Raw genomic sequence first — 72,089 nt, 5'->3', positions numbered from 1 at the left:
TCCGGCGCCTCCGAAGCATACTCCGAACTAGGGGTTTTATGTCTAGGTAGGAAACATGTCGGTTATCTACAACACTACGGTTAGCCGCCACAATGGCATTCTGGTCAGCAATTTTATTGCCCTAAATTCCGCTGTGCCCAGTTACCCAGAAGTCAATTTTACACCGTAGGCAGACATTATGGATTTTTTTTACGACGGTTCAAAATAACATTTCTCGTTGGTTTTTCTGAATGAAGAGCTAACACTACACTCAGAGAGTCTGTAAAAAAGTGGAACTGTGTAAACGTGTTCCAGGGTGGTTAAAATACCGTGTGCCTCAGCTGTAAAAATACTGGTATTTTTGTTCATTGTCTTTGTGATAGCAAAGTTTGGGCCATGTGCAGCGCATGACACAGAACGGGCGGACTTGGAGGTATCTGTGTAAAACGTGGTGTAAAGATATTGGTGTCGTAGGTGTAGAAAGTGCTGCAAGATGAGTTCTCTTGGTGGAGTGCTTTTGTAATGGCTCTAAAAGATAAATCGCACGAAACCGGGGACATTTCCCAAGGAGCAACAAGGTTTGTGATCAAAGTTTTGTAGGTCTCGCTAAAAGAAATTCCAAGCTCCTCAGCTTGAACTTTCACTCTCAACGAAAAAAGCATAGATATAGAGGGCCGATTGAGAAAAGAGTGCATGGCAGAGGTGTCATTGACCGTAAACGAAGAAGGGTGATTCTTTACGGATGTTGTCTTCACAACATACAATAGGCCAGTGTATAACCGCTGGTCTTCCAGGCACCACTGGTTCTATTGTTCCATTCCACCTATAGGTTTTGTGTAGGACTTGTTCAGAAGGCTCCTGACGAAAGGGGAAGCCCCAGGTGCAAAAAACAGGGTCAAGCATTTTTAGAGCGGTTTTCGAAGCTGACCCGTGTACTACACTCCCATAGTCCAACCGCTACTTAACTAAGCTGTTGTACAGACGCAGCAGGCACATCTTATCTGCGCCGTAGGAGTGTTGGGGCAGGACTTTCAGGATATTCGTTGCCTTTATACGTTTAATTTTGAGTATATTTATATGTGGAATAAATGACAGCTTTTAATCTAGCATAATGCCTAAAAACTTGTGTTCCTTCTTTACAAGCACACGTACTGCATAATGTCAGTGTCGTTCGTTATTTTCCGAAACATATATCAGATGTGATGTTAGTTGGTAAATCATTCATATATATTAGTAATAAGAGAGGTCCTAAAACTGACCCTTGTGGAACACGGCAACTAAACGGTGATGAAGGAGAGTTTCAGTCATTATTGAGGCAAATTGAACAAGTGTGGTTAAAAAAACGTGTATCCAGTCCAGTATTAACGGATCTATTTCAAGAACACTCATTTTATGTAAAAGTAAGGAATGGTCAACTCTGTCGGATGCTTTAGCAAAATCAAAGAATATGCAATCAGTTACAAAGCCAGTATCTCGGTTATTGTGCAGATTGCTAGTAATTGAAAAAAGTTGAGTTTCACAAGAGATGCATTTCGTGAACCCCTGCTTCACGGGAGTCAAAAAACTATTATCTTCTAGAAATTTTGAGATGTGTGAAAATAATACGCTCCATAATTTTGCAGCACACAGAAGTCAGAGATATTGGTCATTAGTTAAAGGGTGTTTCAGAATCTCCTGATTTAAATACTGGTGTTACTTTTTTTTGTTGTCCAATCTTGTGGCAATGCGTGAAGATGGTAAGATTGCAAAAATATGCATTCTAGTATTATTGAACAATATTCACCGCCCTTTTTAGAATTTTTTAATTCATTTCGTCAACAACGCAAGAGGATTTCGGTTTCAAGTTTTTTATGATGGGTGAAATCAAAGTTGCAAATAATCGGATTCATCAGAACGTAGTCCTTTGACCGAAGTTCAGGAGACCCAGGCAGGGTTCGAGAAAATGAAAATGCCGTAACAAACGTGTCGTTTAACACCGACGCGCACACACGGCTGGGCATGGGGTCACCTTTGTAGGTATTGCTGTCTTGCTCGCATTCTGTGTCCTAACAATGTTCCAAACTGCGTTAGGTTACTTTTTAGTAATGTCGGCAAAGTGGCGTTAAAAAACGTGAGGTCAGTCGATTCAAGGGCGGACGATTAACTCGAGTTGGAGGTCTTATGTTTTGACCAGTGTGTAAGATCGAGGAATTGTTTTGCCTTTTTAAAGAGTCTTCCTCTCCTGTTAGCGAGTCGTTTGAGGTAGCAGTTATACCAGGGGGCGTTACATTTAAAGAAAAGTTGACGTAAAACAATAAATTTGTTCACAAGATCCAGTAGCTTATTTTCGAACATCAGCCAGTTATCCTCAACCGTTCTTTCGAGATAATGAGGAAGAAAAGTGTCAGGAAACAAGAAACGTTCGTTATTTATTGCTTCATAATTACCTCTACTGTAGTCCCTAATTGTTTTAAAACGTTTGCGCAACAATGGTTTCGCTACATCAGCTCAAACTGTAATACGTCATGATCGCTAAGCCCGGGCAAGTGGAAAATTCTTGACATAGTATCTGGTGATGACGTTAGAACTAAATCGAAAAAAGGTGTTGCTACTTAACATGGCAAGAGCGCATGTAAATGGTGTTGGTGAGACAGTGAATCGGCTGGAAAGCAGGGGCAGTCTTCAGAGGCCTTACGAAGACCAGATTATTAGACTACATCAATTGTTTATGCGTGCTGATAGGAACATCACCGGAATTACAGTGCTTTGGGAGCGGAAAGCGCTGTACAAGTTAGAAAATCCAAACAGATAGAAAGGTTTGGAAACGTGCTTTATATCAACGGAACACAATCATTCCATCACCTTAAGTCATAATCCCGTTCCACTCTTCAGGCTGCGCTTACTTCCTACTAGACTACAGTGCACGTCCGTGTCTCCAAACAGTTGTCGTCAGAGCACTGTGCAGCCAAGTTTACTTATAACTGTTTTTTGTAAGGAAATAAATGAAATTATGTTCTAAAAAACATGGTGAATACTCTACACCTACAAAATGTGGCGGGCAAGTATTATGCTCCCTAATTCGATATTTTGATGCAGCAGCAGCGCTGAGGCAGCACTCACTTGTGGGTTCTCTCGACGGCAGCGATGATGAGCTTGAAGATGAAGTGCCTATCAGGAATGGACCACGACCTGCGTCTTAGAGAGGGAATGCCCACCATCGTCACGCAAACCCACCCCTCACGTTTTTGCATGCGTCGCGCAGAGCAGCGCCTTGTGCGGGCACAGCATATCGCCCCTTCTTCACCTCCTCACACTTTCAGAGAACCCTCCCACCGCCACAGCGAACCGCCCTCCCCTCACAATTTAGCAAAACTCTACTAATTACATCATACTGCCCCCCCTACCCCACCGCAGTCTTTAGGGGAGCGCTCGCGCCGCCGTGGCGAACCGCCCTCCCCTCACAATTCCGCGACTACTCTCATTTTTGTTGTTTTCTTTCACTATTCTGTCTTGTGATCGTTCACTCGGTTAGCACGGCGACTCGGCTCAGCTCAGACGGGCGCCAAAGGAATGCGTCCTAAAACACCCGTCCCGGTCATTTTTGTTCCAGCATTACCATCGTGCCCTGTAAGAAGACGCTCTATGGAACAACGTGGTGATTGTCGGTGTACCAATTCAAAAATGTTTTCTCTGTTAAAACAAAGACTGTTCAGATGAAACTTTCTGAAATAAACTGCGGTGACTTGTACAAAAGAATGCTTTGTATTTGATAGTTTTAGTACCAGCACAACAATGCGCAAATAAGGGGTGAATGTTTGCCGGACAGGAGGTTTTTCCTAATTTAGCAAATGTTTTCTGGCACATTTCTTCTTTTTTCAGTGTTTTTGACAAAATTTACACACTAGGAAAATCGAAGGAAATCGTTTTTTTATCTGATAGAGTGTGCTTGTTTTTGCTAACAAGTATAAAAATGCGGAACATCGAGCACATTGTGACGGGCGTATGTTAACCCAACAAAACGCAATTATATTTTTAAAATGTAGCGTAGGTGCACTTCAGGGCATTAACATGATGCCTAAAAAATGCTGGTGATTAAAAAAGTGATTTCTTGATTAATTTTTTGACAGTCCTAACATTGCTTTAAACCCAGGAGAAGGCGAGGGCGCCTAAAACAGAAAAAAAATGTTTGGAAAAATTACTTTGCTGGAGCATTGTGGGCCTTTGAAAGATGAGCAACAATTATTACTGAAAAAAACCTGTGATGGTCGTCTTTACGGCTGAGACGTTTGGCATAGATTTGACCCAGTAAGATGTGTATGACGCGGCAGTCAAACCAAGAATCCCATATGTGGCCGCCGGAACACAGCTCATGTCGTTCGAAGTTTCATTCAGCTGATTGTTGAGAGCGTAGGCTCAATTGCAAATTACAACCACTTATGTTTTGTTTCCCGCCCTGTTTGAACTACGCCGACCTTCGCTTGTCACCCTTGTTTACACAGTGGAAGGGCACAGACTTTTTTTTACCGCGGAGCTGAGTCAGCTAGCGAAAATTTGGAGCGCGAAACGCGCTAAAAATATCAAGAAAATTCGTAGCTCTCGTGAGAGCGTGCCTCGCAGCTACCGCCGGCTGTCACAATTATGCGAGTCCGTCAAGCTTACAAACTAAAAGACTGCAACGTGTTTACACGATCTACTTTCAGTCAGCAGCATCGGTTCCATGAAGTTCGCAATCCGCGCTAGTCTCGCGTTCCCGGTGCCCCCTCTCTGCTGAATTCCAATGCAGACAAAATTTACTTCGTTTCTATTTTCCTCAGTCACTTTCCCTTTCTTCGCAAACTCCTGCTGCCACCTTTACGTTACGACGCCACATTTTGAACCGACCAAGTCATGCAATGCTTTTGTCGAAACAACACACAACCCGTTCTCGAATTACGTTATATGGCCAATAGAAGCCCTGAGTATTGTCGTCGGCGGCATTCGATCAATGATGTTCCAACAATTTTTTTCTCGTCGTTGGCGTTTGAAAGGAAAATCAAAGCAGCTGCGTAAAATGTTCTATAGTCCTTGTTTGCATGGCAAGCGAAGGTTGGGTTGCACTTTTTGCGTGTGTGATAAGTTAACGCTGCGTTTTGAACTTTGCTGAAGCTGCAGTTTTGGTGATAGCCGGAACGATCGTCTTTGTTTCACTCAAATGCATTTAAAAGGGCAGGCTGAGTTGCACTATTTGCGTATTTTAAAAGCTGCTGCGGCCTTTCGAACTTGGCCGAAGCTGCAGTTTTTGCGATAACCGGAACAAACGTGTTTGTCACACTCAAATGCATTAACAAGTGACGTAGTGTCTTTCTGCAGATGATATCACGGTCACCTACGTAGCGCAAAGACAGGGCTGTTCAACTGAAAAACCGCGGGAACGACATCGAAGGCTGTACTGCACAATATCAGATTTTACAAGTCCACGTGAGGCGAAACGGATAAGGAGCACTTTGAAAGAACCCCATCGATTGGCGGTTAGTGTTTCTTTCGCAGGATAAAGACGTGCAGTTCAACACATGCAGACTCTATCCAAGAGCGTCAGCCGCCACGCTCGCCATCCACCATTGAAACCACCGTGGTCAAAAAATGGGTATTTATGCTTACTTTATACAAAGCCTGATATACTCATTTTTCTAATTCCTTCACATCTCTCGTCACTTGGTAACCCGGTGATATTAAAAAGAACATCCTTACTGAATGCAACCAATACAGTCAAACCCGTTTATAGCGAACTTCAATATGCACCGCGAATAGTTCGATATAGCCAACAGTTCGATATAGCCGAACCCGCCTATAACGAGCTTATTTTTACGAGTTCGCAATCCGCTGGAGCCCCCCGCCGCCTCCCCAACTCCGCAATTCGCGTAGGCAGAAACGAACACAGTACAGTAGCCATTACCATACCAAAATCATCCATTTACTGCAAGTATCAAAGCTACTTTCCGCCTTAACTGCCCACGTTGCAAAAAAAAAAGCCGGTGATTTTTGTTTTCACTTTCGTTTTTGCGGCTTCAACTAGCGTAGCATTCTCTACACGAAACATTGTTTGGACCAGTTCGAGTACGCGTCTTCAAAAATCTAAGAAGCATTCCCGCAGCATATCGACTGCCGAAAGCGCTTCATTATAAGGGTCGGACGGATTTCACTCGCGACATCATCGGGAACGTTGGCGAGCTCTTCCCACCGTTCACCGATGCTGCTGTCTTGGTCCGGACTCGCTGACTGGGCGGGTTCCGTCGCGAGTCCCGCGCATCGGAAACAGTTACGGAAAGTATTAAGTCGCTCCATGCGAGGCGCAATGTCTCAGTCGCCGCTCTTGCTCCGTGGTAGCGGCCAATCCGCATCTCAATCGCCGCTCCGAGATCATGCATTTCGGCGGCCATTCTAGGCGCCCAGAGTTCGATATATCGGATGTGAACTTCGTTATAAGGAATATGTTTCCAATGTATTTCCGTAACTGAATTATTTTTGTTCGATATCTAGCATAATTGGCTCTATCCGGGTTCGTTATCGCCGGGTTTGACTGTAATAAGCCAAGCTCTTATTTTTAATATAATATCGTACACTGTGTGCAGTGAGCCCGTTTAATAAACATTTCATGCTTTTAAAAGTTAGTAATCTCTGAGCATATTTTTACCCAAGAAGAAAGCAAAATCTTTTGTTTTGGGATGACTTCTCTGAAGAGTCCATTACTGGCTTCTACAGCTTGCTGAATTATAATATAGGCTGTTGCTGCAAGACCAGTGGAACCGAAGGACACTCTGATGCAAGAGCTGGCAAACGCACCACAGCTGATCGTCACGCACATGTTCTTGGGGCATTTTTTTTTGGGGGGGGGGGGGGAAGATGATTGTTCTATTGTCCTGGGCACAGAAAATAGCCAAGTTCCTGTTCTGTGTAGGGTAACATCGAGGAAAAGTGAGCCCCTCAAACACTTTCTAAAAATACAGCAAAGCAGCAGTTTGACATAGACAGGTTGGCAGTTCACAATCGCCCAGTAAATATATGATTTGAACCGGAAAGGGGGCATCTCAGTAGTATGATAAAGCGGGTGACAACGAAGGTTCGAACCTTCTCCCTCAAACAGGATGGCCTTAAACCATACGTTCTTGGAATTTCCGCTCACAGGAAAGAGTGCGATTGCGGTGTGTCGCGCCACCCGGACATTTGAACCTGCACCTGATGGCAAAACAAGCCGCGGCAGGAGAGCGCCTGGTAAAATGTATCGCCATGGCATCTGACGTTGCACTTCTGATTTGAGATATCGGTGTGCGTGTGCGCGGCCAACCGCCATAACTACCCTTTATTTTTATTTGCTTCAAGCGGCAAACCGATCACACTCACCGTTCTGCGCTAAGGGTAACTGCTGAAAACGACCTTTTCTGGTTACCTTCTTTGGACATTAAAGGGGCGCACGGCAATGTAAACAGGCAGCGGCTGTGGAATACCTGGAGGAAGAGAGATTGGGGGCAGAATTATTAACGTACTCACGGAGCAATACCGTGACAACTAAGTCCAAAAAGTGGCGGAGGGGATAACATAAAATAGGCCTATATACACCTGGACAGGTTTATATAGAAAGGAAAGCTAGATGGCAGTACACTGGGGTTAAACCTATCATACATAAAAAACGGGAAGGCGGTAGAACAACGCCTTCAATGAGTAATGACTGCAGACTACATACTGTTGATGGCGGACAACCGGATAGGTATGCAGGCTTAATGAATACATTCGCTGAAAAAGCCACGCACCTAAGGATATCCTTTAGCTGAGAAAAAACTAGGATTAATATTTTTAACGATGGTGCGGAGCACAAAAGTGTATGAGGGAAACAAGTAGAAATACAACGGGTGAAAGAGTATAAATATTTAGGTGTATGGCTTAAGAGCAGCGAAGATTACACGCATACGCTTCAGGCTCCCCTAAACATGAAATAAAGACAACATGGATATAACCAAAAATGGAGCACTGCGGGCCTACAAAAAATACAAAATGGTAAGGGGAGTCTGGAAAGGGGTCATGGTACCAGAATTAACATTCGGAAGTTCGGTTCTGTGTGTGAAACCAAACACCCAAGCGGGCCTGGAGGTAAATCAGTGGGCGGTAGGCAGACTGGCCGTAGGGGCCCACAGCAAAACTACGAACGAAGCTATGGAAAGGTATCGGGGATGCTCGTCCTTTGAGGCAAGGGAGGCCCAGAGCAATATAAAGTTTGAGAAGCTACTTCGTGGCATGAATAACGGAAGGTTGGCGGTGAGTGTGCCTAAATACCGGTATTTTAGACGCACGAACACGCGGTGGAAACGCAGGACCGGACAGCTGACTAAGTGGTACGAAAACGCTGTAGGGAGCAGTGGGATATACATTATAATTTAAAAAAAAGGTAAAGGCAGCAGCGACGGCGAAATGGTCACAGATAACGGAAGGGAAAAACCCCTGGAGACCTATGGAACACAGAAACTAGAAATGAGCGAGGAAGGTTTCTATGGCAATACGAGAGGGAGTGCATTGCTCTTCGAAGTACGGGAGGAGTGCCTGGGAACCCGAGCATACACGCGTAGCTACAGGCAGCACGGTGAAACATGTGCATGCTGCGGCAATAACCGTGAAACTATAGAACATATTGTCAGAGACTACACATAGATACCACCGCTGCGCGGTAATTGGGAAACGGCATTGGCAGATGCTTTGGGATATGTTATGGGCTGAGGGGTAGCCACTACTTCCGAGCTGTAGAGGTGACGAAGAGGCGATGAAATGGTGGTGGATGAAAAGTTGGGAAGGCAAGGGTACGGAGGCTGAGCAATCATATGGATGAGAAATAAGAACAGCGGGGTATAGACAAAAAGTGTAATGAAGCAATGATATTTTAAAACTGGGCTGAAGGGGAGGAAACGGAGGAAAATCTATTAGGTTAGCTGGGAGTAGGGCAAGTATGTGGAATAAAACAGGGTAGTTGTTTGTTGACAACAGACGCCCCCGATTCAAAGGGAGAGCAAGTAATAATCATCCTCATCACGTCTGCTTCGCAAGCGTGAGCTCCGGGTGTGGGATGGCGAGGATGAATTGTTCGGAGCTCCTTCTGCCCTGACCCGACGGATAACATACATTGCTCGTTTTGGCGATGAACCTCTTTCACGCATACACCATCGCGATTTTGTTTTTGTTTTCTAAACCTTGCAGTTTGTTTTTAGTTTAAAAAGACAACACCAAAACGGAAAATAAATTGAGGAGAGAAATTGTTCATCGGAATGATTCTGAATAAAAGTCGACCTCGCACACTAGTAAAACAGGTGCGGAAAGGGAAAAAAAGTGGCCAAGGAGGGGCCGGTGCTGAACTTCACAAAAAGCAACAAAACTGAAAACTGGTATTTTATACCATATCTTTAAAATAAAAATGAAAGCAACGTAAGCATGGTGCCCAAAATAAAGTGACGCCTGGCTTCAGACACTGAACATAATAAGTTTTCCCACATAAAGCGAATGCAAAGTCAGGGAAGCAGGCGTGTTCCAAGGGGACGGGAACGGAAAGCAAGGGGAGCAAGACAGGGACCCAGACATGCACACGGACGTCGGTATCTCAACACGAGAAGTGCACTGTCAGATCTTCTGGCGATGCATTGGCCAAGCGCTTGCGTGCCCTGGATTTATTTACGGGTCGTTGTGCATAAAATGCTAAGAGAAGGTCTCTGGCGCCGTTTTCAACCTCTGAAGGATCTATTCCACAAACAAAGGTGCAAGCTACATAGCGGAAAATATAATACCTCGTATGAAACGAAAAAAAGTAGAAACAGTGAAGACCTGTCTCCTAGTGAAGATTTTCTGCCATAATTTATTGCAACTAAAAAAATGTCCCAGCCAAATTTACAGCCAAATATTTAATCCCATAAAGTAGCAAATATCGCATCGGGAGTTATTTTGCGTCCGCGTCTTTGGATCAGTATTGGGGTCTAAGCCTGTTTTTCTCTGTGCTATTCTGGGCAGATACGGAAACAAAATTGTCTTGATTCCGGTGCCTACAATATGGCAGTTCGCGCGGCCCGCTTGCTCTGAATTTGCTACCTATCATTTCAATTCCTCCTCACGTCTCCTTACGTCGCCTCATTTGCGGTAAAGTATCGTCAGATGTCTTAGTCGGCTGTCATTCGTATAGAGCTCGTAGGGAGCGGTCGCCGTCAAGTGTTTTAAGCGACGACGGCAAGCCGGAAGAGAAGATTCGGCAACTGTTTATATGGAATGCCTACGAAAGTTACCAGAATATTCACGCACGTCTAGTTGACGTATTGTGATTGTCAAATCGGTTTGTTCAGGACCGCGTTGTTCTTCATTGCGCTGTTTCTGCGGCGCTTCGAGCGCTTGACAGATATCTGAACTCAGGCTTGTTTTGCAGCAAAAGACGAAAACATCAGGGCACCAGGCAGCTTCCTTACATACTGGACGTCAAACTTCCCGTAAGATTTCAATTGTCCCTTTTCAAAAAGTAGTATTTCTGTTCTAGCGTATCAGGCTGTTACTGCATATAATCGTAGTACAGTGTTTGAAGGAATACCACCTGGTCAGGTAAAAGCATGGTTGCAAAAATCAAACAGACGTCACTGCCTCTTCAGCTGTCGTGACACTGTGACTTAAGGAAAATGTCGCGGATGTGGTCTGACTTCTCGGGAAGGTCACTGAAAGTCAGCCTGCCTTGTATGTGGCATTTTGTGTGTACCATCAAAAGACGCTCCTCACGTGGTTTTGACTCCATTCGTGGAACGAAGATATCGGCACATTTCTTGACAACGCTTCCAGAAAATAATCGTACTGGCAGTAGGTCTCTTTTTTTTGCCTGCTCAGAGCAGCTCTGAGCAGTTCCAGGCAGCCCAAAACTGCTCCCGCCATAGATGTTATATGGGCAAATAAAATACGGAGCTGCTTGGAGCTGCTCAGAGCTGCTTTGAGCAGGCAAAAAAAAGAGACCAAGTTTTCGTAGAGTTTGCGGATCAGGTCGGCAGTATCACCCGCTGAGGGGGCTCAGTGGCTAAGGCGTTGCGCTGCTGAGCACGTGGTCGCGGGTTCGATTCCCGGCCGCGGCGGCCGCTTTTCTGATGGAGACGAAAAGCAAGAACGCACGTGTGCGCGATATTTCGGCGCACGTTAAAGATCCCCAGGTGGTCAAAATTGTTCCGGAGTCATCCACTACGGCGCGCCTCATCGCGTGCGTTGCGTCGGCGCGTTAAACCCTACACTCAATGACTTAAGGTTCGCGGTCTGGTAGGAAAGTACTTGGTTTTTTTTTAACGCAGCCAGTGATCAATTTAGACTGTGCGCCTGAATGCAGGCTCTATATCATGTGCAACTTCTGACACTGCAGCATTTCGTCTTTTTAGATATTTGACCGTATTGCTGGAGTTACTCGATGTAAGAATGCTTCCTAACTGCTGGGTCATTTCTCAGAAATGTTACCAAAAATTTAATCCGGTCACTTGAGCCTGTTTTACGGGCTTTGAATGCGAAAGCTTCCTGGCTTCCATTTGCGATGCCTATAGAAGGCTTCTTTGCTAATATATCGTGTTTGCATCCGTTCTTTTTTAGATGCGACGCTCAGAGCATCTTTTGTTTGTGGGTGGCCCTGTCCTTCCTGCGTGCGTCCGTTGCTGTCCGCGTGCGTCCGTTGTTGTCCGCGTGCGTCCGTTGTTGTCCGCAGCCACTCTTCCGCTCTCCTCTCCGATAGCGAACACTCTCTCGCGAGGGACATTGAATTGGATTCGATTGGGTTGGATTGGCTTGGCTTGGCTTGGCTTGGCTTGACTTGACTTGGCTTGACTTGGATTAGATTGGATTGGATTGTATTTGGATTGGATTGGAATAAAGCGGATTGTGTTGGATTGTGTTGCGTCATAGCCGCGGCAGACGCACTGGCACCGGCGTGCGCCCAAGTGAGAGAGTGTGCGGACCAGCGCGCTCTCACTCCGCCGGTGGGCGGCGCTGCGCGGTGCTGCGCATGTGCAGTACTCTCTCTCCGCGGTCTCCTCTCCTTCAGGCACGCTGCGCATATAACCGGTGTGCCGCTCTCCGGCGGCCTTTCGGTCGACGGTTGCTCTCCGCTTGCGCTTGAACCCCCCTCAGCGTCGCATCACACCAGCGTTCCCGCGAGGGGAGGTGGGCGTAATTATTTTTGCTCTGCGTTCTTCCTCTTTTGGCTACCCTTGTTGCGTTCTTCGCCCATGCGCATTACCTCTGTTTTCGTATTGGCACTGTCAGCCCCACGTACCCTGTAGGGAAATTGGTGTAATATCTGTCATACAGACTTCTCCTGCAAGACACAGCACACAATATTTTCACGGGGGTATTACTTCTCTACCAATCGCGTTGTCTGAAGCTAGAGTGTACGTCTTTTTACGGGTACTCTCGTGCAACTCCTCCGCATTAAGTGCTACGTCAGACGACCCGTGATGCAGACACTAGGCACAACGTCAGTCAGCCAGAAGCGGGAGCAGCACTGGTGTGCGAGTAGAACGCACGTATCACACCCCAAAGCACACGGTTGGGTTCCGCCCTTGACTAAAATGTGGCAATTTTTTTTGCCAAGCGAACACAGATTTTCTGCACAGCAAACGTTCTGAAGAATTTAACGCCATTGTGCGAATTTTCATTATGGGGTGTCGCTTTCCCTTAGTGAGTAGTTTTTGAAACCGACCACACTTCACGAGACTTCGAACGCTAGAGTACGATTTTGGAAGTCTTGCGTTCATTTCATGTATGTATCTCTTAGTGTCCAGTTATACCCCCTACTGCAATGTACCAAACATCCACTGTACAACCAGCCCGGTTTTGATTGCTTAATAAGAAACCAGAGCTTGGTCACTCAGCCGACCACATATTTTAGCGATGCAAGGCAAATATTTCTTCCTCCTTAACTTTTAGCCGAAAGGAAAACGTTCGGGAGTGTTGGTTTCTTGTCACAGAGTAAAAATCATGGCGGCGAAACACCAACGAGCGGGGCGAACACAGGACACCTGCTATCCACAAAAGGTGTATTGTGGATGCTGCACTCTTGTGTACACACATCCCTTAAACTAGTTCAGCGTGAAAGAATTACACCATCTTCCCGTGGGGAACCCTGATGAGGATGCGAAGCATCGTGGCGGTTCCGTGTGGTTCCATTGTGTTGCCGTTATGTTGAGTGATCTGGTTTTTACTAGCGCCAGAGGGAATTCCGCGTCCGGGTCCACACCGGTGGCAAAGACACGCAAGTGCTGTTGTGTTACGGTGAGTAGGCGGTGGTTCTCGAGGCCCCGAAACTCGTCCATCATGTTCTTGTCGATGTTGTCTCTGTGGTAGAATCGGTAGTCTCCGTCAGCTTTGGTGAGGTAAAGGTTGTTGACATTGGTGCACCGGCTGAGAGCAATGTACACGCCCTCCTCTTCGCAGCTTTGTCTTCTCGTTCTTCTTCTTCTTCGGCGGTTCCCCTACGGGTAGATGAAGACGGTGGTTGAATGCGAACCTAATTCGTGATGGATTCTTTGGTTGGCGAATCCCTAGGGGCATCCTGCCACAATCAGCATCAGAGGCGCTGCGAACGGGGCTGGTTGAGCTGCAAGGCGCATGGCGCTTCCCGCCACAGCTTTCCCACGGCAAATTCAGCATCCCCCTCTAAAGTTTTCAGTTCGTCGTTTCCGTTGACGTTCAGCTTCGCGTGCCTTCGTTGTATCAGTAGCTTCTTGACGTAGTTTGAATAAGTCAAGGAGATAAGGCGCGTTCATAGCACTTGCTCCTGTCCCGGATTTGTAGCGTAGTGGGAAGAGCACCGGGTACCTCCCGTGGCGGCCAGAGAGTCGTGGGATCGAAACCGGGCGCCGCTAACTATTTCTTTTTTTTATAGTGTAGTATCGCGGAGCTGTGGGTGTAAGAAGGAGAGTTGCGCATGCGCAGTGAGCGTGTGGACGGCGCAGCCATCAACGACGCAGGGCCAGGCGAGCCTAAGAAATGCTCCGCATTTAAAAACGTCGCAGACATCTACGTTTGTTTCGTAAGATGTAAGACGCAATAGCGATACTTCGACTTCCACGGATCGTTTTCCTTCGCACTACTGCATTTCTGATTTATGCTTCACGATCGGAAAGAGAAAGACTAGCAACGAGGGTTTTTAAATCGCAGTGGTCAATGAAAGACAAAGACTCTCTGCGCTTCTGTAGCTTAAAATGGGAGCGTGAAAGGTTGCGGAGGAGCGGTGTTGGTCAGTTTGAGCGGGGGGAGTGAGCATCAGCGTTTGAAAATGTTAATTTTGTAATGTCTAGGCCGAGCTGGACAATTGTGGTTATTTTGAAGATGGAGAGAGAGAGAGACAGACAGAGTTAAACCTTTGTTCAGGAAGTAATAGTTGGGGTTTGGGAAAACGTGGTAAAGGGATGGCAGTCAGCCGGTTGGTGGTGTATGAAATCTAGCGCACCTTATGCAGCAGCATCTTCCCTTGTCTTGCTAATCATTTCACGTTGATCATGAGGTAACGGTCTAGAGAAAGGTGTCTTTCGTGTTTCCAAGTGGAATATGTAATGTTCAAATTCATCTTCCCTGTCCATACCCTTGCATATGGCTATGTTGCCTGCAAGATGGTTTATGTTCCCTCGCTTCTAGCAGAGTGTTAACTAATTGATGTCTCCACTCAACACGACAATGCACAACTTTCGCACATAATTGTGTTGGTTTTTTGTCCCCCGAGTTTCTGATTCTTCGTCGTTAAGACCTCGTTATAGCAAGGGGAAAGATCGCGTTCCTAAGCATTTCATTCATTCTTAACGATTTTCGACGAGGGCAGTGTGGTAATCGTGGTCACAAGGAGCACGTAACCCGAGTTCACGTGCCTCTTCGTCAATACGTCGTTTTTTTTCATACCACTGTGCCTGGGTGTCGAGGTGACGTTGGTAACTTTTTTCAGTTATGGACGGGAAGATCTTATAGAAGAGCTTAGGTATTCTGCCTGCATAGTACACTATAATGACTTTTCAGAGGATTTAATGATGTTTACGCTTCTTTTTGATACTTCGCAAGTCCGATGTCCGAGAGCATGTCTCCAACTTCTGTTTTCTTGTTTATGCATGTAGGAAGGATATGCAGTGAAAAAGATATCGAGAGTAGTCTACTACGACAGTTTGCGTTCTCGTGCTTTCGTACAACCCACAGTCGGCGTATATCTCATCATTCATAAACGTTCCACAAATGAACTTAATACTAACATATCACCTCTTGTCGTGTAAGACTGGATCTATATTTTTGCCCCTCCCGATTTTGTATATCACCTCTTGTCGTGTAAGACTGGATCTTTATTTTCGCCCCTCCCGACTCTGTTTTAGATGCGAAGCATCGCATGCTTGGGGCCGTGTCCCTCCCTCCCTTCTCGTTGTCATTGTCCGCCGTCCGCACTCCACGGCGCATGGGCGTCTCTTCAGCCCCGTCAGCGTTTGGGCTGACATCAGCGCAGTCCACTACAAAAAGAAATAATTAGGCGGCGCCTGCTTTCGATCCCACGACTCTCTGGCCGCAATGGGAGGTACGTGGCGCTCTTTTCACTGTGCTACAAACCGAGACGGGAGCATGTGCTACGAGCGCGCCCTATGTCCTTCACTGATTCAAACTACTTCAAGAAGCTACTGAAACAACGAAGGCACGTGTAGCTGCACGTCAACGGAAACGACGAACCTAAAACTAATGGAAACTTCAGTCGACCCCACGGCTGCTTCGCAAACTACTCAGGGTTCCCCTACGGGAAGATGGCGTAATTTGTTTTCCAACCGTTCTCTTCGTGCGCGGGGAGTGGTTTCTCCTATTTCTTAAAGTACGCTGGAAGACACAAGTACAAGACACATTCATCATCATTTTCACAAATCTTACTTAGAAGGACCGCAACGCGAAGGCCTCTCCCTTGACTCTCACCCGCTTCTGTCCTGCGCTTCTCGAGTCCATTCCTAGCTCAGAATATTGCTTTTTTCTTTTCTCTAACGAAGTAATGGCCTTCCTTTTCTTATAGAACCATGTATACATGTGCATTCTGTAAATTTTGTGGTCCATCCGTTGTTGGTTCGTGTCATGGTAAAAATTTTGAGGTTTATGGTGCCCTGATGATGGTGTTTCTTTCACTTTCTTCTGTTCGGGTAAATTTGCGGTACTATAGGGTTTTCAATATTCGGCTCATGATCTGAGGCTGAATGAGTCTGATCCTTTCTTCCTGTGTTTAGGGGCGGAGTACCTTAGGACCGCACAATATCGCTCCACGTCTGTGCCCATATCATTTACAATTGCAAAAAATCACACAGGCACCGGCAGGATTCGAGCATTTATCTGGTATATAGGCCAGACAGAGTTAGTGTCAGTCATGTTACCCTTTGTTTTACGACCGTAAGTTAGTACCCGAGAGTCAAACGGCTTACACCCTCGCCTGTAACGATGAGGAGTACCTTAGGGCCTCCCAATGTCCGTCCGGGTCCATCCGTGCGCACACAACCATGAAGAGAAAATCAAGCGAAATTGGATTTGAGCCGTGAGGTTACAGTTTCATTTAGGGAATAATCCAGGTGCAACTAACGGCTAAAATCGAATGACGGTCGGGGCGCAGATCGGACGCCACTCCGGGCGCAAGTTGGATGTCATTTCGAGTCCCCGTACTCGGCACCCTCGCCATCATCCATGGAGTGGAGATGTAGCCATTTTTTTCTTTCTCTTCTCTTGGTTGCGCGTTTTATATTGTGGGCAGTTAGTTCCTGGCGCTTTCGGTCTAGGATTTTGAGAGGGAAAGCTCTAGGAATGTCGCCTTCACCATGGAAGTAGCGAACCACAAAATTACGTATGAAAGCATGCGCCATGCCGCTAAGGTGGCCTGCTCTTATTGGTTCCCTAAATATGGTACTACAGGTTACAGCATCTCAATTTCGGTTTTGATTTTTTTCCTGACTCCCTACTCCTGCGGATCTGACGGACTTCGTCGATCCTTTAATCATCCCGCCCTTCGAAGTAGTCACTTTTGGTTACGTTATTTCTGTCGTCTTCAGAGATTGCGTGTTTAGACAACGTGAGTTTTTGTTGTGGTGTCACTGTACGGTGATGACAAATAGTTTAGTTTAATTCCGTTCTTGGCCACTCCGTTGCTAGTCACTGCGGTGGCAAAGTCTTTTGGAGGTATTATTTTTAAAACACTTATCTCACGGATGTTCCCAGAACTGCTTCGTGACTTCGAGATCTGTCAGAGCCCGATGATTTCTAGTGGGTTTAGAAAATTATTCAGGATCCGTTATGCCCAACACAACTGTACGCCTAGCGAAGCTTTTGAAAATAATCACGCTCAATTACTGTACACTACGTACATATTAGCGACGTAAACAGCACACAAGAGTATTGGCGAGAAACTCTTAGAAATAGGTAGCAGGCTTTCTTGAAACTTATTCCGGCAGGCTAGCAGTGAAGTGCCGAGATACTCATTGATGCCCTTAGTTCACTGTCCTCCTTCTTTCTTTGTGCCAGACCTGGTGCTGTTCGTTCATTGCAGTGGTGTGCACGTGGGCTGTGGGCTGTCAACGGGGGCTGTGAGCCCGTGCGCTGTGTACGTGTTTCTGTCGTGGAGCCGTCATATTTCAGATCCCATCGACCTACAGATGGCCAATTAGGCCTCGGTTTTACTTTGAGTGACTTGTGAGTGCGATGTGTTCAATCTTTTGTTGCCGTTTCTTTGCTTTTCAGGGAACGTGAGCCAATGCGTCACTATCATTTCGTTAAATAGCATCGTAGTTCTTACGGAAGTCGAGAAAAACCTACCAAACCACATTGTTGCAAATTGGTTTTAACGCAGTGCGTGATGGAGAGTTCCTGTGAATTTACTCGCGCAGTGGGTAATCCCTAATTGGCGTACAGGAACAGAAGGTTCGCTCTACGCGGAACAACACCATGTAACGCTGTGACAAAAGTACTCTAAGCCATTCTTGCCAAAGCAAAGGCACCAACTTAAATTTGACAAGGTACCATGCCGTGTGAACCGCTATTGGCAAAAAACAAATGCATTACTTACAAGACAAAGTGTGGATTCGGTGGTATTATCGCCATTAGCCTCTTTTTATTTTCGTTATTGTACGGCGATTAATGGCCTTCTTTTTGTCTTTATGCACATTGAGGAACATTTCTGTTTCTCTTAATCATCAACGGAATGCCAGGAACGTTTAGCCTTACGATTGTGCGCCAATCTCAATGGCGTTCTAACACACGATATGTGTTTTCCTGAATAAACAGAAAATTTACTGTTTACCTAGCCTTTTTAATCTCTTTCAGGGGCGCCTTTGCAGTGAGCACGCAGACTTCGCCAGCGGCAACCGCGTAGCTGTGGCGACACTTGATTCTTCAGCTGAATATTTACCATGTATAAACACCGGGGATGGAGGTCGTCATTTTTCTTCCCAATCTCACCGTTAAGAAATGGTCCACAGATTTGGGTCATTTTGACACAAATGGTGTTTCCGAATTTTAATATTGCACAAAGCATAACCACGTTACCCGGAACACTTGAAGTTTTAAACGGTCGTAATGTTTACGTACACATCTTTTGTTTGGATAGACAAATGGTAGCACACCTTGCGCTTTTGAAAATGGTGACTCCGGTCATGTTTCTGTCCTGTTCCACAACGGCTATGGATGTCATGAAGCTTCTTGATGTTAATGCTCGTCGTGGCATTGAAAGTGTGGTGATTTCTCCCCGTACAGTTTTGGAAGAAATCCACACAAAACTGCCAAAACACACGTGGCATGATGTGGCATTGGTAACGTGGATAGTACTGAAAAATGATAAACAGCCTTATCGTGAATTCTTCGACACCCGCCATGGCCTAAGCATTGTGGCCATAAGTAGAAACAACGGTTCTTTGAAAGTTCTCGACATGAATGAACGGGCTTGGCATCGCATATATCGAGAATCAGAGAAAGTTAGAAATTTTTCTGCAGTTACAAATCACTTAATTATTATTGGTTGCGCGCAGTCAAGTGAAAAAATAAATCTTCGAAACATCTGTTTAACCATGAATACTAGTATTCTAGCCCAAGCTCTTACCGTTGTCAACTCAAATTTCTCTATCGTTAGTGTTCCAAGCAATTCTTGGGAAAATAGCGATCGCCGCAATGAAGCTCATGTCCATGGTATCGGTAGTACAATCACAGAAGGGCGTTTTCAAATGCTCCACGTAAATGCTTTCACCACAGGAACAGGCGTTTATTACGTCCAGAAAAAAACACGCGCAGTCTTTGACTACCCAAAATTTCTCCCGCAATGGGCATCTTTTTTCTCTCTCTCAATGGCGGCCTCTGTCGTAGTGCTCACGGTTACGGACGTGGTAACTGAAACAAGGGTTTCGCCAGGCAGTATTCAAAATATAATTATGGCTCTTATAGCAAGCACACTTCTTTTCGTTTCGCCACTGACAACGGAACGAACCGCAGCGCGTTTTGTGCTAGCAGGTTGGTTTCTCGCATGCTTTTCGCTGGCCGTGTTCTTGCAAAGTCTTTTAATCGCAAGCGTCACATCTGGCTTAGGTTGGGAAGCAGACAACACGCTTGAAAAACTTTACCCAAAGCTGATTTCTGGACATCTGGTTCCGTGCTGTTTGCCTATGTATTTTTTTGACAAAATGTTCAAAAAAGCTGGCCGGGGTGACAAGCCTAACAGCGTCCTTGACGTGATGGCAGCGGCCGCTCAACGATTTGATGCAATGGCGACGAAAAAAATAACTAGGGATTCCCTCGAGGGTTGCATGGAGAAGGCCGCGAGAGGTACGCACGTTTTTGTGGGATTTGGAAAAATGCACTGCTGGTACAACCTTGTGCACTGGTACCGGCAAGGATATATTGTAGAAGGCGAGGAAACCCTACTTGTGTTTCCGGTCGGCTTTGCAATGAGAAAGGACTATTATCTCCGCCGGGAAATAGACCTTATTGCACGCAGGTTGTTTGAGACTGGTTGGTATGATGCTATGGACAGGCAGTTTTTCCGGAAGTGCTTAACAAATGAAAACTTCAGGAAAGAAACTATTCTGCCGGATAATTGGCAGCTCCTCAATGTTCTCGGTGGAGGGTGCTTACTGAGTATAGTTTTCTTGTGTGCTGAGCTTCTCGTGGATTGCACTTCTAAGCTCTACCGTGGCCACATGCCCGCCTCTATCGGCAAATTGCGATTTGTTGATGTGAATTGCGCCTAACAAACGGTGTACCTGTCTTTTTTAGGATTGTCCAGTTTATTGTGTATTTCTATCTGTACCTCCAAGCATCCATCAGGCGGAGTTTTACGTGAAGCTTGGTGCCCAAGAATCTTTTCCTGCCATGAAGACAAAACACAAGTTTGCGTTAATCGAAAAATTTCGTCTTTTATAGTGCCCTCAGCTCCTGTCCGACTGCAAACAACACTTTATTTAGTGAGAAAAATAAAATTTAGGTTGAAATTTTGAATTTTCCTCTTAATCGCGAGTTTTCGTGGTCTGCAATGACATCACAGGGCCTTGATTACCATTAGTTAACCAAGATGGCACCACCATACCACGCAAGCCGTTTTCTGCCTTTGGTTTCTTTGTGAACGTATTTGTACCTGGCTTGTTTTGTTCATGGAGAAAATCGTATAGTAAAAAAATGTGCTCGCTCGACAAAGAAGCTCATGTAAGACATCGTCACTTACGTCAATCGGCCAGTGTCGTTTGAAAGAACCCCAAACTCCCGCAGTCCTGTGAAACTAAACCAAGCATAGTGCGCGCAGTAGCAACAGCAGTGTACGCATCAGTACTTCTATGTTTACGTGTGTTTCATAACTTCCACTGATTGTCCCATAATTCTTAGGGCTTCAAAAGGAATGTGCTCAAATGTAAGCGCAAATAGCTCATTCGGCAAGCTTATAAGCTCTGTCTAATTTGCGTTTCCTTTTGCCGCCCTCCGCCAATCGCAGAGCTGTGTGGTATGACATCATAGTTCTGTTGCGGAAAATCAGCTAGTGGGTCGCATGACCATTCCCTTTTTCCTAATTACGTAGCCTATCTGAGCGAAGTTTATGTTAAAAGTGGTGTCAGTATGATTCTAACGAGGCAATCTTTTCAATGAATCACACTTGCGTTTTCTCTCCATGGCTCCTTTAGGTAAAGCCAATAATTTTAAGCCAAACTCTTAGGCGAAACATTTTTTTTCCGATATGTAAATAACATGGGTGTTTACATGTTATTCGAGAAACCAAATGAATTAAGGTCTATAAGAATGCCGTAACGCCAAGCGCTGTCCTACCCGTTCTCGATGTCGAAAAACTCTAACACTGAATTGTTTATGTACTAAGGCATCCTTTATATATGATTCAACTGCCACGAGTCGGTCGTTCCTGGATCGCGCCGCCCTGAAGCCTGCCTGGCAGCTTACGGGACGATAATTCTACTCAATAAAATACATCAGTCTCCTGTTTACCATCTTCTAGAAGATCTTGCACAGGCAGCTCGTCAGGCCTATGAGCCAGTAACTTAAGGAGAACGACGTGTCTGTTCATTCCTTCAAGAAAGCCACTGCTATGGTCTCCCTCCAAGAGTGGCGAATGTACCCCAATAGCCAGATCTTAGTATATAGATGGAGGAGTGTTTGAAGTGTGTCTGCGTATAGGTGTTGTATCATTATATATATGATGTTGTCCTGGCCTTGAGCTGAGGGTTTACACGTGGTCAGAGCGGCCCTTTGTGAAGTGAAAACGCTGAGCTATAAGATGATGTGGACCTGCTTTTATCTAGTAAAGACTTCTTTTCTGCCGAGGGTTTGCGTTTAATGAAAGTGTTTCTGTTGTGTGCTGGACACGTGTTGTAACTGTTGTTCGGGTGTGTCAGCCTGGTCTTTGAGTGTGTCCCTTATTGTGCTGGCCAGAGTCAGGTTGTGTGTTTGTTGTCCTTTGAGTTTGCGTATTCGTGGCCATACTTTCCGTGTGTCTGTGTAGGAGTTTATTGATATGAATGAACGCCTATCTCCTTTTGCCTCGCGGCGCACCCGTTCTCCTAACGCTTTTGCCCTTTTTAACAAAAGGAGGTTTCCCGACGTGGGATGCTGACGAAGGATACCCCGCGCCTTGTTCTGGGCCGCTCGCGCCCACCTGCAGTCTTCATTCCACGACGGCCTCCTCTTGAGGCGCTCGTCACCAAAGGCGTGGGGAAGGGACTTTTCGGTGGCGTAGAGAATATGCGCCGTGAGTAGTTTGGTTGCCTGTTCAACGTGTAGGTGTCCTATGGAGGTGTAGTACGTGTAGTGTGGATGCCTCTGTAAATTTATTCCAGTGTAATCTTGCTTCATTCGACCTGTTCTGAATAAATGGACTGCTGGGGCCTTTACCCATACATATATATTAGTGAGGTGGGGAAGGGGTCAATACCATATGGGTCAGTGCCCACACCCCACTCAAGACATGGAAAGAGAACTTCAAATCCAATAACCAAGTAAAGGTGTGAATAAGTGTTTTGTCTTATAATATAGTATGTTGGTTGTTTCTTGATTAAAAGACATGCTCCCGACGATGCTAAGACTTTGTCAATGAGGTTACCTCGCGCATCCCTGCGAGCAGAGCCCCAAAGATAGTTATGTGCATTCAGTCGCCTATCAGAATGAAAGGTTCGAGTAACTGATCTACCATGCCCCCAAGATCTGAGCTCGATAGCTGGAATTCAGGACGGTTGGAAAGAGAACATAATGTTATAAGCCTATTGAATAGGATCGTTCGAAAGCAACAGCCTCTGGAAGGTTCCATAGTTGGACTGTGTGGCATGCCAAGGATTTTGGGGCAACGATGGCCACACCACCTGAAGATGTGCGACCAATATCCCTGTCCTTCCTAAATACCATGTAGCTATTAGAGAAATTGCTGTGCCTGGTGTTTAAATGAACTTTTAGCAGACATATCACAACTGGCTGATTTGAATGCAATAACTCATAAACATCATCAAAAATTTTGAGGAGGCCTCTGCAGTTTTATTGATTTATATTTTCTCTTCCTATTATTTAGGTTTAGAGCTACTCGAATATATGCGTGTTTATGTATCGACTTTCGGGGCTATAACTTTTGAAAGGGGTGTATTCTAATTCCAACTGACCTGGACGCCGCAGCCCGTTCCTTTCACTGTGGTGCAAGCCGGAACGGCTCGACGTCCATGTCATCCGAAGTCATCACGGTGCCCTGCGAAGCAAACCCCCTCGACTTAGCACCCTTTCCGGTGCCCTTCGTTGAATCCGTGACTACGAGGGCGTACGGAGCACCCCGGATGGCAGAGGTGGTGCGACGGGGTGGGAACTGCCGCGGGGGCCTCCGTCTCCATCTCTTCAGTGCCCTGGCGTGCACATTGGGCCCGTGGAGAGGAAGCAGTGAATGCAGCGTCATGCCCAACGGACGTGGTTGCCACCACAGCTGCTGCTGGCTGAGCAGGCAGTGTGAGGGGGCGAGGCTGGGACCAGGTCCGACTCGCCGTACTGGGTCCTCGCGGAAACCAGACGACGCTCCGCCCCCCGGCAAGCCACGTCATCGTACCTTCCCAGGGGGAAAGAGGCCAACCTCTTTCGCGCCCCCGGAAAGGTGTTGTTTTCTGTGTACTTGAAGTTTAATATGTTCATTTCAAGCTAGACCTTTTCACATCTCCTGGAGTAGGCCGCGTGTGGGCCCTTCCAGTAATGCAGAGAAGTTGTTGTGAACTACAATGTGAACTACCTTGTCTCGCCTGGAACCTGCCTAGCTGAGAACTCTGACAAGAACGCTGTTTTGCGGCCAACTCCGGCCTTATAGCACTTCGGTATTTCTCTCTCCCGGGCACGCCCCTCTATCTTCCGTACACACGTTAAGGAGGGCCCAAACTCACGTAGACAGCTGTCACTCAGCGCACTACGGACCGTTCAATAAGGCGCCACCACCTTCGGGTCAACAGCCGGAACGCTGGCGAGCAGGTGCGCCGGCGAGGGATGGGGGTGAAAAGCGGTGGCTGTACACCGTGCCCACAAGGGCGTGTAACAATGGGGTCTCGTCGCGCCGCCCGGTCAGACGACGATAATTATCCCTCCCTAGTGGGCCCCGTCCACGATTCTCGGAACCTGGCGAGGCTGTCTGCGTTCCCAAAGGGGGACTATCCCCGCGGCATTCATTCGGCCAGACAAGCCAGCTCCCGTACTCGCCGTGTCAAACTAGCGTCGAACGCAGCGCAGTGTAGGCAGTGCTGCGCCGCCAGACCGAGCGGAGGGGATCTTTCCTTTCACACGCGTGGCCTGGCCACTGACCTCAAGAGGGAACCTTACAGGTATAGTTCGTATATCCTGATGTCCTGCAGACACGTTATTTTTTATATTGGTTATCATCAGAGCAACTACCAGGGGAGTGGTTATTGCAAACAATATTAAATTTACCAAGGAGCCAACAAGTTTACACGGGCCAATATATTAATCGGGAACAGAATTTTCTACACTCCCTGCTGATCAAAATATCCATTGCTAGCATCAGACAACAAAGAGCCAGCTAGTGTACCAGTAGTGGTTGCTATCGCAATTGGAGTACGGAATCAATTTGGCCATTTAATTTACTATTTGACTCCCGTATGTTTTTAGTGTAAAAATTATTTCAAGGTATTGTGAGCATTCGCGGCGTTACATTAATGGGATACGCAGTGCAAGCGATACCGCCACTATCATGGCCAGTGTGAGCACTGAGGGATACGCTTCCCAATTTCTTGAACTGATGCCCCATCGCCATTACCATCTGTAAATATTCATCAGCATCATCATCGGTCTCGCGCTTCCCGGTACGTTCGCTCCGAGGAGGACAATAAACGTCGTCTCCGAGACCTCGTCCCTCACTCTCTCAAGTGGTGGAGTGTGCGCTTGATCCCGACGTCTACCTCTCTTGGTCGCACCGCTGGAGCTACGATCGGGTCGGCGTTTGGCGCTAGCAACCAGCACCATGCAGCACGAGAGCAGCCGTAGTGCTACCAGCGCAGCAGCTCCTGTCCAGCCCGCCATTACTATCACCCCTCACCAGCGCGATCCTCCGTTTTTCTATGGCCTCCGTGGTGAATACGTGGACGAATGTCTCGATCAGTACAACAGGGTAAGCTCCTTCAACTGCTGGGACGACACGTTCAAGCAACAGAACGTTGGTTTCTCCTTGAAGAAGGTGGCCGAGACCTGGTACCACAATAATGCAGGAGGATTCTCTGATTGGAGTGACTTCACTCAGCAACTGCGTCAGATTTTCGGCACGTGCTCTGCTAGCGCGGCTGGAGCCAAAAAGAAACTGGACGTCCGCATACAGCACCCGGAGGAAACCTACGCTTCGTACATAGAAGACGTCGTCGGACTGGGTCGTCGAGTTGACAAAGACATGCCAGATGCGGAGAAGGTACGACCCATCATGAAAAGAATCTCCTCTGTCGCTTTCAATGCCCTCGCGAGACAAAATCCCACCATCATTGCAGAAGTGCGAGCGATATGCCAGCCCCTTGACAATCTGCAAGCTATTCGCCTCCAGCAGGATTCCTGGCCTACCAGCTCCTCTGGGAATGTGGAGCTCCGTGCTTTAATACGTGCTATCATACGCGAGGAGCTGCAGCAGCGTGACGCTCCCTGTCCCCAGAATGCTCCTGTCTGCGCACATGGACTGCGGGACGTGATCAAGGAAGAGCTGGCGCGTATGAACAACATTCCCCAACCATGTCAGACTGCTCCACTACGGTATACCGACAGAAGAGCACGTGACCAAAGGGCACGCGACAGAAGAGCACCGCCATAACAGCACGGCGTCAAAAGAGCACGCGACAAAACAGCACGCGACAAAACAGCACAGCGTCAGAACGGCACAGCGTCAAAAGCGCACGCGAAAGAAAAGCACAGCGACAAATAGGCACAGCGACAAAAGCGCTCGCGACAAAATAGCACGGCGACAAAACAGCACACGACAAAACAGCACACCGTGAAGGCACAGCTCTGAAACAGTTGGGTGCGGTGGCGTAGCTAGGTAGTCTGACGTAGTGCACTGGCGGGGCGGGCTCGGGCCGGGTAGCATGCATATTCTCTGTGCCGGGCCGGGCTCGGGCTTGAACCAAAATTTTCGGGCCGTCCCAGCCCGAGCCGCCAATCCTGTGCCGCAAATTGTAAATTGTTGACAACAAAAGAGATTTTTGTTGATCTTTCAGGTTAAGTGAGAATAAAAAGAAGCGAAGTGCAAATTCATTACGGCGCTTTTAAAGATAAAGGCGATTGCGCTTACAAAGCCTTTACATCAATAAAAAATATGTGGGACCCATCAGCATAGTGGGAGAGAGTGAGCCAGAAAACGACGACATTCTAGCTACATAGTACAACATGATTCTCTTTTCCCTTTTATTTTCAAACAAACACAAACAGAACAAACGTGGCCTAGACATTGGACTATGTGCAGAGTTTGAAGGACCAATTTTTGAAGTAGGGCCCATGATTTCATCCGGGAAGAATTTTTTTTCAAAACCATGAAAAGAGGCAAAAAAGAACAGAAGCGCCTATAAAATATTGCTGCAGACTTAACTAGAGGAAAATACTAAAATGAAGTGGTGAAATAGGACGCATCGTCAGCTCAAATTTCAGCAAATATAGGAACAGCGAAAGTTGCAGTATATGCTGATAATTTCAATATTGCAAAAAATTATCCACTTGCTCCGAATCATTTAAGGTATCCTCGGTGTGTCTTTATTTCAAAGACTGCCAAACGAAGTGGCACATGTAGTTCATGACTACTGAAAGAACAGTTTCTAAGTGAGGATATTGAAGTTGGAAAAAGTTTGGTCCAAGTTTAATGGAAATTTAAATCCAAATTAGTCGTATTCGCTTTGTGCTTGCGCTTTTTGAGCTAACAGCAAACTTCTTCGAGTTAATGTTTATAGTCTGTCAGACTAGGGAGGGCATTTAACAAGTCTGGTGGGGTCGGGCTTAATTTATCAAATTCTGCCGGGCTCAGGTCTGGCTCGGGTCCACATTTTAGAAGTTTGCCGGGCTCAGGCCGTGTCTCTATCGGGCAGGTTCGTGCCGGGCCTAGAAATTGCGGCCCGGGTAGTGCTCTAGTTAGGGCAGAGCTCGGGCCCGGGGCGTTACAAAAGGACGAGCCCGGCCCGGCCCGTGGGCCGTTCTCGGGCCGGGCAGCACGCATTCTCTCGGGCCCGGGCAGGGCTTGGGCTTGAACGAAAACACTTCTTGGGCCGAGCTGGCCCGGGCAGACTTTGAATCCCGGCAGTCGTGTGCCGCAAATTTGGAATGTTGACAACAAAAAATTCGGCTCAATGATCGTTTGGGTGAAATGAAAACAAAAAAAAAAGCGAAGTGCTGGCCGTCTGTCACCGTGGCGATGCTAAAAAATAACAAAATGACGTATGGCGCTTAGAAAACCTTCAAGCCAACGAAAGAAAACTTATGGGCTTCATCAGCATAATGGGAGAGAACGGGTCAGAAAACGAGAGCACTCTGGTAGTAGAGTACATGACTGTCTCTTCTCTCTGTTTTTCAAACTAAAAAAAAGAACAAATGGGACCTCGACATTGCAATTTGTGCAGACCATAACACCAAAGATTAGCTAACGTACCCTTGAGTCTTTCTTAAAGCTTTTTATACACATGTCTTTTAGCCCATAAAGCGAGTTTTTGAGTGGAAAACTTTGTTAGCATGGGAGGAACTTAGGTCTACTTGGACAGACACCTGGTGCAAACCGACAACGAACCTTGGCAAATTAAATTGAGAGAAGTACAAGTTAAACTAGCTCACGGCAGAGTGTGCTAGCGTCAAAAACAAGAAGGAAAAGACTTCTTTGGGAAATGAATTGAATTAAATAACGAGACGTGGAATATCTGTCCAAGAAATGCATAAATAAAAATATCCACTTTTCGCAGCATCATTTCAGCGATCCTCATTGTGCTTTAAGTTCGGAGACTGTCGCAAATGCAGTGCCTGTTTTACCAAAATTTTCCGTAAGGATGCATTGTTTAGCTCAGGATATTTGTGTTGTACAGATATAGGTCTAAGTATTGAATAAGTGTAAATTCAATATACTCCCTCTAGGCTTATTTTAGGCTAAAAAGACCAAACTTTGAGGGCTCATGTTTGGGGTCTAGCGGTCTCGGGCTGAGCTTAAAAAACAGTGCGCGGGCTCGGGTTTCTTTTATTAAATGCTGTCGGGCTCGGGCAGGGCTCGGGCTTTTATCTTAATGCTTTGTCAGGCTCGCGCCTGGCCCTGGCCATGTCTCTACCTGGCGGGGTCAGGCCAGGCCTAGAAATTTCGGCCCCAGTACTGCTCTAGTCTCTGTCATCCAACGATTGCTGCCCTCTCCCACACGACCCCCAAATTACGCGGTCGTTTGAGGCACGCGTTCGCTCAATTTGTTTTGTTTTGTTTTGTTTTGTTTTCAACACTTAAATTCATGGGTATGACAGGGGCACGCGCGCCGGCTCAAACAGCGGTCGTGTTGATTTACTGGCACCATTCGTTCGCCGGTACTACACAACGCCCGGTTGCGGAAAAAATTCCCCCGCATTTCCCCGAGGGGGAGAATGTGAAAGTGCGAATTCACGGTTGTCGGCCCGCTTGCGGCGCTTGCGCTCGGCCCCCGCAGCCCACCGCCTCGCCGCCTTCTCTTCCATCTCTTCCATCGGGTTTGTAGTATCACGTGTACACCACGCAGTTATCAAGCCGCTATAACGCCGCTGAGTCGCCAACGCACGCCGCTGACGACGTAGTTCGAATGCGTTAAAGATATAAGGCGCGTCACTAACACTGATATCAGCGTCGCGTCCGTGGCTTGGTCATTCTGTTTCCGGCTGCCGATAGGAGCGGACGCAGGATGGATGGCTCCGTGCGAGCTGCGATAACGGCCGATGCCGGCCGTGGTGAACCGGTTTCTTTGTTGCCCAAGGATTACCGTGTTGTTCTGCCCCCCCTGCCCACCGGAGAAGCGATGAATCGTGTGGTTGTTCTGCACTGCGACGTCGGCGGTCGACCGTACAGAATTGACGACTTCAGGCAGCCGTTAAAGGACACTGGAGTGATACAGGAAGTTTGTGGCATAGGGGCCTACCAGATGTCCCACGTCTGGCTGATAAATTTTCGGACGGACGGAGCGAAGAAAAAACTGCTGGAAAGCGGCCCGTTGAGCGTGAAAGGACGGCCATGCCTTGTAGTCGACCCCGTAAGGCACGAACTTCGGGTGAAGCTGCACTGGGTTGCCTTCAACGTTACCAACGAGACTATAAGGAAGATATTCGCCGAGTACGGCGACGTGAAGGGGGTGACGAGTGACAAGTGGCGTGTTCAGGACTTTGAGAGCTCCGAGTCGACAACCCGGATTGTGCGCCTAGTTTTGCATGAAGATGTCACGCCGGACAGGCTTCCCCACCAGCTGCGGTTAGGCCCCGGCACGGCGCTCGTCGCGGTGCCTTGGCGATCCCCACTGTGCCTCAGGTGCCGCAGAGCCGGGCACATTCGCCGAGAATGCCGGGCCCCCAGGTGCTCGGAATGACACGCCTTTGGGCACGAGAAGGCGGACTGCACCCGCTCGTACGCTCGGGCTGTGGGTCGAGGCTTGGAAAGTGACAACAGCGAACTCGTTATGGACGAGGAAGAAGCAGAGGGAGCAGCGGCACCCGCAGCACCTGAACCCAGGACCCAGCACCACCCCGAGCCGGAAACGGACGCGGATACCACAAGAAAGGACGAGAGCAAGCCACTGACGGCGGAGGGGCGTAGCGCGCCAGCAGACGATCCGCCTCGGCAGGCCACCGCTCAAGACGGGGACAGTGCTGGAACCACCAAGGACGAGAGCGAGAGGATGGACCTCGAGGTTCAGCCGAGCAAGCGTCGGCCCGAAGATGGCCCGGAGACTGCGGACGAACCAAACCAGCGAAAGCCAGAACCGCCGTGGCAGGCTGGTCGGGGAAAGAAGAATCAGCGAGCCGCCACTACTAAGCCAGGGGTGGCGTCGCCGGGAAGAGGCGGCACGAAAATCACCTGACCACATGTAGGACCGGGCACACTGTATGGCGCGAGATAAAGGTAAGCACTTTACACTTGGTCTGGTCCCTGCAAAATGACCGCCCTCTGTAAGCCCTTTCGAATAGCTACCCTCAATGCACCAGGACTTTCAGCTAAGCGAAAGCAGAATCAGCTGTACCGCATGGTTACGGAGCGAGACCTAGACGTCGTCGCCATACAGGAGACGAAAGTCGAGAGTGAGGATCAGACCGACTGTATGGTGCGTCCCTTTACAGCACACTATTATGCATGTGTTAGTCACGCGGTTGGAATGTCGGCGGGGTGTGTTCTCCTGATTCGCAAATCGTTAGGGGTGGTAGTCCAAAATGTCACAGTGTGCCTAAACGGACGTTTCGTAGTTTGTGACTTTGCTTTTTCAACAAGCCAGTGGCGAGGGATTTGTGTTTATGCACCAACAAGAGTCCAAGAAAGACGCGATTTTTTCGAGGAAATCAGAAAATACTGCAGTGGTGATCGATACACAGTGTTATTGGGCGACTTTAACTGTGTATGCTCCGCACGAGACAAAACCAGCTGTACACCCTATCGTGACGTAAGCACAACTTTATTATCTGAAATGGTGAACGATCTTGGTTTAGAGGGCGTGGGAGAGTGTGTTAGCAGTGGAAGAGATGTATGTACATTCTACGCATTTCCAAGGGGCTAGTCACGCCCGCTTGGATATGGCGTATATTTCAGCTGAGCTGCTGCCATGGTGTTGTGACTACAACGTGCGCTCGGTTTCGTTCTCCGACCACTGCTTAGTATCGTTTTGTCTGGGAAGTAAAAACGAAAACAGAAGTAAATTTACATGGGATCTATGGAAATTTAACGATAAACTGTTAGAGGACGATCTTTTTATGCAGCAAGTAAGAGCAACTGTAGAAAATATTGGTAATAGTAGCAGCGAAAAATTAGGAGTTCAATGGGAGCACTTTAAGCAAGAAACAAAAATGCAAGCAATCGAAAGAGGAACCGCTATTAAGAAGGAAAGACAAAAGCAAGAAAGCGTCTTGCGAACTTGTTTGCAGGCAATGTTGGAAGAAGAAAGCCAAGTCCCGGGGTCGTGTAAAGATGAGATAAAGGCCACAAAAGCAAAACTTGAGCTGATAGACGCCGAACGTTATCACGCAGCGCTCGTCAGAGCGAGAGCGGAAAAATTGATAGCGGGCGAAATGCCCACCAAGAGAGCACTGGGGACAGAAAAAAGATACGCTCGCCGCAACGAAATAACAGAAATTGAGTACAACGGCGTAGTCAGCGGCGAAAACATAGACATAGAACGTGCTTTTTTTGAGCACTACAGTACCTTGTTTTCGCGAAGCGCTATTCAACTTGAGAAGTTTGAACGTGAATTTGTGTCTCTGCTGCCAAAAATCGATGACGAAACAAGGTTACTATTAGAATCCCCTATCACGGTAGAGGAAGTGAAAGAAGCGATTAATAACCTAAACCTGGGAAAGTCACCAGGTCCTGATGGCTTGAGCGCGGCTTTTTATAAGTTCCTTAAACATGAGATATCCCCTGTGTTAACGGCAGTATTTAGAGAAGCTTTTACGTTAGGGGTGCTGCCACCGTCGTTTTCGGCTGCGCACACCATTTTAATTCCTAAAACAGAAGACACTGTCAAACTTCGTCAGGTGACGTCGTACCGCCCAATAAGCTTAACTAACGTTGACTACAAAATACTCATGAAAATACTGGCTAAAAGGTTACAGACTGTTATTGGCATCATAGTGGGACCGCATCAAACATGTGGGATAAAAGGACGATCAATTGTCACGAACATACACAAGGCTCGGAGTGTACTCGAGAGCTGTGATGTGATGCATACCGGTGTAGCAATGCTACAAGTGGACCTCGATAAAGCGTTCGACCGCGTGCCACACGATGGGCTTATGGCAGTATTAGAGCACGTTAACATCGGCTCTGTTATCCTAGAAGGTATTCGCATGGCCTACAACAAGTGTACGACCAGAATAATTGTTAACAAGGTGTTGGGAAGGCGCATAGAAGTGCAGAGGTCGGTGAGGCAGGGGTGTCCTCTGTCACCTCTCCTCTTCTGCATATACATTGAATCCTTGTGTTTAGCCATAATGAGAAATGAAACTGTCAAGGGATTTCAACTTCATGCAGCCGAGGTACGAGTTTTAGCTTACGCAGACGATATTGCTATTTTCTGCGCAGATCAAGAAAGCGTCTCTCAAGTCGTTAACTTAGTGGAATGGTTTTGTCATGTGAGTGGATGCGCCGTGAACTGGGACAAGTGCCTGGGAATATAGCATGGAGAGTGGAGTACAACACCGGTGGTATTTAAGAATATCAAGTGGGTAACGACGCCCGTGAAGTACCTAGGCGTGCCGCTAGAGTATTATACCGATAGTGACCCTTATTGGCGGAAACAAGCTGTGGAGCTACGAGAAAAGGCAGAGAAGTGGAAGGGCACAAATTTGTCCATCTTTGCTCGCGCGACGGTTTGCAACCTATTCATGGTGAGCAAACTTTGGTATGTATTGCAAGTACTCCATTGTTCACGGGCAAATGTTCAAAAGCTGCACCGTGTTTTTGCAGTATTTATTTGGGGTTCGTCCTGGGAACGAACCAGTCGTACAAACCTCTTTCGGCGGGTTCGTGATGGGGGTTTAGGGTTAACGCATTTCTTTTTACGTCAGTTGGTAAACCGTTTTCTTTTTTTGAGGGATGTTAAAGACCCGTTTTTGCGCACGGTTTGTCAAATTAGATTAGGCAGGGTTCTGCCAGAGTTTATAGTTACGACATTATGTTTGCCGGGAGGTATACGTGGCTACCTAAAAGAAGTTGTTGAGTCATTTCGTTTTCTAGCTGTGCGATTTTCGTTGGATTATCTGAGTGCAGTTTCAAGAAAGCGACTGTATGGTGATCTTTGTGATACAGTTCTCCCGGTTCCGTTGTACAGAATAACGTACTCAGCAGGCCCTGGTCGAGATGTGTTAAAGCGGGTCAAGAAAATGCCAGTTGCACCAGGGATTAAAACGTTTTTCTTTAAATTACATACCGGAACACTCCTTGTTAAGACATGGATGCAAGAAAAGGGCCTCTTTATGCCATGGGGGGAACAGTGTTGGTTGTGCAAGAAACCGGAAACCATTGAACATGTCTTCATCGACTGTTGGGATGGTGTATTCTTTTGGGATGTGCTGCAGCGTACGTTGAAAAAAGATCTGCCAGTCGATGCCCGTGGCATCCGGTATTTGTCCGTTGAACATGATGAGGAGGGTGTACCGCTAGATCTAATAATGTTATTGGGCCTGCACAGCAATGGAGGTGTCGGCTGGCAGTCCGTCACTCGGACATTGACGCGCGCCCAGTCAGAGAGTATTTTCAGGAGGCTATTGTTTCGTTTGTTGAATTGAAAAAGGCCCAACAAAGTGTTCCGGAATGGCTGTCACAAGTTGAAAGGCTAACAAAGATAAAGATATTTTAGCCACCAGCGCTGCATCCCAGAGCGGGAGCAGCGATTTTATGTTTTAGTATGGGTTTGTTGTGACACTGATGTTTATGTTTGTAAAAGCGGTGCTTGTTTGGAAATAAAGAAAAAAAAAGCGTCCGTGGCTTGGTCGGTAGAGCGTCGCGCTGCGGCCGCAAAGTCCTCGGATCGAAACCTGGCGCCGGATGCTGTTTCTTTTTCAAATATAGAGGAGCACTGCGGACGCCGCCGCCGCCGGCGGTGGATGGTTTGGGGTCGCTTATAAAGTGATTCGCACTTAAAAAATGGTCCCGGAACAACTGGCTCCGAAACAAATGGCCCCGGAACGAATGGTCCCGGAACAAATAGTCCAGGAACAAATGGTCCCAACATCAAAGTAGGAAAAAATGGTCCCACCGCTACTGCACCTATGCATGAGCGCCTCTATGAAAGAAGGAGGGAGGGGGTCAGTGTATTTATATTTATATGTCTGCATTTGTGCATAATGTATTTTGCATCTGTCTATAAACAGGGTGATCAAAGTTTTAAATTAGACGCTTAGATATACGTGAAGACCACCCCTACAGTGAGGTTATGCACCAAGGGGGACACACAGTGAGGTGGTAACTATAGATGTCCGTGGCTTAATTAACTTAAATTGTTGAATTAACTTTTTAGCGGCTGCAGTAAGCAGGCATGTTTGTATTTAGAGGCAATCGTGTTTCCACGAAGTTCCATTTGACAAAATTCTTTTAGCGCATTCGTACTCTGAGATGTCGAACCGTGAAGTTTAATTGCCGTTCGCATGATTACGCATGCAAGACCGTGAAGACCAGCGCAAAGCTCCTACATTTTGTGACGCGCCTGCTGTGTACGGTGTTTAGTTCGACAACGAAGAGGAGGCATAAGAAAAAGTGATATATTGCACCCTTTTAGTCTTGGCTGGCGTTTTCGGAATCTCCAGAACTCAGAAGCGCAATCGAAACAAAACAAACAGGAGGAGCTTTGCGCCGGTCGTCACGTGCGTAATCATGCCAACGGTAATTAAACTTCGCGGTTCGATATCTCGGAGTACGGATGCGCTAGAAGAATTCTGCCAAATGAAACTACATGAAACTTCTAAATACAATCATGCCTGCTTACTGCAGCCACAAAAAGTTATTTATTCAATTTTAGTTAATTAAGCCACCGACATCAAAATTTAGCACCTCATTCTGTGTTCCCCTGGACGCATAACCTCACTGTAGAGGTGGTCTTCACGTAAAATTAAACGCCTAAAAAAAACCTGTAGACTTAACTTTCATTACCCTGTATAATATATTTGCTAAGGCTGAATTTACTATCAGTTAACTGCTGCATACAAATTTGTCGTCGTACGTGCATGTTCTTTCATGCTTCCTTTGCTTGCGTTCGTCCGTTTAATAAAGCTTGTGAACCGAGTCCCACTTGAGCCATTGCGGGGAGACTTTTTACAGTGGCAGTAATATTTAGGTCATGTGGAGTATCGAAAATGTGAGTGGGCCGGTACTGCTGAATATCAAACAACATAGAGCTGTGCATCACGCACGCCGATTTATCGCTATTTCAAAAAAGAATTTTACATGATGAATGGTATATTTCGTTAGCAAGGCTGCGTTACGGAGCTCTCAACCTGAAAGGCTTGGATATCTGCAGTTCGGATCAAGCGAAGCGGCGCTAGTAAAGATTTTGGATCTTGATAATTTGGCAGCTTGCAGCTTAGATACTTTTGTTTTTCTCTAAAAATATGCAATGTAGCTATTATTATGCCTCGTATCTTGCTGCAAGGTTTATAAGACTGCTGCTAACATGATTTGTTAATTTTGCCGGCGTGTTGCGGGTGCGTAACATTTGCTAAGGGCAGCAGGTGAGCCCATCGAAACTGGTCACCCACCATCAACAACAAACTTTATTGTTCTGAATTGCATTTGAGCACAAATATATACAGTTTATTTGCGCAAATACGAAACACATGTTTTCGCGCTCGTCTTTCTGACGGCTTTACTTTCCCAGAAATCGCGAGAACAAAAGACAGTCACTTGTCATGGTCCAATGGAAAGCCAACGATTGATGCAGGTTGATGCACCACGCCTCCAGACTTGCCTTTTTGGGACGCCCCTTAAGAAGCGAGATCAAACCGGAAGGAGCGGGAGGGGGGTGGGGGGAGTGTAGGTGGTTCGCTTTGGCAGAATATTTCTTTTGCTTGAGCTGGCCCTCGTGGCCCTCTTTAGAAGAAATTTGTCATTGTGCTGAATGTCGTGATAGCCACGTTGGACCAGCGGCCCAGCCGATGGTGCGCGAGGTAGTCGTAATCAGGCGTGCCCACGTCTCCGAACTCTGCCTGTCACCAGCCTCTCTTACTCGCCGCGGTTACACTAGAGTTCCTGTATATAGCTCCCTGCGGGAGCTATTTAGAAGAACTCTAGGTTACTCGCGACAGGTGCGCCTTCCTGGAACACGGCCGGACTCAAAAACTGTCTTCCTGAGTGAGAAAGGAGCGTGGAGTCTGGCCGTGCCTGGACTTAGCTGCTGTTAGTGTAGTTGCTGTGACAAGGAAAACCTCGGAGAGGGGTGCGAAGAACTAGCGAAAATATATAATTAGCGGATGTAACGGTTTAATCGCTATAATAGCGTAAATAGAAATAAATTGTAGTGCGCATTTCTTCTAAATACAAAATAAATAAGTAAATAAATAAATGATACGAAAGAAATACATAAAGGAAAAAAATATTACAAACTAAAGAAATAAAAATGTATTTTCGAACATCTACAACAAAGAATGAAATGAAAAGCCGGATAATAACGGCGGAAACACAAATAAAAATATCAAGAAACAGGCCAACTGTGTTACGCCATGCATTTGCATTTGCGCAAAAATGCATACTAAAATGAAGCGATGGTTTACTGACAACTTTTCTTACAGAAGGCGATACACCACTCCAGCAAGATGCAACAAATTTAAACAAAGAGCCAACGTAAGGTTTTGTGGAATCATTTTGCCCGAAGAGGTGCCCGGGACCATTTCTTCCGGGACCATAAGTTCCGGGACCATTTGTTCCTACTTTGAAGTTCCGGCCATTCGTTCCGAGACCATAAGTTGTTCTTACGGAAAGCAAATCAGCTAAGGCATTTGGGAGGTGTTCACTGCGGTATAATGCGTTCTTAATGATATTTGCTGAAAATAAAAGGCACTCTCTCTTTACAAAGAAAGCAGCTTTACAAACATTCACTTGCCCCCAAAAATGCAGAAAATTTTATGAATGAAAAGTTTTAAGTAAACTGCGTTGTCAGGATAAACTGAATTTTCATACACTGTTGTCCCTAGTTTATTCTCCAGACAAGCCTGCGATATTGTCGTGGAGGAAGAAGGGACCTTTTTGAAAGCACAGGCACGCATTGTACGTCCCCGCGCACGCCCTGTAATACCCGTTTGTTGCTGTTGTGTCAGGGGGGGGGGGGGGGGGGGACCGGAGGTGGTTGTATGGCACTGCCCCTTTGTTCTTCTTGGGTGCAACAAAAGCCGACCCCCACTCGTTTTCACTGAGCAGAAGGCGCATGTCGAGGTTACACGGACGGGGGCAAATGCTGACCTGTGTATTTTAGAGGAGGGATTGTGAACACGAGCGCAAATAGCGCGGTTGTTTTGAGAGGGGTAATCCTAGACTGGCAAAGGGCGTTCGGGTTGTTTTGTGGTCCACCCACCGCAATGTCCGTGTACCGAAATGTCCACACCGAAACGTCCTGCACCGACATGTCCTCCTACACCGAAATCTCCGGATACCGGCTGAAGGGCCCCCTTCTTGCTTGTTTTTCCAGTCATTTTCATCACTTTAATAGCGGGCACGACATACCCATGTTCGCCAGCTCAAGCAGCGGCTGTGTTGATTTACTCGCGTCATATCATTCGCGTTCTTTTTTTTTGTGCGGATTCCGTGACTTCCGAGGGGGACACTGGGACTCGTTGCGGCTGCACTGACGATGTAGACGAGATTGAACTCTCCGGCTCAATATATCATGATTGTTTGTGCCATCACTCGTTTATTACAAGTTTGTTTGCGTATATTGATTGCAAGGCGATAACTACTCTCTGGCAACCCGCCAGCTATCGGCTCAAGCCGGCTGGCCTCTCTGGTCAACGTCTTCGTCTGCACTCCCATTTTCCCACCTCATTATGTTTTTCCCCTCCAAAAGATAACGACCCAAGCCAATGCAATGGCTACCGTTGCTGGCCCGCGGGGCGCCCGGAACTCCTTCCTTGGAATTTCGGTTCGTCGACCTTTCCCCGAGAGCCGAGGCTCGCAGGTGAAGTTGGCGAGCGTTAAGTGTCCTGTACAATAGCGTCTCAATTGTTTCTCTCCGGCTCTTCGGCCACCACCTACACTCCCTCCCCCCCCCCCCCTCTCATCTGCGGCATTCCTGCAGAAAAACACCTACAGAGACTTTCGCAGGTACTACGAAAGCATACGCGCAGACTAAAGCAAAACAAGCTGACACATTTCATCTTTATAGCAGCGTGACTGGAGGCAGTTGGTCCAATGAAGTTTTGAACGCGCAAGAATAGAAAGAACAAACTTACAAAAATTACTTAACCAAATGAAAAGTGTGCATCTCGTAGATATTCTAAAATTAACAAAGACTGAAATAGAAAATCCCGTAAAATAACAATGAAAACTTGATTGAAATCGCGAAGTTATAATTACGCGTATTTTGAAACAATAGCTTCTGCAATTTTTTAATTAGGATTGCTCGGCGATCCTTTTTCATTGGTTGAACTTTTTTTAAACGATATTTCAACACGTACTCACTTCAATTACGCAGGCCGTGGCGCTATATTGCTCAGCTGTTGTCGCAGGTTGCTTAAAGCTTTGCTCAAAAAAATACGGCATTAAGTCGTTAAACGAAACAGGTAAAAAAAATACATATTATTGTCACTGATTTGCTCTATAAATTAGGTCCCTAGAAAAAAAGAAATAAAGAACAATATTGACTGAAACCTACAAATATGTCGGCTCATATTCCACAATTAAATGTACATTTTTGGAAAGGCCGCATAATCATCCGCTGGCCTAAAATAACGCAGAATTGCGAGCAAGAACATCTCTAATAAATAGTTCAGAATGGCGTGCTTTCTGCATGGAATTATACTCCAAGCCGCTCTAACATCTGAATAAGTAGAATTTAAAGAAACGAATCGTAAGCGCACACTTTCTTCATTTAAACCAGAGAAAGCTCGGTGTTTCAGCCGTCTTCCTCCTTAAATGACTTTAAATATTTTTTGTGTCCTGGAGCTGTGTTTACATGTAGCATTTGAAAGGCAGAAACTGAAACAAGGCATACATTTTCGCCATGTTAAGAAAAATGCATGCAACTATCCCGCAGAAGCCCAAAGAGTTAAGCCCTTCATAGTTATAAATTTGTTTTGGAATGAGCGGCATGGATACCTAAAGTGCACAACAAATTAAGAACGCAAGATTGCTGTCGAAATACCAACTTTAAATGCAGTAAGCGTGAATATAATACAACAACCTCACTTATCTTTCGTCCATCCGCGCAAAAGACGCTTCTCCAGATGTCTACGATTTAATTCAACGAAACGTCTTGACAGAATCCTCCTTCTACAAAACGCCGTTCGCTAAGAAAGGCATTATTTGGTGGCGTTTTATTTCAGCGCGTTAACTAATTTAGGTTTACTTGTTTAAAGCCACCGCTATGGTTTTATGCACACGGTGGAAGGGTTTCGCCTTGAATATCAGCTGTGCAAGAATAATTTGCGTTGAATTGAATAACTACATTGCTTCCCGCAGTGTCTGCGTATATAATATTTAGTTTGCAACCTGCTACACTGAATGTCATTTATGGTAGGTTGGAGCCATTGATCTGATTCTGTTTTATTCGCAATCGCTGTCCTGTACCTTAATCCAATCATCGGTCTCTACTTCATCGTCCTAGGTTATGTGTATTTGCTCGATGTTTTTTTAGGGGCTCGGGCTTTCTGCGTCTCCTGTCATTGTCGTCATTGTAGTCACGGTGCTAAAACACCGGAACATTCGTTTTCCAACGACTTGCGCTAGAAAGTGACATCACCATGGGAAAAAACGCGTACTAAAAGAACCCACCGGGACACTCGTTTTCCAACGCCTCGCTCTAGAATGCTTCCTGCTTCAAAGAAACGAGACTTTTTCAGCAAAGCTGTATACCTCTAGGCTCTACCCCTCAACGGTTTAATCTCCGTGGGCAAAAAGGCCAAGCTGCCAAGAATACACGTATATACACTGCCTGCTTTGCACCTCCCCAGGTTTCACGTGAGTGGAGATGGTACGAGATTTTTTCTTCTTTCGCAAACACTGTTCGCTACTATGTTCAAACTTTGTGTGGTGGTTGCTATAACTTCTTATTCTCGTATCTAGCGAACTTGAATTTTCCAATTTTTTACAAGGTACATATTCGAGGGAACATCGTATTGTTTATAGTGTAAATATTTCGACACTGTAGGTTTACGCAGTGTACGCCGTGCCATGTATTGAATCCTTGGTCCCAGTCAAGCTACGTTTAAAACTTTTGCGCCTAGGAACCCATCTAGGTTTTTTAGAAAATAGGTAGGTAGCTGGATGAACTGGTTTATTCAGAGGAAGGGTTGGGAGCCAGTAAACTGCGGCTACTCCATTTCGCTGAACGAAGGGCCATAGACCCAATTAAAGAAATCACAAGTACACGACAACATCCACAAGGTTCCTGAGGTTTAGTTGGTCCTTCTGGGTTCGTATTTAGAAATTCGCGGGGAAAGGCTTAAACTATTCGCTATTAGTTTGAAGGTATACCTGTTGAGTTAAAGAATGCATTGAAGGCACGGACAACCTTATTTTGACGTCCAGCGTCAGGCCATATACCTAATAGTTTCTGGACCCACCACAATATGGTTAGCTACTGCTATTGTTTGTGGTACAGTTCACGTTTTAGCCTGGAGTATATTGGGCAGTCTAAAATAACACGCTCGAAAAATCTTCCTTTTGCTCTCCGCATGCGCGGGATGGTGAATTTTAAGTCATTTCAACAGCAAAGCTGGTTAGGCCGAGCTTTGTCCGTCAGTCTCACCAAAAAGCCTCGAAGCCTGAGAAATAACTGCGGCTCGGGAGGGCATTAAACCATAACCCAGAAACGCCATAAAACCGGAAACCTAAAACTGTGCCACACCAAAGGCCCGAAGGGTGGCATGGTTTTAGCGGCGGCAGTGAACAACACAAGAACAATAATTAGAAAGAAAAAAATCCTGGGCCATTTCCACCAACGTAACACCTGAGGTGGGGCGATGCATGCAGTGTATAAGACTATAAGTGTATTTTGGCGCCTTGGCGTTTTTCCCAACGGAGATGAAACCACTGGGGGTAGAGGAATACAGCTTTGCTGTAAAAGTATCTTGTCTTTGAAGCACGAATCTCTCTTGCGCGAGGCGTAAACTAGTGCCCCGGTGTTTTTTTTTAAGTACGCGTTACGAAGCCCTCCAGCGCGAGTGGTAAATGAGTGTCCCGGTTTTTGATTACGCTTTACGTTCTAGCGCGAGTCGTAAACGACTTTTCCTGTGTTTTAGCACCATGACTACGTTAGCCGACGAGTACGACGACGAAGATGACGACAGGAGACGCCAACATCCCCAGCCCCCAAAGGGCCCCTGCCCGCGGTCGGTATCGAACCTGGGATCAACGCGTTAGGGATACTGATTGAGCATCGCATTCCGGGCGCACCGCATTTCCTTTGGGTTCGTAGCGCGGGCGTTGACTTTAGACTCGGCCGCCAGTTCTAGCGCGGGCGGCCCTACTTCGGGAAAGATGTGGAAGCGTGCGGACGAAACGTTCCAGGCCTACCAGTCTTGGAGACCTTTCAGCGGCAAATTGGGAAATAAATGTGAGATGCAACAGACTGGTCTCCGACGAAGGAAGGGGGCCGCCAGCTCAGGTTTTTCTCTTGCAGTGCAAGCTGCGCCATTTTGTAAACAAGAAAAAATGTGTAGGCAACGCCAAGTCGCATAAGGTGGAAGAGAGCTTCCACATATTGTGGTACTTCTACATTCAACCGAAACTGCAAGGGTGGAAAATATTTGAATATAATCGAAAGAACTGTGATACGCAGAGACTTCTAAAAAGTTTTGTAAGCGGGTCTCAAGGGAATAGCTTGTTATTATTAATATTTTTATTATTATTATACTCTGATATTACCCCCAAAATTGAAGGGCTACTTCAAAAACGATTTGTGTAAGGGATCATTTCTATTAACCTTGATCTATAAAGCCCAACCTTTCGTCTTTTCTTTTTGAATTTTTTGCTTCTATAAAAGTTTGTTTTCTCTCGGTGGCTGAATAGTTTTACCAAATGACGGCCCTGGCCTTTGCCGCTTTCATTCCAAACATCCTACATAGTGTGCAAATTAAAGCCGGAACATGTTTTTCGAGAAAGAGTAGCAGAATGTGAAGAGAAACTCCTACAGAGCATCTTGCGCCCTCTATAATATTTGTATACGTTTTAAGATCTAAACAATTGCCCAGTTAGGAATTCCATAAAATCGCGCCCTTCTGTCGCTGTGCTGTTTTGACGCTGTGCTGTTTTGTCGGTGTGCTATTCCGTCGCGTGCGCTTTTGACGCCGTGCTGTTTTGTCGCGTGCTGTTTTGTCGCGTGCTCTTTTGACCCCGTGCTGTTATGTCGGTGCTCTTCTGTCGCGTGCCCTTTCGTCGTGTGCAGTTTTGACGGCGCCCCGTCGAAGTGAACGTAAAAATTCGGTTTTTCTGGGCGCCGTCAACGTAACTACGTCAGGAGCCCCGTGATGGCAGATAATTCACTTAGCTTGTTTCAGAAAAATCCCACATTCTTTTCCCTTGGGAAGGACTCACCACCGGAATAGTAAAGGGAACCCGAAGGCACAGACAAGAACACCGAAGTACTGAACGTATACAATGAGACCCAAAACACTTAACGGTACGTGAACCAAGGAAGGCATGCGTACTTCAAGTCCCATTAAATTTTCGACCTAGCCCTCACACACAGACGCAACAATATGCATCTCCGCAGCCCCATCCTCCCTCTCTTCTTTCTCATGTGATGGGGCTACACTAGCGAAAATTGCTCTTCTGGTTTATGTTATTCTCGTATTTGTCATGACTGCCACCTGCAAGTCATAATATTAAAGACGATAATCTTTCTTGGGCTTAAGTAACTTAAACGGAGAAATTTTGGTCTGTATGTCTGTCTGTCTGTCTGTCTGTCTGTGACTCGATTCAATAACCCCGCCAAAGTGAACCAGAAACTGCGCAGATGTCATAGACTCACAGCGAAATCGAAACGTCTAAGTCCGGTGTTAATGTTCATACTTGTCAATATTGTTGAACAAGAACAAGACAATACGGACATATAAGACAGGAAAATAATACATGAGTGATACTTGCAGTGTTCCTTTATTAAAAGTAAACGGATGTTTGGTTCTTGGGAGAGAAATTAAAATAATACATCTGGTGCAGAAACCGGAGCCTGCTGTTGCCCGCGCTACCTGGCGGCATTCGAAAAAATCAAACCGCAACAGCAACGAATGGTTCCACTAGATATGTTACACGTTCCGCTAGGAACGCTCGTGTAGTACGCCGACGTGGTACGACAAACGCTGCAGTAGGGTGCCTCGATCCACGTGTGTCTCCGCTGACGGCAGCGGTGGCGTCCAGGCACCCGACTTGGTGCAGTGGAACGCGGTAAATTTAAATTGACTTGAGCAAATCTCAAGCGTGTTATCTTGGGAGGAAAGAGACGGGAGAGGAACAGCATGAGAGGTGAGCGGGAAAGAGAAGGGAGGCACTTACTTGCCAGGGGCGCCGGTCGACTGTCGTCTTTCGGTAACATTTCCAAAGAAAGGAGCAGATATGCGGCCAATTTTGCGGTTGGCGGAACGCTATTGCCAAATTTTTTGACGCATTTTTATCTTTCAACATATTTCACCTTTGTGTAGTCGACTGTATCGTAGCATGAGTATTCGGTTAGCAGCTTCCGGTGTCAGCTGGCTGTGCTTCCCGAGTTCCTTCGTGTGCCACGTTGCTGGTCAGTAGTTCTGATTGTCGACTCCTGCTGCTTGAATTCACGGCCCGTTACCAGTGATTTTTATAGAAGCTATGACCTCCTCTTCAAATGTATTTAGTCCTCACTATTTGTCGGTGTGCAGACGTCCTGTTTTATAGCAGTACTGTTGGTCTGGCACCTCTGTAGTTCATTTTCTGCGAGTAACCACTGTACTTCAGCATCAACTCCCATGCGTGGTGTCGTCGCTGACTGTAACTGGAGTTGAGTGTCAAAGACGGCGTGGTAGTCCCAAGCCGAAGGATCGAAGTGTCGCACCTGTCGTCGAGTGCCTTCTTGGCCATCACGAGGGGGGATGGCAGAGTTTTAACCTGCTTGGCTGGATGGCGTGACATGCGGTAAGCATTCGCAAAATGGCATCGTCTGCCGCTGTTTAAGCTTGTAGTTTAAGCTTGTATGTCGACCCGCAAACTTGTAGTTTCTCTTCGCAGATATTTCTTGAACAAGCTAACGAATGTTGATCCACGCGGCATTCCGGTACCATGCATGAAGTCAGACCTACAATAGGTTGGTTGAGAAGTCGAAAAGTAGGGACGTCTCTTGGAACCAAGGTTGCATTACAGGTGAAGAATTCGACGGGTGAAATCGATTGGAGACGTTTTCAAGGCACAAGCTTCCGTATCCTGCCTGAAGAGAAAAAAGCGGTAAATACAGTACAAAAGGAAGACTAGACACACGCAGCGATGAATGCCGACTTCGGTTTTATTGAAAAGAAACGTTGGGTTTCCAACGCGTGTATTAGAAAGAATCTGTATAAAAAATAATAAAAGTACCAACCTGCCGTCGTTACCCCCTTTTACAGTACCGTACGTCCACACGTTTGGCTCATTGCAATATAGATGCGTCCAAACGAGTGTCGACTCCTCGAACCAGGTAGTCGTATTTATTGGGGGAGGTACCTGCGCCTGATCGTATGGTTGATTCTATTAAATGTGTGATTCTGTGGCATTGTGCGCCCATAAATATGCTGAATATGGTCGCTTGGCCTTTACAGACGAACTTTTTTGCCTCCCTAGGCACTCAGGAATGCCTTCAATGCAAGGTGCCGCTCACTCCCAGGAATGACGGCTTCCGCTGTTCTGGGAAGAATACGAGTGACTTGCCGTCGATGTCAGCCATTTTTATCGCCAAAATAGCGGCTTATTTGACAGCGTGACGATGTACAGTTCATCTGAGGTAAAACTACCTTGTGCGAGCTGTCACTGGAGGAAGTGTTAGTTTAGTCCGGGTGCACTGTTACCGTAGGCGGTTGTTTGTCGCGCGTCTAGTCGCTGCACGACAGTGAGTGTTTTCGCGGCAATTTCGGGAGGGGCCGAGGGACGGTAGGCCTAGGCTAGGCTGGCGGCTGCTTCGTCGAACTAAACTGGCTGCCAAATGATGCTCATGCACTGACCACTCACTGGAGCAATCACTTCACTGAGAGACAGAGTAAGTGAGAGAGAAATGCGTGCTTAAACTGAACCGCAGGGATGGTTTGTAAGGTTGGTGAAGTCCTCAGGGAGGGCAGGTGGGATGGTGGAAGTGGCTTCTGTAGTTACGCAAAGCTCACCTCGGACCCTCGTCATCATAGACAAACGTGGCAAAAGAGGTCCACATCATATAAAGCGTACTGATGCCTCGCGTGAACGGAAGCACCCACTCGAAGTACCTCGTTGGACGAATGTGTTCGCGGAGGGTACGCAGCATCACAACAGCATGGAGAAGAGCATGAGCGCACTGTTCCTCTCATGATGGGGGATTTACCGCGAGGCACACAAACATTGGATCGCCGACCTGCCACCCACAGCGCCTTCTCCCCGGCGCTTTGCCAAACATTTTACGGCGATGACCCGGCCAAATTACTCTGACGAATTTCCGCGTGCCTGCAACTGCCGCGCATTTCGTTCGCGACTTTGATTGTTACGTCATCTTTCGTAAACGCACGCTCCATTCTCTGCCATAACATATTTGTCCCATCTCTTCACTGAAGTTTTGTCACTTTGAGGATGATTCTAAAGTCGACTTCGCCATGGTATTGAGAGCATTGCGTGCCCCGAAGGACACGACGAAAAGTAGGCGCCCCGCTCGTGATGAGAACCCCAGATTCACTTTCAGCCCACCGGGCGCCGTGGACGTAGTCTCAGCAGCGGACCTCTGGTTTCAGCCATGTTACCCTAACACTCACATCGGAAAAATTCCGTCGGGAATCTAGCACAGCAGCATCGCCTAGCTATCAAGCAAGCCGGACCTTACGTAATAAAGCAAAATGTCAAACCGCAACCACAAAGACCAAAAGGGCAGTTCCCGTAAGCACCCTGGATAGCAGATGTGCCCACGTGCTCCCCTATTTCTCGAAACCACATCGGCCTTCATGGGTGGAGGCTCGAAAAATGGAAGCTGAACCGACCATATTTGGCACTCAAGTGAGCATAGGATTACAAAACGGCTCCCAGAGTTTTCACTGACGGATCAGTGACCAAACGACAGGGCGGGGGTTGCTGCCTTCGTGTTTAGGGAATTCAGCGTAAAAAGTGACACATTTTGTCGTCAACACGACACCCAAGATGGTCGAGCTGATAGCCGTAAAGCGGGCTGTTCGACTGCTAGAAACGCAAAAACGGTTCAAAGAATCTGATCCTCACACATGCGATCAACGTCCTCGCCGGCTGAAACGACCACACGAAACTGCTGAGATTACCTTGCGGACCCAATGATATCTTATGGCGTTTTTTCTGGTTAGCCAACCACGCGGGGCTATCGAGCAGTGGCAAGACCCACGAACTTTTGCAACAAGCCGCAAAAAAATTATCCACTGGGCAAAGTCGCATCAGTCGGGCTTCTCTCATCATTGACATGTTTCTTAGCTTCCTGCTGTTTTATCACTATCATCTTGATGTCAAGATGAGCAGATGGATGACCACTAAGACACCACAACGGAGGATTCTTTACCTATTTTGAGCTTGCAATTGTCCACGCGCCTTAATATAGAAGGGAAGTCGCAGCTACAAGAGGAACTAGGTGTGAAGCGTCCACGAATTGCTCAGCACAGGCCCAGGAAATAGCACACTATCATTCACAGGATTATGGCTGGGTCTGCTAGAAAACTACATTTTCGCGCTACAAGATACTGCTGTTTAAATATTCTCAAATGTTCACATTGATCAGTCAATAATTACACTCAATACCTGTGTGGCTGCATTAGCAAATTTGCCGACTGGTGACTGGAAGCCCCCAAGAAGGAGGAAAGTAGGCCTGGCAAGCCCACCAAGTCCCAATGATTGGCTTTACCAAAGCCTTCCTAATCCAAGCGAAGAACAGCGTCTGATCACGTCTGTACGGAACTTCCTTGACACATCCGGCCTTCAGAAGCTCTCTTAGATTTAGAGCCCCAGCTTTATTTTCCACCAAATCTCATATTCTAACCCCTTCTTTTACACGCTGAAACTCGCCAAAGTTTGACATGACGTCACTCGACCATTTGTCAATAAAAATGTCTTGTACCACCTCCCCCCCCCCATGTTTCCCTGGAGCAACTAGCAACCTTCGTGACAACAGACTGAAGGCCTGTTTCTCTGCTCTCCTCCCTCTGTCGCTTCCCGGAGCCTAGCACAGGTTTCGGTGGGCTTGCAGCAAAACGCTGTAAACATGTATTTCGGGACGAATAGCTTCCTTCTTCCTCCTCCTGTTGAATTCCCCGCTGGTGTATGCTCTCACATTATCATCATCGTGTACATAATCAGGTCATTAAAGGTCAGAATACCGTTGAGGTCAGTTATAACACCGAACCCTGCTACCTATCTTCTCTTGCCTTAACACTTGGTGCTGAAACCCGGGAAGAACAACAGGGACCGAGGGGGAGAGCAGCAGGGACGCCAGTGACTTCGGTAAAGACAGACCCGGAACCATTCCCCGCCGACTCACCCTGAGCCACCGGTCACCATGGCTGACAGCGACCACATACCGACGACCGACTCCCTTTATTCCTTTTGCAATCTACGAAGTGTGTGAGGCCGCAGCAGTGCTCCAGCATGAGTCGTTGCATTAAATTAGAGTTGGAAGGCCTGAGCAACCAGAGCTCATCACTGCGGATCAACTTGAAGCAATGGCGACGCCTGATAAAAAAGGCAGCATTGCTTTTTCCGTTGACGATCGACGCAAAAATAACGTCGTCTGAATCGCAGACCTCCGGCAAGAAAACCGGGGCAGCTGTTGGCATGAAGGAGATCCACAAGTGAGCGTCATTCAACTCAGGCCACAAGAACTATTCCAAAACAGCCATCCCATTGAACGTTTTCAGAGACCGTATCTGGAATTCATTGATAACAGACGCTGGACACACGCCGTGGTTGTGCGGCACATCACGTTGGGGATGGTCGGCGCTTCTGAGATTGAGACGCCGCCTTCAGCACCGCTGGAAACAGAAAAGGCGCCCTGACTTGACGACCGCATGAAATGATCTACATTACAGACTGAAAACCACAAGTTAGGTCTGCGGATGTATTGCTTGTCTATGGGTGATCTCGCGGGCGGGAGAAAAAGAACCCGTTTTGAGCCGTTTCTAACTGAGAAAAAATTTATCAACCTCTCCGTACAACGAAGAGCATCAGCAGAGCCACGCCTGTTGTTTACCGACACCAGTTTCATTCGTTGCCTGCAACGCTTTTCACCGTGCCGCGGAGCACCTGAGAAATGTGTCAACGTGGGCAGGTTCTCTGGCATCGTGTGGTTGGTGCCTCAACTCTCCAGCCGCAGTCGTGCGAGCTGCGGCTGCGGGAAAATGCTGAATCCCCCGCATGGGGTCTGCTCCCAGACTATCAATATTGATCACATATTCAAGTCATTAAAGCTCAGAACCGCGTTCAGGTCAGCCATGACTCCAAACCCTGCTGCCTGTCTCCTCTTGCCGTAACACTCCCGTTGACAAATAGCGAGTTCGAGAGGACCTCACAAAGCATGAACGGCGTTCGTAGTGAAATGACAGCTCCGTAATTCGAACTTCATAACTTCAAATTGATGGATAATTCAAACAATGATTTCGTACGGCCAAGCTCCATAAGCGTGTATGAATAAAAAGGTGCTATAATTTAAAAGCCAGTAGAGGTTCCGCAACACACAATCCTAACTCCGCACCACCCAGCCCGTAGCCTGGCACACTCATTGCCTACACACGAAGCTGTTTCGCCTCCCGAACGGACACAAGAAAGGAAGTGGAAGGCAAAATCCGGTAAATTCATTTTAAAATCATTTTGCAATGCGTTTCAGAAGAGGCTTTGTTTGCAAACTATGTCAACGTGGACGTGAACCCAGTGCAGTGGTGCGTGGTTGCGCTGGAAGATTAGACGTCATTTCTCCATTAGAAACACACGACCTGCCGCTGTTATTAACAAATGGGAGAAGGAGGCCGCCGAACAAGTGCAGCCATTGGCTCGGAGAGAGAGAGAGAGAGAGAGAGAGAGAGAGAGAGAGAGAGAGAGAGAGAGAGAGAGATAACAACGACGTTCTTAAACTGAGCTCGTCTTCAGTATGAGAAGTTTGTGGTCGCTGGGGTTAATCCAGCAACGACCGACGCGGCCCTCGTGGTCAGTCACGTCTGTAGGTCCCTCTCTGGAATGCTCTCCCATGCCTTTTTGTTTGAAGAAAGCATAGAGAGTGATTCCGCTACATGTCCTCGTAAGAGCAAGAAGTGGTGGCTGTCGCCTCCGAATCAAAGGTAGACTGCATTCACTGACTTTTTCAAGCAAGAAATTCTCTGTTTAGCGATCACAGTGTACTCTTGGTATTCTTCACTTTCATTAGTTCTAACTTCCATAATTTCGAACTTAGATGGCTTTCCTCCGCGGTTTTAATTAACAATCTGTTACTATATTGGTGCAAGCGCGCAGCGCTACAGAAACGTATCTCTCGGCCAGATACAAAGTACAAATTCTATGGGGTAGAGTCTTGTCAAAAACTAACGCACTTCTGTTGTCACCGCAACCTAGCTATGGCTACTTCAGCTGCTGTTTGTCTTTAATGCGAGAGCATACCTATAACCATTAGGCAAAATGTTCAGCGCGGGCTTCTGCATTGAAGTCTACTAACGAAACAGCTCCTTGGGAAGCGTTCCATAGCACGAGGCATTGTGTAGTTGCAACTTCACGTCAGCCGTTGCGAGAGGTGGTTGTCCGCGCCAGTACACCGAGGATAAATGGAGCAGAAGAGCAAAACGAAAATACAAGCGAACAAGCCACGAAATTCAGCATTTTTGGCAAATCCCCGGTAACATGGTCGTTACAGGACGAATAGGCACCGGCAACTTCCCAGAAGGCGACACGGAGCCGGCGACACCCACCACTGCGTTCAGAAGATATGTGCACCACTGGGTCGGTCGCGCCTGTCAGCAAGTTCGTGACTGGGGCGCGTTTCTTTCTCACCGCACCCGGTGAATCATATGAGATGCCCATTTATGCTTAAAATATTTGGGCTATTGTTCATTAATTCTTCTACACAGTGCAGGAGAACGAAGACGAATTTACTCGGTTGAACTCCCATATGGAATGGAAGCTCGAAACAAATTGGTGTGGTGGCCAGAAGGGAAACGCATGCATGGGATAGCTTACACGTCTTCTGGCTGACCCGAACTAATTTCACATGATGTGCGTGTTTTGGTTAAAGAGAATTAGTGCTTTATTGTTTTCGAGTGCCCTAAAGAGGCTGTTTTGTTTGCAAATACGACATTAGAAGTTGCGCGATATTTCCGCGCGTTAGCCGATCACTCTGAGTACACTTGTTGAAGTACGTTGTTAACTGCAGAGCTACTGACAGAGCAACATGGGCGTTGCATAGTGGTCTCATCCGAATATGTTACTTGACATATGCAACAGAATGAAGTTCACACTTGTTTCTGTGCATGAGAAGTGGTGACGTTACTTAATAGAACGCACCATCGAATACGACATCTCAAGAGCTGAAAATCTAATGCTGATTTTGAATTCACTTCAATTACAACAATGTAAATTTTACAAGGGTGTGTATTAGGCACCCCGTGTCATCTTCTTTTCATGTCTCTTTGTCGCTTCTGCCGGAGAACTACGTGGCTAGTATAACGTCTCCAGCCTTACAGATAGAGAAAAATACATAGCTTTATGTCTGTGTTGGATTCTGTATAAAAACACGCCGCGAAAAAGAAACTCTTCGCCAGAAGGCTATCAAAGAACTTTCATTTGGATGAGGAGGTCGGAAAGGGGGCAATAAGCACATTAAAATTATTTTAGAATATTCGTATTTGGCGATATTTTTTATCTTTACTGACACACTCTGGCGTGAGAAGTCTATTAGAAAGTAATTGTATTACTTTTATTACTTTCAATTTGGCGCAAAATGTTTTAATCTGAACAAAAAAAATAGTTGGAACACGAGCATTTGATTCTGCGTTTTGCATACTTCCAACATTTATTGAAGCCGACGTTAGCTGTATTTTTCTTCCCCGTTCAGTAGAATAATTTCTATTGCAAGAAGAGCCAATGACATGTTACATAATACCTAATTGCTGAAGAAGCATTTACGAAGATCAACGCATAAAGAGCGCACCACATGTGGCTGTCTGTGTTAAATATGGCGATATTCACATGCGGTGATAGATATACCATAGAGTGGAACCGCTGCGTCATAAACCATGTATACCCGGTGATACCTGCGTTTGACCGCCCTCTTATACTGCGCACGTACGCGTATTTGCAGCTCGCTAAACAATCTTACATCCACTTGCTCGTATTTCACGGCTGCACGTAATCCGCTCGATTACTTTGTTTTAAAATGCAGTAACCAATGCAGTAACTATGGCTTCCTACCCACAAGAGAAGAGGAAAATCTTCGGCAAACGCAAAGCATTCAAACCAATCTTCCCAGTGATCCGGCCTACGGCTCGGCAGAAAAGCGATATTTTTCAAATAGTGCCGTCTTACTTGGAGGCTTCTAACTTCTGCAACCTTTGTTTCAGCCATCGTTGCAGTATTTTGTAGGTATGCGGGCTAATAAAGTTATTCTAGACGTCTTTGTGGAGGCATGTTCGACGTAAGAAACTCCATGATTCAAGGGCGAACTAGGGGGCCGACGCAGCGCGACCGACCAAGAGCTGTGGGCGTCTGACACCCATGGCGCTGCAATCGTCTGGCCAACTCGAGTGTCCGGTGCCTATCCCAGCTCGTAGGGGGCAGATGGAAGTCAATAGAAAACCTTAATGTGGATCGCACAGCAAAGCGTGTGAAGAGGCAACTTATCAAGTGGCACTTCACAACGACCAGCGGAAGCAGAGCGTCTTAGCTGTTCAAATGGATGTTCAGTTTTTCGCGTCACAACCTATAAGAAGTGCTTCGGTGTCCTCAGGCTTTATCTTCTTTTCCCCGAACAACATTGTTTTTCGGTACGTGTGCCACCATGTACCCAGAATTACCATTCTGCGCCTACCTCACAGAACTAGAGCCCGCTCACAACGCTTGTTCCTGCCAAGTTGCCAATGAAGCGCTATACTCTAAATGCCAGAGTATAAGGGTCTGAAATTTAAGTAGAATTCATACCTCTGCCCTATCAGCCAATGACAAGTGTCCTTCAAGCCCTGAGATGCCAACTTCCTCCATTGAACTTGTATTTAGGCAGGTCTGCATTGGCGCCGTGACACGCTTAGATGACTTTCAATCAACCAGAATCCTTAGAACATTACCTTTTTTATGGAGCCGCTTCTCTGAGCAAAGAAAAGTGATTTGACCCTCCCATTTAAAATCTTCGGCTTTGAGCAGAAAACTGTTGCACTTCTGTTAGTCGGTGCCAGCACCCTGTGATACACAAGAAAAGGAATGCACTGTTTATTTCAATACTTGCCCGAGTCCTTGCCCGAGCACTGCGCCCTGTTGTGCCATTCCTGGGAGGCCCTGGTGCATCTCCGGGACGGTCCACAGAGCACTCCGCCAGAACACCACGTAACCGCCCTTGTTGAGGTGGGGTGCTGCTGCTGGTGCAGCTTTTCTCTGTGTGTGGCCGTTGCCGCCTCAAATTTTACCTCGCCCACTAGCAGCGGGTTTCTGCCGGTTGAAAACAACTCGCTCTGTTGGAAAGCCGGCGTGAGCACATACCTAATTCTTCTTTAGTTGAAAGCCACTCCGAGTGACATTGTGGCGTCGGTGGCCCTCGTTGACCTGCTAGTAAGAGTTCTTTGGGCGGAAGAATAATGCATCTAGTCTTGCGGCATATAAAGTCTTTCTTTGTCCTTTCGCCGGTGTATTTAACGCCTAATTATGCACCCATCCCCACTGACCGGTTTAGGCTTGCACGGGCTCGGGCGGGGTTTAAAGCCGCTACTGACGACATACCTGTTGTGGTGATGGGAATTTTAAAGGTGTGAGTCTTATGGCTCAATGCGCCCTGTCAGCTGTCCTTCACAGTCGTGCGGTTTCAGTCTGGGTTGGTGTGTTGCGCAGACGATAAGATACTTACGACTGGGCAGCGAAAGGGACGACCACGTGTATGTCCGCTTGAATAAAAATTGAGGCCTTGTGGGCATCATCCTATCCTTAATCCTTGACATTAGCATTCAGGAACAGAATAGAATAACAGAATAATGCGCCGTCGTTATTCTCACTGCTCTCGCGCAGCGCCGAACTGCCCTGCCGAGAGACTCTTCCCACAACGGGTTCGAGAGCGAGCCATGACTCTCACTGCGCGTGTACGTTTTCAGTCACTTCACGTGGAAGCGAGATATTTCATAGTACAGGGGTTTATTACGCGGGAAACCACGATACAAACGCTACACCGCACTACGCACCTAGCCCCTGGGGCATAACACCCGTCAGCGTGTGCCCAGCCCGTAGTCGGGCAGCAGTTAGCGTCCGCCGGCGTTGGCCGGCCGCAACGCTCGCTGACATGGGGGAAGGAGGCTCTCTGTGGCTGCAACACATTTCAAGCCATGCCACTGGACACGACTGGGTGGCATTGGCGCTCGTCCGCTGATCTTAGACGGCGCAAGCCGTCACATCGCGGACGCGGGGGCAACCCACCAATAAATGGAATATGCCCGCGGAGACTCGCCGGGCATCCTAGATAAACGCACTGACGCAAATCGAGGCATGCGCTAATCGACACGGTGGGTGCCGTGACCCACGGAAGTGGGAAACAACAGCCAATGCAAGAAACGGCCAAAAGTAGCCGAAGGGCATTTACGTACCGTGCGAACGCTGCGCGTCCCAAGGGCGGTCTCTCCCGGGGAGTCTCCTGCGCGCATCCCCCGTCGCCTCGTAGGGAGAGGAGGGAGGCGCGCGATGACCGCCCTCGCCGCACCAAGGAGGAGGACGTGCTAGCGCCTCCTCGGCCCGATTTGAGGGGCTTGGGCCCCACAGCCTTCAAGGTGTTAATCCGCTATGGCGTGGGCGCACGTACAACACCTATTATTTCTATGCTAAAAGAACAATTTATCATGCCCTTCTTGTGCTGCCGAGCCCATAAACATTTTGCGGTATTGTGTGTCAATCTCTAGTGCGATATTGAATCCGTTACTTCTGTTGTCCGGGGACGTGGAATTGAACACAGGTCCACCCCAACTCGCCCCCTCTCAGGACTCGATGGATGTACTGAACGCTCTTAACGAAATTCAATCCAGACAGACAGCAATACGGGACCAGCTTTCCTTGATTCAATCCACCCTTGCCAGTCATGGCAGAACGTTCGATGATCTGAAAACTAGACTCGCAAAGAATGAGTCTGACTGTACCTCTATCGCACTGGTGAAGTCGCAACTTAGGGTGGTTGAAGCTACTACCACTGAATGTTTACCTCGCGTATCTGCCATATCTGCCCGGGTGGATGACCTTGAGGACAGATCCCGGCGCTTCAATCTGGTATTCTATAGGTTGCCAGATAACCACAATGAACCATAGCAATCTACTGAGAGCCTCGTATTTGAACATTGTAAGGATCATCACGGCATCACCCTGCAACCACACGATATCGAGCGCGCGCATAGATTAGGAGTGTTTCACCCAGATAAAAGTCGGCTGATTATAGCTAAATTTTCCCATTTTAAAGTCAAGCAGCAAATTCTTACTTCACGCAGCGAACTTAAAGACACAGAGTTTAACTTAGCTGAGGACTTGTCAGCTAATACGAGGCTAGCTCGCAAACACCTCGTTAAATCCCGCAAGGCACAAAAAACTCCCACCTCCCCTCGCTGGAACCCATGTGTAGATGCGACGCATAGGGGGTTCACGTTGCAGCGTTGGATAGCGGAGGAACGACGCTGGAACGATGGAGCGGAGCGGCACAGGCACCGCGTTTTATAGCGCGCATAACGGTGAGGGGACGTGCCGGTGAGGGGACAACACAATCCACTTTAATTCAATCCAATCCAAATCCAATCCAAGCCAAGCCAAGCCAAGCCAAGCCAATCCATTCGAATCCGATCCAATGCCCCTCGCGAGAGAGTGTTCGCTATCGGAGAGGAGACGGTGTGAGCGGCGGAGCGCGCAGCTCACGCGGCGAGGAGAATGGGGGAGGGGCGGACGCCGACAACAACGCCGACGCCGGATGCAGGGACAAGGCGAGTGAATGAGATGCAGTCGCATCTAAAACAAACCCTTCATGCTCCGGTACGACAAACTAACATGCAATAAAAACATACGTTTATGACCATGCCGCGCAAAGGGTTGTCGAGCAGAGTTCATAGCAATCGTCTGAAAAACCCAAAATACCTGGGCAAATTCGGAACTCGGAGCTGTCGTTTATATTCACAAATATACGTAGCATCCTTCCTAAGATGGATCCTCTGTGTTCTCCCGCCAGCTCAACTTTTTGCAACGTCATCCTCCTAACTAAAACATGGCTAAACTCATCCGTTCTTGCTTCTCAAATACTTCCGCCTTTGACAAATTTTGATATATTCCGCAATGACCGAACCGATACGCAACGTGGTGGGGGGTTTTAATAGCCACCAGTTGTGATCTCCAGTGTTGTGCCATAAATATTTCTTCTCCGCTCGAAATCATTTGGCTCTTGTGCAACGCTTCTTTCCCACGTGTTTTGATTGGCATCTGCTATCGCCCTCCGAACGCTGATGACTCATTCGTACCGCTTTTCCACGACACTCTAGACGCAGTCACAAAAATGTACCAAAACATTGCAATCTTGCTCTTTGGTGATTTTAATTTCCCGTCCATTGCCTGGTCTGATCTAGCTTCCACTCTAGGCCATAATAACGCAGCATCTGAATTTCTAAACACGTGTTTAACTTTTGGACTATCACAAATTGTAATGCAACCCACCCGCTCTACAAACCACTCTTCGAACATCCTCAAACTTATCCTAACAACGCACCCTGAACAATTTTCTTCTATCATTCACCTACAAAGCCTCAGCGATTATGACGTCCTACATACCACTTTTTCTTGCTGTATACAACAGGCTAAAAAAATAAGGAAAACCTTAACCCTCAATGATACAGGCGATTACGAAGACAGCACTCGCGAACTTTCCGCTTTTGCCGACACCTTCATCCCAAGGTTTCTTCAGCGCTCTGTCGAATCGAACTTAAAAATGTTGAAGTCCGAGAGGCTGCGACTAATGAAACTCTACATCCCCACTATTACCGTTACCGAGAGGCCTCAGTCGCCGTTGTTTAACAATACACTAAAGCGACTAAAAAAATCGCGCCAATCCACCCCGTGAATGTGGTTGGAAAGCAAAGCTGTAAACGGCACCCATAACGATTACCCATGCGACGTAACTTCGCTGTACAAATAGCAAAACCAGAGATAAGTGAAATACACTTAACCACACCATTCATTACTTCAAAGGGATATTCTTGGTAAGGCTAAATCAATGCATGATGCATGAACGGTGTTTGGTTGAGTTTTATTGGTGTAGCACAAGAATGGAAACGTTTTAAAAAAATCGCCCCAATCCACCCCGTGAATGCGGTTGAAAAGCAAAGCTGTAAACGGCACCCATAACGATTACTCATGCGACGTCACTTAAAATCACTCACATCGCTCTACAAATAGTAAAACCAGAGAGAAGTGAAATGCACTTAACCACACCATTTATTACTTCAATAGAGATATTCTTGATAAGGTTAAATCAATGCATGATGCATGAACGGTGTTTGGTTGAGTTTAATTGGTGTAGCAAGAGTGGAAACTTTTTTTTATAAAATCAAAGTAAGCTCCAATCCGGTGTTAGACGATCTGACTTCTCCGTCTCTGCGCCGCGGTCGGAGGTGACGAGACTTGCGGAGGAGGAGGAAGAAGGAGGAGGAGGAAGAAATACTTCTGTTCAGATTTCTGAACGGCCCACAGTGCAAACTTGGGGAGGGATTCCTTCTTCTGTGGGGCCCATATTCAGTCCGCGTGGCCTGTGTTCTGTCCACCCGCTGAAGCTGGGTAGGTAGAGAGGGCCTGGACAGCAGCATCTCCCACTGCTCTTGTTGGGTAGTTGACGGAAAGAGAGGAGGGTGCTCAGGGCTAAAGTCGCACACCCCGATTACGGGGCGGAGTATTCCTACTTCTGAGAAAAATTTACATTCAGCGTCGTAGCGATTCGGATGCATTACGTGAAGACGTGTAGGCTGTGGGAAGGAGCCCGGATTGTATGAGCCGTAGGGTAGTTTTTTGTTCTCTGAAAAGGTCAGGGTAAGGCGAAGGTATGGTCTGTCTCAGAAGGCGATAATGCTGGATTATCTAACTGGACGTGACAAGCGGGTGACTGTCCTCGTGCAGCTCCATAGCACGGGAGGTAAAAGCGCAGGCTTGTTGGGTGGGCGTATTTGTTGCCCTCCATTGAAGCGTGAGGCGGTGTCCAGATGAGCTGAATCGTTTGGGGAGTGGTTTTTTAGCACGCACTGGGCAGGTCAGGACACCCAACCCGACTGGTAATTCCAGTAGGCTTGCTGGGAATCGGTGACTACCCTCCGAACCCCTGGTTGAGTGAGAGCCAAGGTGATGGCTGCGTCTTCTGCTGTCGTCATTTGTTGGGTCCTAAGCGAGGTACACGCAAGGAGGTTGGTTCTGGAGGCAGCCCCGATGATGGCGTGTTGCTGCCCTCGATGTTAGGAGAAGTCTGTGTAGATAACTGCATGAGCCCCACCGAGGGTGGTGTTTAGCGCTTGAGCCCGTGCTTTTCGGTGGCCATCGTCATGTGAGGGGTTCATATTTCTATGCAAAGGGAGCATCTTTAGTTTTAGTCGCCAAGAGTCTGGGAGTACGTCAAGCGGAGTGACATTCTGGGCTGCCAAGCCAATCTGGTGAAGCATACGGTTACCCATCGCAGTTCTGAGTCGGACCTTCTGGTTAGAAAGATGGCCTTCTATCAGATCTTCCACCGTGTTGTGGAGCCCGTGCTAAGCAGCCTCAGTGTGGACGCACTCATAGACCAATGGCCTGCTCAACCGCCTTTCTAATCATTATATGAAGCATCTCTATGTCTTCCTCGTCGAGAAGAAGATAGGGGTTTGTGGTAACTCTCGAGAGGACAAAAGCTTCAATTAATCGAAAGGTACCGGATTCTTTTAGGCCTCGCTTCTTGGTGGCAACTCGCCTGATCATGTGTATGATTAGATAAATGCTGTTTTTGAGGCGCTGCAAGGAGACGTCACTCTTGGTGTTGGCCTGGAAATGTAGGCCCAGGATCTTGATGCTGGGGTTTGGAGTGATGGCCTGGTCATCAAGGAGTATTTGAATGTATTCCTTGATTTGGCGCGAGGGCGGACGACAAGGAGCTGTGATTTTTTACGTGAACACTGGAGGCCACGGGCTTTAGCACATTGGCGTACTAAAAGTGAGATTCCATGGATTGGTGTAAGCTTTAATTTTTGTAACTCTTAGCACATGAGCCAGGTGCGCACAGGGCCGCTAGACAGACGTGAGTACTTGTGTGACGCTTTCACGTGGCATTCCGCGAGAAGGCAGGGGGTAAACCCGTAGATGTGCTTGGTGAGTACACCATTTGTCTTCCCGTGTTCCCGTGGCCTCGTAGCTGAATCGGTAAGACAACGGGCTCTCGCCTTGTTAGTCTATTAGTTCCAGGTTCGATTCCTGGCGGCGCCAACGAAACTTCTTTTATTTGTTCGCTTGAGTTTTCTGGTGACACCAACGGTCGCGAAAGAACCCTTGGGGGGTAGAGGTAGAAAGCTTTGCTTTAAAAATTAAAGTAAGCTCAAACCTGGTGTTAGACGATCTGACTTCTCCGTCTCTGCGCCACGGACGGAGGCGACGAGATTTCCGGCAGAGAAAAGGCAGGAGGAGGAAGAAAAAAATTACGCCCACCTCCCCTCGCGGGAACCTAGGTTTGATGCAACGCATCTCATGGGGGGTTCCATTGGCGTTTTCCATCGTATTGATTACGCTTATAGCAGGCATTCTCACGTGAAGGGGAGGTGGGCGTAATTTTCTATTTTCACCATCCAATGCACATGCAGTACACGTCTGCTCAGGTGCGGTCTTTATTGCAGACGAGAATGAGTGCCTTGTTGGCCGTAAAGTGCACAGTCAGGGGCTCGACGATTGCATCAAGCAATCGTCGGGTACTGCGAGACAGTGCAAGTGTAAAGCGGACGACCGTCGACTGAGACCGTCGAAGCGCGGCATGCCGCTATATATTCACAGCGCCCGAAGGAGAGGAGAGCGCGGAGAGAGAGAGTACTGCACATGCGCAGCGCGCGCAGCGCCGAGCGCACCGCCGAGCGCACCGCCGCCCACCGTCGTCTAGCAACGGAGTGAGAGCGCGCTGCGCCAACCCGCAGCTGTTTGGGAGAAAGTGTTCGCTATCGGAGAGAGGACAAGAGGAGAGGCGCAGCTGTGCGGACAACGCCGGACAGACGCAGGAAGGACAGAGGGGCGAGCATGAGTTGCGTTGCATCTAATACTTCTGTTCAGATTTCTGAACGGCCCAGAGTGCAGCCCTGAGGAATGATTCCTTCTTCTGTGGGGCCCATATGCAGTCCGCGCGGCCTGTGTTTTGTCCACCCGCTGAACCTGGGTAGGTAGAGAGGGCCTGGACAGCAGCATCTCCCATTGCTCTTGTTGGGTAGTTGACGGAAAGGAGAGTGCCCACGGCTAAAGTCGCACACCCCGATTACGGGGCGGACTGTTCCTTCTTCTGAGCAAAATTTATATTCAGTGCCGTAGCGATTCGGATACATTAAGTGAAGACGCGTAGGCTGTGGGAAGGAGCCCGGATTGTATGAGCCGTAGGGTAGTTGTTCTCTGGAAAGGTCAGGGTGAGCCGAAGGTACGGTCTGTCTCAGAAGGCGATAATGCTGGGTTATCTCCCTGAACGTGACAAGCGGGTGACTGTCCTCGTGCAGCTCCATAGCACGGGAGGCGAACGCGCAGGCTTCTTGGGTTGGCGTATTTGTTTCCCTCCATTGAAGCGCGAGGGGGTGTCCAGACGAGCTGAATGGAACCGTTTGGGGAGTGCTTTTTTAGCACGCGCAGTGCAGGTCAGGCCACCTAACCCGCCTGGTAGTTGCTGTAGGCTTGCTGGAAATCGATGACTACCCTCCGAACCCCTGGTTGAGTGAGAGCCAAGGTGATGCTGCCTCTTCTGCTGCCGTCATTTCGTGGGTCCTAAGCGAGGTACACGCAAGGAGGTTGGTTCTGGAGGTAGCCATGATGATGGCGTATTGCTGCCCTCGATGTTTGGAGGCGTCTGTATAGATAACTGCATGATCCCCACCGAGGGTGTTGTTTAGCGCTTGAGCCCGTGCTTTTCCGTGACCTTCATCATCTGAGGGGTTCATATTTCTAAGCAAAAGGAGCATCTTTAGTTTTAGTCGCCAAGAGTCTGGGAGTACGTCAAGCGGAGTGACATTCTGGGATGCCCAGCCAATCTGGTGAAGCATGCGGTTACCCAACGCAGTTCTGAGTCGGACCTTCTGGTTAGAAAGATTGTCTTCTATCAGCTCTTCCACCGTGTTGTGGAGCCCCGTGCTAAGCAGCCTCTGTGTGGACGCACTCATGAGAAGACCAATGGCCTGCTCGGCCGCCTTTCTAATCATTATATAAAGCATCTCTATGTCTTCCTTGTCGAAAAGAAGACAGGGGGTGGACGTAATAAACTCTCAAGAGAAGAAAAGCTTCAATTAATCTAAAGGTACCGGATTCTTTTAAGCCTCGCTTCTTGCTGGCAACTCGCCTGATAATGTGTTATTTCGTCAATGCTGTTTTTGGGGCGCTGCAAGGAGACATCACTCTTAGTGCTAGCCTCGAGATCTAGGCCCAGGATCTTGATGCTGGGGCTTGGAGTGATGGCTTGGCCATCAAGGAGTATTTGAATGTATTTCTTGGTTTGGCGTGAGGGCGGACGTCAAGGATCTGTGATTGTTTACCTGAACACGGTAGGCCACAGGTTATAGAACATTGGCGTACTAGAAGTGAGATGCCATGCATTGGTGCGAGCTTCCTTTAATTTTGTAACTCTAGCACATGCGCAAGGTGCGCACAGGGCCGCTACACGGGCGTGAGTGGTCGCGTGGCGCTTTCACGTGGCATTCAGCGAGAACGCATGGGGTAAACCCGTAGATGTGCTTGGTGAGTACACCACCTGTCTTCCCAATCTTCGCGTGGGCTTGTAGCTAAATCGGTAAGACAACGGGCTCTCGCTTTGTCGGTCTATTAGTTTCAGGTTCGATTCCCGGCGGTGCCAGTAAATTCTTTTATTTATACGCTGGAGTTTTCTGGTGACACCAACGGTCGCGAAATAACTCTTGGGGGGTAGAGGTAAAAAGCTTTGCTTTAAAATAGGTACTCTTGCTTGTCCTGAAAGTAGGTAAACGCTCACTCAACTGGAACCTGCCCTTGATCATTACTAAATCCTCTTTGCAAGCATACAATTTTATTGGAGCGCAAATAAGGATTTACAATGAAGGAAAGGCGCCAGAGGAGTCGGTAAAGCATCTTTGGTGCCAAAGACCCAAAACACTGATTTTGTCTTCTTCACTGCTCCTCGATGAGCCCCCAGAAGGCGTCACCGATTGGCATATGGCCTTCTCCCATACCAAGAGAGCTCACAGTCTCGTCAAACAGGCGGGCGAGTTTGGCAGATGAACAACTAATGTCGGCGAGTGAGTCTTCCATCAGGTCCATTCCGACGTTGACGCCTTCATCATCCCCATTCCCTAGTTCCACGCCCACTCCGGAAAACTTCCTCTGGCTTGAATACAGGCTTGGCTTGACCAGGTCTTCCCCGTCACCACAAGAGCCACGCCAGTCTTCGCCATCTCGACGTGGGGTCTGCGGTTGGCGGGCTTCTGACGTCGCCACATGCCCGGAGGATGACTCTCCGGTCACCGAGCATGCGGACCACACCTCCGAGTAACTTTGCACCGCGCAGGTTTCTGAAGAAGGTCCAGCATCGCGCCAATCCTGCTGAGAGATCCAGCCTGGTTGTCGGGACTGTATGCCCATTAAGGACCATCCAGACGCATGACCCCACGGCTCGTTCGGCCCGTAGTGCCGTAGCCTGCAGGAGGGGAAGATGAAAGTAAAGGTGTAAGGCAAACTGCGTTGTCATTTATTAGCTTTTGGTAAGAACGCCGTGGCCGACTGGCTTACATCCCCTCTATGACATTACAAAAAAAAGCCTTTGCCTAGTTTCCCCTGAAAAGGTTGGTTGTTTTACTATTCGTGCCTTAAGCCGAAGGGCACATCGTTTCCTGGCAGGACAGCCCTCCTTGTTTCAATCATAGTATATATGCAAGGCACGGAACTTTTACGGTTCTCCGAAGTTCTCGCACTATTCCATATTTGTCACACCCATCGGCCCTGTACGCTCCATCATAAAAGTATTGGTTTCCGTCAATTTAGGTTGTTCTTCGTTGGTTTTTTTGTACTCTTTCTTGGGTTGTGCCAGTCTGCCCGTCTGCACTCCCGGCCGCCCGTCCGCACTGCCGTCTGTCGGTCTGTCTGTCTGTCTGTCTGTCTGTCTGTCTGTCTTTCTGTCTGTCTGTCTGTCTGTCTGTCTGTCTGTCTGTCTGTCTGTCTGTCTGTCTGTCACTCACATCAGCCAGAAATTCTTCTGGCAAACAGGTTAATTTGTGGATTCTGGTTCCCGTAGAGTTGTAATGGGAAGGAATAGGTGGGGGAATAGCGGTGTACAGCGTGGCGCACCTAGGGGTGTTGCATGCTTCTAAAGCCGCAGCAAGGAGTCCACATCTGGCCAAGCATTATGTTAGCGAGGTAGAAAGAACAGATGCTCCCGCATTTTAAAAATACACCAGAAGAACTTTTAATAAAATAACTTCCACTAATTTTTCGATACTTTGGCAGGCTCTTTGTTCCACATGGGCTATGTCATGCGCTGAGTGCTGCTCTCAAGCGTTAACCACACGCACGCGCTTGTGCGCTCGATTCCACGCGCTCACGCGCACGTGCTCCACCTCGTGACAGCCGGAGACCGGGCATCGCGTTCTCGATGGTCTGGCACCGCCAGGTATTCGGGTGCACCCTCCTGCGCGCTTACCGACCGGGGCCAATCACAGCCGCCGCTTGACGCGCTTACGTTTCGGGGCCGGGCGTGCGCGGCTTACGCGTGTAAATGGTACCGGCCGCCGGTGGCCGCAGCCATGAACGTCCCTACCGTAAAGTTCTCTCCCTCTCGTCGTTGCGATAGACCTGCGTAGTTGCTTAATTTGCAGCAAAAAATAATTGGGTGTATGCGCTTTTTCCGTATCACAGCAGCAAAAGACGCTATCAGCGAATAGTAACACATGCGATCAAACTTCGTCCGCCCGTCAGCCGAATGAAAACATGGCTCTCCGCCGTCGTGTGTGCCTAGCGAAGCGTCGATGCTTCTGCGTTTTTGTTCGAAGCTGACATTGAAGGTAATGTTGCTCTGCTGTGAGATGAAAAGTCGACGTTTATGTGTTTTTCGATGACAGTGTAACAGTCTGGAGCGCTCTTTTAGTAGTACGGTTGATCCATATCGGCAATGCGCTCCCGTCGAGCGCGGGGACCACACTCGTGCCCCCGGTGGGTGCTTGCCCTCACCCTGGTCACGCCCTTGAGCGCGTAACATGAGAACGCGTGTCGAATCGAGCGCGCCTGCGCCTGCATATGGTTACCCCCGTTAAATGAAGGGAGGAGAGGGTTCAATCACTGCGGTGATTCCGATTCAGAAAGAAGTGGCTCCAATCCACGCTGTGCAGGTGGTTGCAAAGCAAAGCTGTAAACGACACCCACAACAATTGTCCACGCAAAATCACTTGAATTCACATGTGACTCTACAAAGATTGAAACCAGAGACTCTGCCAGCCGTTAACTGTGATTCGAAGGGGCGGCGTCCCGAACTCAGCAGCGTCGGCCACGGCCGGGCAGGAGCGGCGGACGCCGCCGCTCTAACTCGGCCGGGCGTCTGCAGAAAGAAAGCGGAGGTGAGCGTCTTTCGAAGGGGGGAGACAGCGGAACCCAGCCATCGTGATGCGCTAGCTCGGGGCTAAACCACCGCGCGACACAAGCGCAGACACCAAAACAATTCGGCATGTGAGCTTAGTGATTCCGATTTATACCGAGTTTAGTCAGTTTAGTAAGCTTTAGAATTGCGACAAAGCTGAGGGAACTTTTATAATCGCTGTTTATCTGATCCAGTTGCTCCTTTCGCCTTTTGTAATACCTGTTAAAACAAACGAATTGGCATTCACCAATTTAGAAAACTGAGTCTCATACGTGGCAAGCAGTGCGCAAAAGTTAGCGTTTCTACAGCGGCCAGATGTCTGTATGTGGTTTGCACATTTTGTTTCCCCGCCCTGCAAACCAATCATTAACGTAGGCTTGCTGTACGACCACCTAATCCCGTTGGGTCTGGGTTACCCAGCAGGTGATGTCGAACAAATAATTCAAGCCGCTCGAAGGAAGCGCGCAAGAAACGCGAAGCTGAACCAAAACAGGCCCAAAGGAACCGTCGCTAAAGCAGACGGCAAAGCCATCCCGCCGATGCTCCCGCCGCTGTGAGCAGCGAGAGGGGAACGCTGCATAAGCGTTCGCCGCGCCATCCACACTGTGCTCCGCGAGTGAAAACCGCCCTTCGCCTCCCCAGCGGCGTTGGGAGTTTCTTGTCCCGCACCCTACGAAGGAACCGTTGGCTGGTAGAGGTAGAAACCTTTGCTTTAAAAGCGGTTTGTGTCCGGATTTTTAGAAAGGCACAGTGCTTTGTCAACTGCTAGACATGTGTGGAGGCCTTCTGCTGAGGTGCTCGAGGGCAACGGACTCTCTTTATCGGATATTTAGAGCATAAATTCGCTTTCTCGCCGCATTTCAGGACTACCGGGGCTGTCAGCAGCGATCGCGACGGGGTGATCAGACGGCGCTGCACCACTAGGCGACGGGAGCAGTCTGTTTTTCATTAACCATCGCCGTGCGCACCTTCATGCGTCAAACATTCGTCGTTACGTCATACAGTTTCCTACTAATATACAGGGTGTCCCAGCTATCATGAACCAAGATTTTAAAAAAGAGTAATGGCGTACCTCCAGGAAAACCTAGTGCCTAATGTTTGCAGTACTGTGGAGAAGCGGGCAGCAGTTTTTCCTTAGTAAGACTTAACTAATTAATTGTAGTTCATTATCTAACTCGAGAAGTACTGTCCTAATCCATAAAGTGTCAATGAGGCACTTGTAGGTGCCCACTAGGGACATCTAACTGCGGTATTTTCAACGACGAACTAATTGCGTACTCATTTATTCTGGCTGATAAAGAAAACCCGTGAAATATGAAAAATACTACGTGACGGCGCCTCCGCGCTCATTAGCGCGAATCGTAAAGCAATGCCCTCAAACAGGCTGCCTTTGAGTTGCCAGAATGAAATAAACAAAAGGAAAAAAGAACAAATCGCGACCGATTTTGTGCCTTATCTGCACATGTGCCGCGCGAATCTTGCTGTTACTGCTACTTCGATGCTTGCCATTACCAAAGTGATGCGCTGTCTCTTCAGGCGGGTGACAGGCGAAGCAGTTGCTTTCAATCAGCTTATTTGGGGACGCTGCTTTACAGTGCGCGCGGAAGCGCCGTCACGTGGTATTTTTCATATTTCGCGGGTTTTCTTTATCCGTCAGAATAAATGAGTACGGAATTAGTTCGTAGCTGAAAATACCGCAGTTAGATGTCCCTCGTGGGTACCTACAAGTGCCTCATTGACACTTCAGTGATTAGGACAGTACTTCTCGAGTTAGATAATTAATTACAATTAATTTGTCAAGTCTCATTAAGGAAAAAAATGCTGCCCGCTTCTCCACAGTACTGCAAATATTACGCACTAGGTTTTCTTCGAGTAACGCCATTGCACTTTTTTAAATCTTGGTGCATGATAGCTGGGACACCCTGTATACTTGAGCAAAATGTGGCGCCTCTGTCTAGGGCAGCCGCTCTTCAACGAGCGTTCCCTCATGTACCGGCCAGGCACCTTCCACTTGTCTTTAGCATGGCTCATGAACAGGCTGAAAAGTAGGCTCTGGCTGCAAAAAAGCAACACTATTACTGTAGAAGGTTCATGAAATTTGTTTTGTTATATTTTGTTTTAAGGAATATTTTTGTACGTAGTTATTTAGAAGCTGCATGTACGATGAACAAGAAAAAAAATGTTACCCCTTTTTGTTGCTTTTGGCTACGAGACAAAAAAGAAGCCGTATGTCTAGCTAAGCTAAGCAGGCGAGGAACGTCGCTAGTGCCAATGGCGCCCCCCACGGGGGCCCGCGACTGCAGCGACAGATTTCCCTCTAATATATATTTATTTGAAACCATGGTCTTTCCTCCGTGTATGAAACTCTGTGTCACGTGACGTGTATCTTTTCGCTGCGCGAGCCAGTCTTGCTTCCTACCTCCACAACTTTCCAACAGGTGCCGCTAGTAGCCGGCGTTACGGCTGCGGCGATTGACAGTGTATCACTTTAACGTCAAATTCTGACACACGGCAAATTTCGCTGGACTAGGCCAATATTGCCTTCGCTATAAAATAAGTGGCCTTGTTTCGCCCGAACCGGCCAATATGAGGCGAGTCTGGATCTTGGAGTAATCATCCTTTTGGTATACCTAATCGGTTTTTGCTGACGAACTTTATACAAGTTCCCAAAACAGATTTCTGGATTTCTTGCTGTGGTGCCGCTAAACCGGCCAGAAAGATTTGTGGAAGTTACATCACTAACGAAGAGAAAACGGCTAAGGTGTTATACCAAGGCCGAGCCTAACGTGTGATCTTAGAGGCTAAAAATTAAGGGAATACATTCACATCAAGCTGCAGGACCTCAAGTTGCCCGGATTTTTTAATCTGCGATTGCTTTTCTGTTTACAAACTTTACACATGGTGTCAGGGTTTTATCGTATTATACCTGCAAAAGACCCATCGGGATTGTAAAAAAGCGCCCCTTAATAAGAGGTCAACACCGGTCAGATGCGAAGTATCACTGCCTAGCTCAATGAGTTGTATTTACAGTCTTGAAATTTCGGGAGCACATTCCGGTGTGAGCTCAATGCAGATACATTTTATTTACACTCTCAGAATAAAAGATAAAAGAACCGCGGAATGAGATAACAGCAACTGAGAATTCACGAGAAAGTTGGCTATTCCGCAAGGCGAATTCCACCTGCTTCCGTCTACTGTGCAAGGAGACTGAGTGTTATGGGTATACAGTTTCACCAAAAAATTCCGAAAGGTTTTCTCCGGAAATGCTTGGTTATGTAGCAGGCTCCTGTGTATACCAAACTGGTTGGTTGTTCAAATGGGCAAGGATGACCAACAGCTACAAATTATATTCACGCTTTTGCCCAAACTTACCTAATGCAGCGAGTTTGGATATGGGTGCAAATTACGATCTTTATGTTTTACTCGATATCTATTAAAGCCTTTGTAATACTGGCACAGTCGGGCTTCTTCTACCTTTATCGCAAGTTAAACTATAAAACCTCTTCATATTCCCTTTCATATTCAAAGCAAAGCACTTGTGCATACCAAAGAAACCGGCTATAAAGTCTACAAGCCTTTGAACAGAACTGAAAAGAATTGAGTTTTTTTTTTTTTTTTCAACCAAGCTGCAAAATGACCAGAAAAAAATCCAGGGCCATCTCCACTAACGTGAAACCTGGGGAGGGGCGAAGCATGCGGTGCATAAGTGTATTCCTGGCGCCTTGGCGTTTCTGCCAATGTAAATGCGTGACTGGGAGGTAGATGTATACAGCTTTGCTGTAAACGTCTCGTGTCTTTGAAGCACGAAGCGTTCTAGCGCGAGGAGTAAACTAGTGTCGCAGTGTTTTTTTTAGTACGCGTTACGTTCGTGTGCGAGGAGTAAATGAGACTCCCGATGTTTTAGTACCGTCACTACGTGAGACGACGATTACGACGACGCCATGAGATGCTGAGAGCCCGAGCCTCGAAGGGTCTTCGCCCCTAAAACTGTTGAAACAGCTCGAAGGATCCTACCCATCTTACACACAGAGCAGCAAGTCAAGCATAACAAGAGAAATTAAAAACAATTGTAGTACAGTTGCAAAACAAGTGTAAAACTAGTGCGCTAGTACAAAACAAGTGTAGTACAGTTCTCACAGTAAACGAGATAAATTAGAAATGTCAGGTACAACGTGATACACAGGATTTTGTGGAGTGTTTTAATGAAGATCCTTGGGCGTTTCCATCTTGGCATTAGAAGGTTTATGTGGAGCATGAAAAAAAAAATGACCTTCCAGCACAGCGTAAGTGAAATAGTGAACCCGACTTGGAGTCTATGTATAGCAGTAAGGTCCCAGAATTGCACCAGGGTGTTTCTGCTTTTCTTTCTTTCTTTTTATTTTTTGAGGGAACTGGCTGGTAGAGGACGCGACAGCGCTGCATGCATATGGCATGCTTTATTTATTAGCAGCGGAGGTGTTTAACCAGGCTGTAAGTTGTCCAGCGCGATTGATTGATTGATTGTAGGGTTTAACGCGCCGACGCAACGCAGGCGATGAGGCGCGCCGTAGTGGAGGGCTCCGGATTAATTTTGACCACCTGGAGATCTTTAACGTGCGCCGAAATCTCGTACACACGGGCGTTTTTGTTTTTCGCCTCCATCAGAAAAGCGGCCGCCGCGGCCGGGAATCGAACCCGCGACCTCGTGCTCAGCAGCGCAACGCCTTAGCCACTGAGCCACCGCGGCGGGTAAGTCCAACGCGAAGAAAACATCCCATTGAAAAGAAGAAAAAAGAATGTTCCGCCTGGTGGGAATCAAACCTGAGTATATCTGATTAAGTTATAAGCTACCATCGAATTCCGTCCGCACAGCATTGCCTTTGGGTCATTCGTAGCGTTGGCTTTGGACTTTGCCTCCAGTTCTAGCGCGTGCTAACGCGGTCCACTTTGGGACAGATGTGAAGGCCACTGCGCATGCGCTCCTCCGTTCCGTATAAAGCCGGCGCGTGACTGCGGCGGTGCGCCAGACGCACACATGGGTAGAACGAAGTTCGCACAGCCGAGGAAGAAGCCGCGTACCGAGAATCAGGGCGTGCTGCTAGGCGGGAATGTGACCTCTCCTGTTTCTCCAACCTTGCACCACTCGCGCGAGCTGTGGTAATTTTTTTCACAAAAAGCTGCCTGAATGTTCCTGAGATACTTTTCATATTTTAGTTGCGCTGACAGGAGACCGTCTGTCTGGTTTCAAAATCTATTGCCGAGGCGCGCATGCAGGCAACCGTGTGAGTGCGCCGTCACTCGTTACGTCGGGCTCCGCGGGATGGTGGTACTTGTCCGTGCTAAGCACATGACTGTGTTGCACGTTACAAACTCTACATCACTGAACGCAAAGTATTGCCTCTAGTCCAATGTGCGTGCTATTAATAACATCTCTATTGACCCCACCGTTGAGAATCGGGTTGAAACGGAGCAGACGACGCACTCCGGTGTTTTTTTTTTTCCTTCGGCGTGCGGGCGCAGTGGCCCAAGCCGCGCCATGTTTGTGGCGCATCGCCCATGTCTGTGGCCGTTTCCCAGTGTTGCCAAGTGAAGAAATTCACAGCTAAACTTTTCAACGAATACCACCTATATTACGGTAGCCTGGCCCTGAAGCCTAAAACGTATCACTTCTGCGTGATCGAATTCTTCACTGCCATTGTGCGGCGTCAGCTATATCTCGAGAATTGCACCGTTTCTCAACGACGTTACCCGCTCTCTGGAACTAAATGCGGTATTTTCAAGCTGCACAAGTCCTATGTCAGGCTACGCAATTCCGCTCAGTTGAAAGAAAGGGCGGAGACGGTAGTACCGCTCCAACCAGAATGTCGGCCCCACCTGTACTTCCAAGTTGCAGACACCTCCGTAAAGCACGGTGGCTCACCTTGAAGAGTTTGACAACTGTTCAAGCCAGGGCTCGCCGTCGGCCTTGTGTTTCTTTGGGCGAGGAAGAAGCGTTGTGCTCGACTGCATTACCACCAGCCTTAATCTAGAGTTGTAAGCGCAGTAGGACAGTATGCAAAGCTTCTTCCTCGTCTTCGTAATATTATCAATATGGTCCCCAGAAATTTGATAGTCTGTCGTTTCAGGGCCTTCACAAGTGTACTTCGTGTGATAAAAGCTGTCGCGCCATCTGCGCACCAGACAACTGCAGCGACATCACGCTGCACTCACCACGCTGTCCGTTCACATAATTTCAAGGACGTAGTTGCCGTAGTTGAAACCTTTCCTTTTCCATACCTTTGTTTTGCAATTTTATAGACTGAATTAGCTTTTTTCTTGCAATTTTAGTAGAGTAAAACATTGCGCGTCGTCTTTTATTCATTCATTTTTTATTTGCTTAAGGACCCCACTGGGGGGTATTACATAAGGGATGAATATACAGAAAAAAAAAAACCTTGAATGCATTAGTTTTAGGAGCAAGGGTGGCTACTGGCATTTGCTACGAAGTTTGATGGGCAAGTGGTTGAAACAGTGGAGCAGCGAAGGTCGTTCCAATCTTTGGCTGAAAGGGGGAAAAAAGAAGCGGGGAAGGTAACAGTTCTGATACGATAACGGGACACTTGAAGTGGATGGTCGGTGCGGTGCGCATTGTATGTCGGGGGGAGGATGTGATTGATTTATTGATTGTAGGGTTTAACGCGCCGACGCAACGCAGGCGATGAGGCGTGCCGAAGTGGACGGCTCCGGAGTAATTTTGACCACCTGGGGATATTTGACGTGCGCCGAAATCTCGTTCACACGGGCGTACTTGCTTTTCACCTCCGCCAGGCCGCCGCGGCCGAAAATCGAACCCGCGACCTCGTGCTCAGCAGCGCAACGCCTTAGCCACTGAGTCACCGCGGCGGGTGGGGGGGGGGGGGGGGGGGGGAGGATGTAAAGGGCTACATTGAGTGAAGAATGAAAAATTTGACGAAAGAGTGAAAGTGTGGCGATACGGCAGCGGGCATTGCAGATCGTCTGCATGTAATGCCCTTGTTCGCTGGCATCGCACGTTCGCTACCGCTGGAACGCACACGATCTCAGCGAGCAAGGGTTTTGCTAGCAGACGGCCCGTATTTTTACACATTTTATGTGATTTGAATAGCTTATTCGCCCACAAAATTTGTACAAACAAATTTTAGGTAACGAAGCTATAAGCATAAATGTTGGCATCTCTTTGCCAATGTGTTAGAATTGCTACGCTGCTTTTCCGTTTCTCAAAAATTGGGTGACAATAGAATTTCGTGTCTTGATTTTATTGTTGTGTTTAGGTATTTATATCACGTTTTGCTAGATCAGGTAGACATTTTGAGATACGCTACTGCTTTTTGGGTATTTTACAGACAGATGTTGCCACGAGCTGCGAAATTGGGCCCCTCAATCATTTTTATTAGCCTTGGGCCATATTGTTCGGCCGTGACGCTGACCAGCTCCGAACCCTGCTCTCAGCTTTGATTCGTGAATAGGGCACGGGCGGCTGGCTACAATCAGGGAGCCCTGGACTACGACACCCTTCACTGGTCCGGAATGACCAGTCATAACGGACAGGAAGAATAAAATTTATTGTCTCTGTCTCTCTCTCTCTTATGTCTCATCTTTGCCAAATATGGGTTTTAGCCGGCACAGCCATGATCAAAATTTTACGGAGCTGCTAAATGGCAATTTTAGGTTATTTCTATTCCGATAGCAGCCCGACAAACTGTCGAATGCATGCGAGATGCCGTATAAGTACTGAACTAATGAAACCAACCGCACATAGTACTAGGGGCTGTCGTGCGGGAGAGTATAACTCAAAATTGCTGCTTTCGTGGTTTGTAAATTTCTGCTCCTGGGTGTACGTCTCATTACACGGGTGGTGTTTTTCACAATGTGTCTTCTTTACTGCATCCGGTATTTTGGGGGGATGGGTGTATTTTTATCTGTATCGCGCGATGGCGGTGGAATAAATAGACATTCTAGTCAAAATGCTCACTAGCTCAGGTTCAGCAACGCCGTGATGGTGGGAAGCATTCCGCTGTTCCTTTGAACTAATTTTAAGGATAATTATATTTCTTTGGGTACCTAACACAAAATTTGCGTCTGTGTGTCTTGTGCCCGCTGCTGTAAAAGTAGAGGGGG

General features: G+C 47.6%; 1 pseudogene; it reads left to right on the top strand.

The window, feature by feature from the left end:
• The first annotated feature begins 28,794 nt into the window (after positions 1–28,794).
• Positions 28,795–30,192, top strand: LOC144145341 (uncharacterized; annotated as a pseudogene).
• Positions 30,193–72,089: the final 41,897 nt, after the last annotated feature.

The sequence above is a fragment of the Haemaphysalis longicornis genome, unplaced genomic scaffold (genome assembly GCF_048455015.1).
Source record: "Haemaphysalis longicornis isolate Haplotype H1 unplaced genomic scaffold, Haemaphysalis longicornis Haplotype H1 scaffold_7, whole genome shotgun sequence".
NCBI lineage: Eukaryota > Metazoa > Arthropoda > Arachnida > Ixodida > Ixodidae > Haemaphysalis > Haemaphysalis longicornis.
The sequence above is the reverse complement of the archived record's forward strand: the minus strand, read 5'-3'. Positions and strand labels throughout refer to the sequence as shown.